This window comes from Bos mutus, chromosome 6 (genome assembly GCF_027580195.1).
Source record: "Bos mutus isolate GX-2022 chromosome 6, NWIPB_WYAK_1.1, whole genome shotgun sequence".
NCBI classification, from domain to species: Eukaryota; Metazoa; Chordata; class Mammalia; order Artiodactyla; family Bovidae; genus Bos; species Bos mutus.
Window position 1 is genome coordinate 58,150,859 of NC_091622.1, and position 70,387 is coordinate 58,221,245.

Here is a 70,387-nt window from a genome sequence, read left to right on the forward strand (position 1 = left end):
TGGAGTTTCAGCTTTAGCATCAGTCCTTCCAAAGAAGACCCAGGACTGATCTCTTTTAGAATAGACTGGTTGGATCTCCTTGCAGTCCAAGGGACTCTCAAGAGTCTTCTCCAACACCACAGTTCAAAAGCATCAATTCTTTGACGCTCAGCTTTCTTCACAGTCCAACTTTCACATCCATACATGACTACTGGAAAAACAATAGCTTTGACTAGACGGACCTTTGTTGGCAAAGTAATGCCTCTGCTTTTCAATATGCTATCTAGGTTGGTCATAACTTTCCTTCCAAGGAGTAAGTGTCTTTTAATTTCACAGCTGCAATCACCATCTGCAGTGATTTTGGAGCCCAAAAATATAAAGTCTGACACTGTTTCCACTGTTTCCCCATCTATTTCCCATGAAGTGATGGGACTGGATGCCATGATCTTCGTTTTCTGAATGTTGAGCTTTAAGCCCACTTTTTCACTCTCCGCTTTCACTTTCATCAAGAGGCTTTTTAGTTCCTCTTCACTTTCTGCCATAAGGGTGGTGTCATCTGCATATCTGAGGTTATTGATATTTTTCTGAGCAATCTTGATTCCAGCTTGTGCTTCTTCCAGTCCAGCGTTTCTCATGATGTACTCTGCATATAAGTTAAATAAGCAGGGTGACAATATACAGCCTCGACGTACTCCTTTTCCTATTTGGAACCAGTCTGTTGTTCCATGTCCAGTTGCTTCCTGACCTGCATATAGGTTTCTCAAGAGGACTCAGAATGGTAGGGGGTAATTATTTTTCCTCCCCTATGATACCAACCTGGTGTCAGTGCAGGTATTAGTTCCCCTCTAATCACTCATTGTGCTAGTATCAGCGTAGATTCCCTAAGAGTGCAAATCTGGTTATTCCTTTAATTGAAACCTTCATTGGCTGGACCCCAGCATCTAGGAGAATACCCAAACAAAGTCCTTTATTGTCTGGTCCCGCTTACCTTTTAGGGCACCTTCATCAATTCCTCATCGACTCAAGGGCAAATCCCACAGAGATCCTTGTATATGGACCCTTGCACCATGCTCCCTCTCAGCTCTGTGTAGTGGCAGTTTAACTTATGCAGGTGCTACCGTGCACTGATTGGAGCCCATCAGCGGCCCGTATGAAATGAGAAATTCGACGTTATTGATAATGTCAGAACAGTGCATTCCTAAAATCAGCATAGCATCATTAGCACAAATTGTGCTTTAATGAAATTTATCTTAGACTGGATTTTTTAAAATCTGGCTATAATATAACCCCCAAAGAGGGATGAGATTTCCTCCGGTGTATCAATCTTTTCTCACTGCAGTGATTCAAAAATGTACTCAGTGATAATCGGGAAGGAAAAAAAAAGAACTTTCCTGAGAAGTGGGTTAACCATTAATAAACCTTTTTTTTTTTTAACCCTAAGGACTTCCTAAACGTTTTAATGTACTATTGTGCATTGGAACTCTCCAAAAGGGGGCTTGAAGGTGCAGCTTCTCTCTAAGTTAAACAGGGAAGCCTATATCTGGAGCAAAAATTAACAGCCGCCTTCAGTGGTGTTCCTCTGAATACAGTCTGGCTTCCCTCTCTTCCAGTAACTCTGTGTGTAGTAAATTATTCTTTCAGTTGTGCAGTAGTATTTAAGGGCTGTCTGCTTAAACTTTAATTGGTTAAGCAGTTACAAGCTCAAATTATAGAGTATGAAAAATATCACAATGGATCACAGTATTGTCAACTTTCCCCTGCAGAACCCTGACATTCTCAAGTTTAACAAAGCCCGTCCCTCTCCCACGTTAATTACCACAGTGTCCTTGAAACAGAATAGCATGGTTATTACTATGTCAAAGAGAGCATGCTTCCATCTCCTGCATGTCAGGAGCCCATGCGTGTGTGTGTGTGTGTGTGTGTGTGTGTGTGTGTGTTGTTGGAGGACACATAGATCTTAAAGTAAACCCCTCTTTTCTGTACACAACTGCCCAAGTGCCTTCATATATGTTCTTTCCACTCTGTCCAACTTCTCCTTTAAGTCTCGGATTGTGTCCCTTCCTCCAGAAAGTCTTCTCTCATTTCTTCCTCCTTGATTTCAGTGCCCTTGTCTGGGCTCCAATAACATTCCATTTATTAAGTCCACAAACACTTACTGGATAATTTCTACATCAGATACCAGTACTTGTTAATGGTGCTCAGATACTAGCTTGTTTGGGGCACAGGTAAGCCAACCTGGTCCTCAGGGAGGGGGCGCTATACACCCAGGGCTCTTAGCACCAGTTCCCAGGAGAGGCAAGAAGCCTCCTCCCACCTCATTCTCCCTACTGCTCCTCCAGCACCGCCCATCCATGCAAACCAGCAAATTCTCAGGAATACAGCCTGTGTGAATTCTGCCACTAAAACACGCCTTTTTTGCTCACACTGATTGAATTATTCTATTAAAAAAGCAACAACTACTACTGAATAATGAACTTTTATTCTAGCGTTAGTCTGTAATTAAAAGAGCTTGAATAAAATAGACAATTTTTAAACACCCTTTTTTTTCTACTGAATTTTTCACTCTGAATAAAGAATAATGTCCAAAAAAATCTTACTGTGATGTAAGCATTAAGCACTGTCAATTTGTTTTGACATAGTGGAACTTTGTTTTGATAAATTGCTTAAAATAAAACTTAACTTTGTTTGCCAAAATAGGGTGGGGAATGGAGATGATTTCCTGTTTCTCTGTAACAAACTTCAAGCAGAAAAATGTGTTTTAAATCCAGTAAGCAGAAAAGGACTTTCTGGGCACTTAGTTCCTAGCATTTTCTAATCAATATTTGGCTGTTTTTGCATTGTAATTAGTACCTTTCACCACAGGGGATCTTGAGATGAGTTCAAAGAATTGAACTCTTAAATAATCTATTAAATGATTCACTTTTGATCCTATTTGATGAGCATCCAGAGCATCCTCTGTGCAATTCATCTCACAACCACCAACTAATCAAGTTCTTTAGATGTATTTGGTTGCATGGGTAGAGACAAGAGAAACATTTGTTGTGTAGGAGTACTTGCAGTTTGATGGTGTTCATAAGTGTATGCTCCAAGCATCACTGGGGCACGAGAGAGTCATGCTACAGAACCTCCCCCACCTTGCTAGAAGTGTGTACAAAAAGATATTGGACAATCTTCTTTTCCTAAGAAAATGAATCTACTTTTATCTCCATAGCGAGAGTTAATAATTAAGATATAACAGAGTGTTAAGGGCATGGACTTTGAACTGAGACCACGTGGTTCAAATCTCAGCTCTGCCACTTAAATCTGTGTATCCTTAAGCAAGTTACTTAACCTCTCTGTGCCTTACTTTCTTCATCTGTAAATTGGGATCCTGATAAGAGTACTTACTTTCAGATATTGTGAGATAAACGAATTAACCAGTACATTTTTAGTGCCTAAAGTGGTGGTGGTGATAGTTTAGTTGCTAAGGTCGTGTCCGACTCTTTGCAACCCCATGGACTGTATAGCCCACCAGGCTCCTCTGTCCATGGGATTTCCCAGGCAAGAATACTGGAGTGGGTTGCCATTTCCTTTTCCAGGAGACCTTCCCCTCCCAAGGATTGAACCTGGGTCTCCTGCATTACAGATGGATTCTTTATCAACTGAGCCACCAGGGAAAACCTCTTCCCAATTCCTACCCTAACATTGGGCTGTTTTGGCAGCAGTTGTCTAAGCTATGATTCCCCTAAGGTGACTGAAAAAATAGAGCAGATATATATCTTTTAGTGGGAATCGAGGAAGACTTTCTCCAAATGCACACAGCTAGAAGCTAAAGTCAAAAATGGGAGATGATCACTTTAACCCATAAGTTGCCCTAGAGCAAACCACTTCCTTTCCAAACATGAATTTCTTTATAGATTGTTGAAAATAGTTAAGGCTCCATATAAGGATATAAACTGATGCCTGTCTTTACCAGATGCCAAATCTCTGAAAGGACTATCTCCGAAACAAAGTTTTTAACTCCTCAAAGCAAATTATGAATTTAGGGGAGAAATGAAAATTTTAAGGTCACCATTCTGTATTAAGTATGAGAGAAAGAGGAGTAAGGCAGGCTGTGGTTTATAATAAAAAGGAATGAAAATAAAAAGCAGGCTGCACTACCCTGGACAAAGGAGACCCTGTCTATTTCCAGTTCTGTCACTGACAAGCTCTGTGATGTGACCTTGAGAGAAACCCTCAACCTCTGGGAGATTCAATTTCGTCAGCTGTAAAATGAGGGCACTGACCAGATGATTTCTAAGATTTCTTACAGCTCAAACATCCTATGATTTTATGAAATAAAATAGATGTTAGAGGTTGTATATAGCAGGCTACTGAAGCAGGAAATGATCTTTTTGCAAGGATGTTACTGGTAGCTCGTGGAATCGAAGGGAAGGCTGGAGAACCAAACTCAGGATCAAGGCAGTTTGGAGGGGGTGGGTGGATCCTAGGGGCTCTAAAAGCAGGAATGATGCAATTTAACTGCCAGAATGAAGAACTCAAACAATATTTTCCATTCTCATGTCACTATAAATTCAAAGTCCTGAGAAAGTGGGTCAGATTCATCTAGTTCAGGTCACATGTCACCCCTTGGCTGATGGGCAAGAAACCTCGATTTACATACAGCCTTGCCAAGACATCGTTCAATGGACAAGACATAATTCCTAAGAGGAAAGTGGCTTAAGATCACAAAAGAAAGATAATGACAACCATTCAGCTCTTCACTACAAACACTGTGCCTATCTTTGTACTATCACACACTGATAATCACCTTTCTATGTAGAAATAGTTGGGCTATTTTCACAGTCCATCTGAAAATAGACATATCTTTAGAGGAAATGATGGCCCTATGACAACCCTGTGGACACCCATCATGAAATGCTGGACGAGGACACACGCTGATGAAGAGCCTTGCTGCTGCTAAGTCACTTCAGTCGTGTCCAACTCTGTGCGACCCCATAGACGGCAGCCCATCAGGCTCCCTCGTCCCTGGGATTCTCCAGGCAAGAACACTGGAGTGGGTTGCCATTTCCTTCTCCAATGCATGAGCTTTAGTGTGCCTCAAAAGGCTGTCCCGAGGGGGAAGCCTGTGTTTTGTTTTCAATCAGTTTCTCTCTGCACATCTCCTTAGGATGAGGAGCATTCTAGGAGGCACTCATCAGTTGTTTCCTCTTCTTCCATGTTTACAGAGACCTGTTTTCATTCTGACAGTCAATTTCTCTCCCTGCTTAAGGAACCAGGCCAATCTGAGTCCTTCTAACCCTGGTACTCAGCTGGTAAAGAATCTGCCTGCAATGCAGGTGACCCTGGTTCGATTCCTGGGTCAGGAAGATGCTCTGGAGAAAGGAACAGCTACTCACTCCAGTATTTTTGGGCTTCCCCGGTGGCTCAGCAGTAAAGAATCTGCCTGCAATGCAGGAGACCTGGGTTCGATCCCTGGGTTGGGAAGATCCCCTGGAGAAGGGAACGGCTACCCACTCCAGTATTCTGGCCTGGAGAATTCCATGGACTGTATAGCCCATGGGGTCACAGAGAGTCAAGACACGACTGAGCGACTTTCACTTTCACTTTCAAACCAGTCATAATGGTCTCAATCCCCCTGTGCTGTCATCGTTGGGTTTAAGGGTAGGTCTGTGACCCAATTGCCACCTGGCCTGGAAAAACTATGACTTAGCACGCACACTTGTGACCCAACTCTAGATGCTCTGACATGAGGAGAAGTCTTTCCAGAAGGGGGCTTCCTATAACAGCTTTTCACTTTTAAAAAGAACAGAGTGGTGGAAGAATGTGCTGTGGGGCCACCATTTAGTACAAACTGTCCTTGAAACCATGAGAGGGGAAGCCTGAAGACAATGCCAACAAGTAGAAGGCAGCAGAGAGGAAAAGGAGGAAAGGACCAGGTGCTCAGTGAGGGGAGTTCTTGAGTTCACCAGCTTGGGAAACACCCTACTCAGAATTCTGTAGGGTAAGATAATGCGTCTTCTTATAATTTATGTCACTTCAACTTGGGCCTGCTATTATCTGCAGATGAAAGTATCTCAAATGATAACCTAAATATTATATTCTTTCAATAAGCAATAAATTTATCTCCATATTTCCCTCTGGTAACAGCCTTAACTCTCGGGGTTGGGGAGGGAATAACTCATCCAGAAGACTTTGTGAAGTATTATTTTTGCCAAAATGGACTGTTTTTGCCCCACGCCCTTTCATGAACACTTCATCTTGTCCTTCAAATTAAAGAAGCTTCTAGTCCACTCTATCTTTACTAAGGTAATGATTCCTAGTTCATAGAGGATTTTAAAATGCATCCATTTGTTGTCATGCCTCTCCATTAATCAATAACATACCTATTTAGATTTTTCAAATGTAAGAACTTCCTTTCACCCATTATCCTAAGATTGCCACCCATCAGAATAGCACCAATAGTTGGAAATGGTTAAGAAAGATGTAGGGACTTCCTGGCGGTCCAGTGGCTAAGACTCTGCACTCCCAGTGCAGGGGGCCCTGGTTTGATCCTTGGTTAGGGAACTAGATCCCACATGCTTCGACTAAGAGTTTGTGTGCCACAATTGAGAGTCCACACACTGCAACTAAAGATCCCGCAAGTTGCAATTAAGACCCAGTACAGCAGTGTCCACAGGACTGGAAAAGATCAGTTTTCATTCCAATCCCAATGAAAGGCAGTGCCAAAGAATGTTCAAACTACTGCACAATTGCACTCATCTCACACACTAGCGGGAGAAGGCAATGGCAACCCACTCCAGTACTCTTGCCTGGAAAATCCCATAGATGGAGGAGCCTGGTAGGCTGCAGTCCATGGGGTCGCTAAGAGTCGGACGTGACTGAGCGACTTCACTTTCACTTTTCACTTTCATGCATTGGAGAAGGAAATGGCAGCCCACTCCAGTGATCTTGCCTGGAGAATCCCAGGATGGTGGGCTGCCGTCCATGGGGTCGCACAGAGTCGGACGTGACTAAAGTGACTTAGCAGCAGCAGCAGCAGCACACATTAGCAAAGTAGTGCTCAAAATTCTCCAAGCTGGATTTAGAAAAGGCAGAGGAACCAGAGATCAAATTGCCAACATCCATTGGATCGTAGAAAAAGCAAGAAAGTTTCAGAAAAACATCTACTTCTGCTTTATTGACTATGCCAAAGCCTTTAACTATGTGGATCACAACAAACTGTGGAAAATTCTTTAAGAAATGGGAATACCAGACCACCATACCTGCCTCCTGAGAAATGTGTATGCAGGCCAAGAAGCAACAGTTAGAACTGGACATGGAACAATACACTGGTTCCAAACCGGGAAAGGATTATGTCAAGGCTGTATATTGTCACCCTGCTTATTTAACTTATGTGCAGAGTACATCATGAGAAACGCTGGGCTTGATGAAACACAAGCTAGAATCAAGAGTGCCGGGAGAAATATCAATAACCTCAGATATGCAGATGACACCACCGTTATGGCAGAAAGTGAAGAGGAACTAAAGTGCCTCTTGATGAAACTGAAAGAGGAGAGTGAAAAAGTTGGCTTAAAGCTCAACATTCAGAAAACGAAGATCATGGCATCTGGTCCCTCACTTCATGGCAAATAAATGGGGAAACAATAGAAACAGTGACAGGCTTTATTTTTTGGGGCTCCAAGATCACTGCAGATGGTGACTGCAGCCATGAAATTAAAAGACGCTTGCTCCTTGGAAGAAAAGTTATGACCAACCTAGACAGCATATTAAAAAGCAGAGACATTACTTTGCCACAAAGGTCCTTCCAGTCAAAGGTATGGTTTTTCCAGTGGTCATGTATGGATGTGAGAGTTGGACTAGAAAGAAAGCTGAGCACCAAAGAACTGATGATTTTGAACTGTGGTGTTGGAGAAGACTCTTGAGAGTCCTTTGAACTGCAAGGAGATCCAATCAGTCCATTCTAAAGGAGATCAGTCCTGAATATTCATTGGAAGGACTGATGCCGAAGCTGAAACTCCCAATACTTTGGCCACCCTTTTGCGAAGAACTGACTCACTGGTAAAGACCCTGATGCTGGGAAAGATTGAAGGCAGGAGAAGAAGGTGAGGACAGAGGATGAGATGGTGGGATGGCATCACCAACTCGATGGACACGAGTTTGTGTAGACTCTGGGAGTTGGTGATGGACAGGGAGACCTGGTGTGCTGCAGTCCATGGGGTCACAAAGAGTTGGACATGACTGAGTGACTGAACTGAACAGCCAAATAATTAATTTTTTTTTTTTACAAAAAGAAAGAAATAGAAAAGAGAAGTGAAATAAAAATAGAGAAGGAAGTAAACAAAATCAAATCACAAGAATCAACTGTCAGAAAAATGAGTCTGAGTCTTTATTCTAGCATGTTTTATATGAAAGAAAAGAAATATAATTGGGAGAAAGAGCTATCTTCTGACAGAAGGAGAAAGGATGATGCAATTTATACAATATTTATCTCTTTTAAAATTTGATTTTATTAAATTTCAAGTAGGAACAAAAGTGTATTTTAAAATATGTGTAAGTTACATAGAATCACAACACAATGACTCCCATATATCCACTACCAAGTATACAAGAGAACACGGCAATGTGTTAGATGTCCCTGGCATGTAGATCCCCAGCCCCACTCCCTTCCACATGCCTTCGAGGTTAACATTGTGCCAAATTTACAACCAATATCTGTCAAACTCCATTGATGAGTATTGCAAAGGAGGAGCAGGTAGGGAGAAGTGAGTACCTGTCACTGGGGACTCGGAAGCTGGAAAAGATGTAATTCCTGGTCTCCTCCCAGTCTGGTGGAGAAACAGACATGAGTACAATGGTTGTGGTGTGAGGCAGGATGTGAGAAGGACTTTGATAAGAGGACTAAGCCCTAGGGAAGCACAGAAAAGAGACGTTATTCCAACTGGCATCAGCAGGGGCTGCTCCATGGACATGGTAGCCCATCTGCGTTTGAGGGGTGGAGAGGATTTCTGCAGATGGAAGGAAAGGGAACAGTCAGAAAGGAAGCTGGAGGAACAAGGTGGTCTGAAGAATGACTGCTCCATCCAGGATGACTAAGTATGCAGGGTGTGTGGAGAAGCAGAACTTGAAACTAGGATTGAAGTAAAGCTTGAAGGGAATCTTATGGAAAATGAAAATTCTGGAAATCAAAGGCGGCAGCTGTAAGTTTGGGCAATACTGTTTTCCACACAGAGATCCGGAGGGGTGCCCTCTACCTCTCTTCTCTCCCCGCTTCCCCTGCCGCACCCTCAGGCCACACCTGCATCAAATCATTGCCAAGTGCCACCAATTCTCCCCTGACACCCTCTCCTCTGGCCATCCCTCTTCCTTCCATGCTAATCCCACCATGTCTGCTCAGTATCTCAGCAATGTAGTCAGCCTTCCCTCTGGTGCCATTGTTCCCTGCCCGCTCCAGTTGACACCTGAATTCCTCTGGATGGAGAGCTGGGGTCCCCGCTACTCAGCAGGACACAGAGATCAAGGAGATAAGTGTGGGGCACAGCTGGCAAGGGTCGCCTGCTGTGAGAACCACAGACACACAGAGGATGAAGCTATAAGTCATACGGAGGGGGTATGAGATGGGTCAAGGTCAGAAGTGGAACCAGTGGAAAAGTGGGGTGTGCTAAAAGTCAGGCTCAGTGGTGTAGATTGGAAGCCTGGAGTCACACCAGACACCCAGGAACACGGGTTCATTTTTTTTGGAGCCAAGTGCGCAGGGAGCGGAGCAGAACTGGCTGGCTGAAGGAGAGACAGGCAGGACCAACAAGCCCAGGGACATTCCATCAGAAGACTCCTTCAAGGTCAGGTTTACCCAGGCTCCTCTTACTCCCAGGAGAGAGGACACTGGAGCTCTGGGCGGGAGCCGTTTTCTCAGGCACCCCCAAGTGTCTTGCGCCCTTCATCCCATCTTCACCCTGCAGTGTGAGTCCTGGGGGCAGCCCCAGCTTTGCAGCCCACCAGACCTCAACTGGAGCTAGATATTAGTCCAGAGATGACACGCTAACTGGTTAGCTTCCTGGAGGTAATGACACCTTGAGAGCTATTGTGAGGAGGAAATGAGTATACATAGCATGTGCCTGGTGTATAAGAAAGCTCAAGAAATAGTTCTTCATCCAACAAATATTTATTAAGCACCTACTTGTGAGCCGAGCGTTCTATCAGCTGCCAGGGATAGTATGATGAACAGAACCAGTCTAGGCAGGGAGACAGACCTTTGTTAATAATCATGAAAATAATTGTAAATGACAGATATGAAAAGGGCATGAGGGCTGAGCAAGCATAGATTTACTGAGGGATTAGGAAAACTCATCTTTCAGACCCTGCTCAGAAGTGGGCTTCCGGAGAAGCCTACCAGATCACCCTCAACTGGCAATGATTCTATCAGCCTGTGAATTCTCAGCAGGAAGCATGCAGCCTATTAATGACACATCTGACCATGGCACCTAGTATTATAATTAGTGACATGCATCTCCTGTCTCCTTCACATCATAGCCTGTGGGCAGACAGCAGGCCATCTACATCTTTCAGTGCTTCACAGTTTCAGTTAAAGTCTATTATTTTAATAAATAAGTGAAATCAGCTTTTAAAAGCTGCCACAATGTAACACAATTCGAAGCTTGATTTATGCTTTTTGTATGCCAAGTTCCCATTGATTTCCAAGTCATTTGTCAGAATATAGTAGGTGATATGCAAGGAAACAATAATTTGGCTTCTCAGAAATCATATAATGTCCATACCTCAGAGAGTGTGACACCCCTAAATTCCTGCTGAAGTATTCCAGATCTGAGCCTGACTCACCTATTAATCAGGGAAATACAAGCAAGAAAAAGTATGATTAGTAGAATTCCATTTGCCAAATCCTCAATCTCTAAATTTTTCAATTAGAACCTCAGTTTGTGAGCTAACAACAACAACAAAATATAGAGTACAAAAAAAAAAAACACCTTTATGTGCTGAAACATTCATTCCTGTTAGATTGCTTAATCAGACTCTACAGTTAAACTCTGAAAATCTACTCAGATAAGCAATTTTAGCCACATATTGACATTAGGAGATTAAGTTCCACCTTAACTCTCTGAAGATATGTTTCTTTCCTACATTCTTTTTTATTTCCTTTCCATTATGGTTTATCTCACGATACTGAGTGTAGTCGACTGAACTACCCAGTAGGACCTTATTGCTTATCCATTCTATATGTAATAGTTTGCACCTACTAACTCCAACCAACCAGTCCATCCTAAAGGAGATCAGTCCTGAGTGTTCATTGGAAGGACTGATGCTGAAGCTGAAACTCCAATACTTTGGCCACCTCATGCGAAGAGTTGACTCATTGGAAAAGACTGATGCAGGGAGAGATTGGGGGCAGGAGGAGAAGGGGATGACAGACAATGAGATGGCTGGATGGCATCACTGACTCGATGGACATGAGTTTGGGTAAACTCCAGGAGTTGGTGATGGACAGGGAGGCCTGGCATGCTGCGATTCATGGGGTCACAAAGAGTTGGACACGACTGAGCGACTGAACTGAACTAACTCCAAACTCCCAGCCCATCCCTCCCTACTCCCTCCCCTTTGTCACAAGACTTGTCACAAGTCTGTTCTCTCTGTCTCTTTTTGTTTTGCAGATAAATTCACTTGTGTCATATTTTAGATTCCACATATTATTGCTATTATTCAGTTGCTAAGTTGTTTCCAACTCATGGACAGCAGCATGTCAGGCTTCCCTGTCGTTCACCATCTCCTGGAGTTTGCTCAAACTCGTGTACATTGAGTTGATGGTGCCATCCAACCTTCTCATCCTCTGTTGTCCCCTTTTCCTCTTGCTTTCAATCTTTCCCAGCATCAGGGTCTTTCCCAATGAGTCGGCTCTTTGCATCAAATGGCCAAAATTTTGGAGCTTCAGCTTCAGTATCAGTCCTTCCAAGGAATATTCAGAGTTGATTTCCTTTAGGATTGACTGGCTTGATTTCCTTGCTAACCAAGGGACTCTCAAGAGTCTTCAGCACCACGGTTCCAAAGTAAGGATGATATATGGTATTTGTCTTTCTCTGACTTCACTTAGTATGATAATCTCCAGGCCCATCCATGTTGCTGCAAATGGCAATATTTCATTCTTTCTTATGGCTGAGTAGAATTCTATTGTATATATACAGCACATCTTCTTTATCCATTTGTCTGTTGATGGACATTTTGATTGTTTCCATGTCTTGGCAATTGTGAGTAGAGCTGCTATGAACATTGGGGGTGCATGTATCATTTTGAATTGTAGTTTTGTCTGGGTATATGCCCAGGAGTGGGATTTCTGGATCATATGGGTGGTTCTATTTTTAGTTATTTGAGGACTCTCCATATTGTTTTCCACAATGGCTGCACCAATTTACATTCTTACCAACACTGTAGGAGGATTCCTTTTTCTCTACACCCTCTCCAGCCTTTATGGTTTGTAGACTTTTTAATTATGGCCATTCTGACTAGTGTGGGGAGATACCTCATTGTAGTTTTGATTTACATTTCTCTAATAATTAGAAATGTTGAGCATCTTTTCGTGTGCCGCCGAAGAATTGACGCTTTTGAAGTGTGGTGTTGGAGAAGACTCTTGAGAGTCCCTTGAACTGCAAGGGGATCCAACCAGTCCATTCTAAAGGAGATCAGCCCTGGGATTTCTTTGGAAGGAATGATGCTAAAGCTGAAACTCCAGTACTTTGGCCACCTCATGTGAAGAGTTGACTCATTGGAAAAGACTGATGCTGGGAGGAATTGGGGGCAGGAGGAGAAGGGGACGACAGAGGATGAGATGGCTGGATAGTATCACTGACTTGATGGACGTGAGTCTGAGTGAACTCCGGGAGTTGGTGATGGACAGGGAGGCTTGGCATGCTGCGATTCATGGGGTTGCAAAGAGTTGGACATGACTGAGCAACTGAACTGAACTGAATGCCTTCTTTGGAGAAAGTCTACCTTCTGCTCATTTTTCGATTGGGTTGTTTGTTTTTTTATTGTTGAGTTGTATGAGCTGTTGTATATTTTGGAAATTAAGCCCTTGTTGGTCACATAATTTTCAAAAATTAATATTTTCTCCTATTCCATTGGTTGTCTTTTCATTTTGTTTATGGCTTCCTTTGCCGTGCAAAAGCTTGTAAGTTTGATTAGGTCCCATTTATTTATTTTTGCTTTTATTTCTATTGCTTTAGAAGATCAACCTAAGAAAACATTGGTACAATTTATGTCAGAGAATGTTTTGCCCATGTTCTCCTCTAGGAACTTTATGGTGTCATATATTATGTTTAAGTCTTTAAGCCATTTTGAGGTTATTTTTGTGTATGGTGTGAGGGTGTGTTCTAACTTCATTGATTTTCATGCAGCTGTCCAATTTTCCCAGCATCACTTGCTGAAGAGACTGTCTTTTTCCCATTGTGTATTCTTGCTTCCTTCATTGAAGATTAATTGACCGTAGCTGCGTGAGTTTACTTCCGGGCTCTCTATTCTGCTCCATTGATCCATATGTCTGCTTTGGTGCCAGTACTGGTACCACACTGTTTTGATCACAGTTCCTTTATAGTGTTGTCTGAAGTCTGGGAGGGTTATGCCTCCTGCTTTTTTTCTGGTTTTGCTTTGTTTTTCCCCCTGAGGGTTGCTTTGGCAATTCTGGGTCTTTTATGGTTCCATGTAAATTTAAGGATTATTTGTTCTAGTTCTGTGAAAAATGTCATGAGAAATTTGATAGGGATCACATTAAATCTGTAGATTGCTCTAAGTAGTAAGGCCATTTTAATCCTTTGGAAGATATTTTCCTATTTTTCAAAGTTAAGAACTGTCCTTTTGTTTATATCTAATTTTAGTGTAATTAATATTTATAATAACTCTTGACATCAGTGACAGCTATAAAAAGATGACTACCAAAAGAAACAAAGGAAACATGTTGTTATTAGATTTAAATATTCATATATTTCACTTAAATTCATTTTATTTTGGTATCTTTGAACTTTTTAAACATCTCAGTGCTGAAAAGAGGCAAGATTTACAGATGCAAGCAAATGTATAAACAACCAACCCAGATCCTCTTAAGCAATTTGTAAAATAGGAAAAATCCATCTGTTTAAGAAAACACATTAAATCAGGATCTGCAATGTGGGATGATGAGAGAAAGCATTTTCATCCTCAACCTTGTTTTTGGTATCTCAAAATCAAATTTGGGGGCTACTGTAAGCTGTATAATGGTAGATAAACAAAGGAAGTAAGTGTTCTCTTTCCATGGGTTTCATCAGCTTGTTTCTCATGACTCATAGTTCCTTTCTGAAAAAACTCTCTTTCCTTTGATCTCCTGGGTAAAATGAGTGCTGTTGAGTTAGTTCCCATCAACCAGTCAGCATTTCTACTGGTTCCTATAGTGCAGCCTCAGCTGTACCAAATATTTACCAGTTAACTCATTCCCAGAATAGAGTTATGAGTACTCTTCAGAAGGCTTCAGTCCAAATTGCCCAGAGGAGTTCATAAGGATAGTCTGAAGATTTAAGAAACAAAGGCAAATATTATTCACACAAAAATACTGTTGACCTGAAAATAATTAATGGAAAAAAATTTAAAACCATTTATTAAAACTATGTCTTATAAGAACACAAGAAAACTTCCTAAAGTCACTGATTAAAGGCTCTTTCCAATCCTTTGTTATACCACGGAGCCTCCTTTATGGCCCCAAGAAGACAGTGTGGTTAGTGGTAATAAACTTCTCAGCCTAGGAGCCAGGAAACCTAGGGTCTCTTCCAGCCTCTGCCACTATATTTTTGGGGCTTATTTTCCACTTCTATAAAATAAAAATGCAAGTGTTTATGCACTACTAGAGAAACACAGAAGTTGGAATTTATCAATTCACTTGACAAATACTCAATGGACATCAGTTAAATACTAGGCAACATGTGAAAGGGTCTCCCCATTGTGCTCCCCAAGTTCCTATGAGGGCCTCTATCATGTTACTTGACACTCTATTGGAATTAGGGATTCCCTCATCTAATTCTTCCACTGACTGCTGTTATTTTGCCAATGAGTAGCAGAATTTTGGAGAAGGAAATGGCAACCCACTCCAGTGTTCTTGCCTGGAGAATCCCAGGGATGGAGGAGCCTTGTGGGCTGCCGTCTTTGGGGTCACAGAGTTGGACATGACTGAAGTGACTTAGCAGCAGCAGCAGAATTTTTGGCACACAGTAGGTACTCTAAAAGTATTTGGTGAGTGAACAAAGGAGAGTCTTCCTTCATATGCAAGGCTGAATATCCCAGAATGAGGACCTCAATGAGAAATATCAAGCATAACAGCCAGTAACATTTCATTAAAACATTATGACACTATCGTCTCCCTAGGAATTTTGCCCTAAGACCCAAGCAGGCAGACCTGACTCTCTCTAGTCCTGAAGACAGAGGGATCCTTGGCACTTAGTTTCCAGTTTGGTGCACTGAGCCACCTATGCAGGATCCCCTTGGTTGACTCTCCCGATCTGCTCTCCCCTTCTGTCCACCTTGCTTGGTGCTTGGGAGACCAGCCCATATGAACTGTCTCAATCTAGCTCCAGAGTCCCCCGGCTCTGGTTGGGTTTGGCCAGTGGAGAGTACTCGACATTGAGAAGAAAGAACAGTCAAATCGGGCTATTAATTCTCTCTCCTCAGGGCAACCACAGGCTGTCGTGTCCATGACCAAAAGCCACCGCTCCTATCAGGCAGTCCTGCGCACGTATTCTTTCTGCGTGTGTACGTGTGTCCCTCTCTCCCTGTCCCTCTGAGTTCTTTGTCTCTTTGGTCTTAGGGACAGTAGCAGTGCCCCACTGTCACGAGTCCTAGGCTGCCACACTGTCCTGTTCTGGTTTTCCCACATGCTGACTTAAAAGGCCCTTTATGAAACTCTCCCCAAATTATTCAATATGAGTATATCATCCATTTCCTGCCAGGACCCAGGTATTATAAACACTAAGCACCATAAAAGAATACTAAGAAATGCTAGTTTCCCATTTTGTCCCAATTTTTATACCTCTTACAATGGTTATCAATAGTGCCTTTCACAAAATAGCTACTTAATAAATATTTGTTGAATGAAAGAAAAAGATTTCTAGGACACTTCTGATCACAGTTTTGTATTCAAATGCATGGAAATCAATGTGCATTCATCCAGGTTAATAAAATACAAACTTTAGGGAAATTTTTATTTCAGTAGTTGAGGGTCAATGAGTAGTTCTACTTTACAAATTTACATTCTCTCTTTTCTCATGTTCTGAGTGAAACAGTGAAGCCTGCTGGACTTCTGACTCAGTCCCAGGGAACAGTGCCAAGAGATGAGCTGACATCTCAGGGCACATGTTGTTCAACAGACTAAGAGATTAGTTTACTGGTCCTTACTAGACCTTGGAGGAAATAGTGATTTTATTTCATGCTATCTAATTCATATGAACCAATTTTGAAAGTTCATCACATTCTATCTCCTATGTGCTACATGCATGGTAAGTCACTTCAGTCATGTCAGACTCAGTGACCCTACGGACTGTAGCCTGCCAGACTCCTCTGTCCATGGGATTCTTCAGGTGAAAATACTGGAGTGGGTTGCCATTTCCTCCTCCAGGGGATCTTCCCAGCAATTGAACCCGTGTCTCTTATGTCTCCTGCATTGGCAGGAGGCTTCTTTACCACTGGCGCCACCTGGGAAGCCCTCTATCTGCTACATCCAGACAGGAATGCAATTTGAAGTTAACTATACCTCCTTGGATCTATTCGAGTTTATTATAAATAGCCAAATCATGGATAAAACTGAAGCATCACTCACCGTGTATGTTGATCTTGCTGAGGCACCGCAGAAGTAACTTCTAGTTCTGGTATTGGAGGAAGCACGTCCTTGACTGGAGTCATCGGCAGCCTCTTTGTGGTCTCTGCTATTTAATAAAGAGAGCTGTTCTAGTCTTTATTTAGTCAACAGCAATGCAAAAGCAGACACAGTATATTCTACTGTAGTAAGAGAACTATGCCCTGGGTCTAAATAGGATTTTGGCAGTTTCTACCACTCACTCAATTTCCTGTCTGCAGCTCTGACACTTTTCACCCATTTCTCTCAACTTTGTATCTTCCCTTTCATTCCTCCTCTCCCACCGCCTTCTGGGCACAAGATCTGAAGTATAGTGAAGGAGGAGCAAAGTAAAGAAAAAAACTTAAAGTACAACATCAAGTAGCAAGAAAAAATTTTGGTTTAGAAAGTACAAACATTTCCCTCTATCGTATATTGTTTAAATATGTCCCTAAGAAGAATATTAATGACATCCTTGATTTCAGGGACAATTTTACCAAAAAGCAAACTTACAGATAATGATAAAGTCTAGCCTGCTCTGCTATGACTCTGTGACTTTATAAAATTCTTCTGATATTATCTTCAACTGACTTCAAGTAGGAGACAAAATTTTCTGTTCATGGTTCGGTGGTGTTGCTCTCATTCCACTGGGGTCCTGAGTCTTGCTTTTCTAGTTTTTATATTGAAACTTGAGTTCTACATAATACATGTGATTTTTTTGCTTCACAGATGTCTCTGCTTTTTATACAAAGCCCTGAACATGGATGGAAATGAGGTGACCTATAATTTAAAGAGAAATTTGGGTAGTTGTTTCTTAAGATGAGAAATCAAATAGGAAGATAAGGGTAATCAGGAATATGATACTTTTTGTCCAAGAGGGCGATTAAACACTGATGTGATTGACTGGAAGATACTGTCAAATTTTCTCTCAAAATGTAATTCCTTTAATTAGAAAAAAAAAATTTGATAACAGAAACTTATTTGGGGGATTTAATTTTCTAAATAAGGAACACATTTACATGATTTAAAGATTTTAAGCTATAAACGGATACTGAGTGAATATTGCCTATTAACCCATCTCTCAGACAATCACTTCGCACGATATCACATATTTCCTTCCCTTCTGGATAGATAGGTAGATAGATGATACATTTGTACATTTATGTTACTAAAATGTTTTTGTCCTTCCCACAACTGGCGAAATACTGTATATATCTATATCATGAATGATACATCTTGTGGATCTTTGCACATAAGTATTTCCTTATTCTTTTTTACAACTTCCTGATATTCCACAGTATGGATGTATCACCATGTCTTTAAATAGCCTCTTGTTTAGATGGTGTCTAATCTTTTGATCTTGCAAATGCACTAGCAGTAAACATTGTATATAAGCCATTTCTCTGCTATATGAGTACATCTATACGATAAATTCCTAGAAATGGAGTTACTGGCTCAAAGTGTTTGTACATTCATAATTTTGATCGTTATTACATAGTTATTGCCAAATTACCTATCATAGAAGTTGTACCAATTTCACCTCTCAGTTTACCTTAGTGAAATATGAGTACCTCTTGCCCTTTGCCATAGAGTATGATGTCTACTTCCGGATTTTTGTCAATCTGATAGATGAAAGTGAAGTGGTATCTCAGGGTAACTTTAATTAGCTTTTCCACCTGAATGTAAGCTCCAGGAGAGTAGAAATATTTATTTCATTTGGTTCACTGCTATGTCTCCTATACCCAAATAGCCATAGTAAACATCAAACAAAAAAATTTTTGACAGAATTTGGTCTGAGTGAGACCAAACAATTTTTCATATGTTTAAGAACTATTTGTATTTCATTTTCTACAAACAGTCCATTCTTATCCTTTACCCATTTGCCTACTGGGTTATGGTCTTTTCTTCATGAATTATTTGAAGCTCCTTATACACTAGGAAATGTTGCTCATCTCTGATGAGCTGCAAAAATCTTTTCCCAGTTGTTTTTGCTGTGTGCATTCTTTTGCTGCTGCTGCCGCTGCTAAGTCACTTCAGTTGTGTCCGACTCTGTGCGACTCCATAGACGGCAGCCTACCAGGCTCCTCCGTCCCTGGGATTCTCCAGGCCAAAACACTGGAGTGGGTTGCCATTTCCTTCTCCAATGCATGAAAGTGAAAAGTGAAAGTGAAGTCACTCAGTCGTGTCCGACTCTTAGCGATCCCATGGACTGCAGCCTACCAGGCTCCTCTGTCCATGGGAGTTTTCAGGCAAGAGTACTGAAATGGGTTGCTATTGCCTTCTCTGTACATTCTTTTACACATGGTCAAATTTATTAGTGATTTCGCTGAGTTTTGTGTCATGATTAGTTTTGCAGTTCATTATAAATGAATTCTACCATTGTTTCTTCTATTTTGTGGTTTCATGTTACCATTAAAATCATTAACCTGTTTGAAATTTACTGAAGTGTTAATGTGAGCTCTGGATTAAGTAAATTTTTTTTTCCTAAGTGATTATTCAGTTGTCCCAGCATCATTCATTCAGTAATTTTTTGTTTTCCTACTAATATGGTAAGCCATTTTCATCATCCACTAAAGTCCTGAATTTTCTTATGTTTCATTGGCTCTTTTGTTGGTAAGGGCCAACTGCACTCAGGGGACTAGATGTATCAGCCTTACTTCTCTCACACTGAAAATCCCCAGGGGTCTGTGGTTTTTGTCTTTTTAAACCTGTACTCTCAAGGGTGGTTGTGGTAGGAAGAATTCTACAACAGCCCCCAAGATTCCCACTCCTGGTGTACATGCCCCCCTTTAATTCTCCTCCCTTGAGCATGGGCAGGACTGTAATAGGATCTCATTCCTGTGACTAGGTTACACAAAGATGAAGAGCTTTGCAGGTTAATTAACATCGCAAATCAGTTGATTTTGAGAGAATCTATCCTGGGTGGGTCTGATTTAACGATTTGAAAGCCTTTAAAAGAGAGACATGGCCTTCCCTGCCATCAGGGAGGATCCCTCACTGGGCTCAAAGAAGCAAGCTGCCATGTTGCGAACTGTGTATGAAAAGGGTCCTATAGCAGGGCTCTGCAGGTGGCCTCCAGGACCTAGGGGTGGTGTCTGGTGGTGAGAACCAGTTAAGAAGCCAGGGCCTTCAGTTTACATCCTCAAAGAAATGAATTCTGCCAACAACATGAACCAACTTGGAAGGAAACCCTTCAGATGACAACACAGGCCAGCTCGCATCTTGACTTCAAGCTTATGAGTTCCTGGAATGCAGCAGAACAGTACCCAAATTTCTGACCCACGGAAACTGTGAGATAATGAAGGTATGTGGTCTTAAGCCACTAAGTTTGTGATAATCTGTTACACAGCAATAGAAAACAAATAAAGTGATCAACAGAGCCTTGGCCTGAAAATCCCCAGCGGTGGTAATTTAAAGTGCAGGCTCGAGAACCCTGCCCCAGACCTACTGAATTGCCATCTCCCTTCTTAATGGCCCAGGGGGCCTTTGATGGTTGATTCTGATGCACATTAAAGCTTCAGAATGAACTTCCATGTGAATAATTGTTTGACATCTTTGACAAAGCATCTTTTTTTAATTTTTATTTTATATTGGAGTATAATTGATTAACAATGTTAAAGTATATGGCAAAATGATTCTGTTATACATATAGCTGTTTCTACTCTTTTTTTCAAACTCTTTTGCCATTTAGGTTATTGCAGACTATTAAGCAGAGTTCCCTGTGCTATACAGTAGGTCCTTGTTGGTTGTCTATTTTAAATATAGCAGTGATGTTGAAGCTGAAACTCCAATACTTTGGCCACCTGATGCGAAGAGCTGACCCATTGGAAAAGACCCTGATGCTGGGAAAGATTGAGGGCAGGAGGAGAAGGGGTCGACAGAGGATGAGATGGCTGGATGGCATCACCGACTCGATGGACATGGGTTTGGGTGGACTCCGGGAGTTGGTGATGGACAGGGGAGGCCTGGCGTGCTGCAGTTCATGGGGTCACAAAGAGTCGGACACGACTGAGCAACTGAGCGTGTATATGTTAATCCCAAATGCCTAATCTATTCCTCCGCACTCCTTCCCCACTGGTAAAATATCTTATAACCTTCCAAAATTTGAGATTTAGAGAGAATAATTTTTAAAGGTTAAAATCTCAAAAGAGCCAATTCATGGAACCAAATAATTATCGAAGAAAATTATCAGAGTCCTTTTGGTTTGAAAGTCAAACTGCTCATCATTTGCTTATTTATTCGGTTTCCTGATGTTTTATAGTGTGGTATAACCATAATTCAGAAAGTCATTATTTGTCAAAATGACAGCTAGTTCAAAGTAACTCTCTAGTGGTACATTATCTTCTTTTTCTCCTAGTATCCAAAGTCATGTAACTTTTATGCTAATAGGAAAACTTCAGAAAAATTGATTAAAAGGTAAAAAGGTAGGATATCTGTCATTCTAATACCTTCTTCAGAATAGCTAAAACAGGTGATATTTTTTCTAGTTTTACACTGAGAAATAGCTTCTTTCAAATCGTATTCACTCAGCAACACTACTTAATGCAGCAGAAGCAGTCTGAAATATTTTAAAACTTCATAAAGGTCTTTTCATGAATTTGTCAAATCTCTGAACCAAACATTTCTTTGACTTTTTACAAGAGCCTCAGCGGAGCCTAAAAATTTAGAAAGAACCCTGGTCTGAGTTTTGACCTGACTGAATCTAGTGAACAAAATGGATTTCCAACAGTAGAAATTTTGATTAAAAATAAAACCACATGCTTTATGTTCTCAAATAAAGCCCCTATCACTCCACCCATGACAATGGCCAGGGTGATCTCTAATGATGTTTCTTCTTCTTTTTAAAAATTTTTATCACTTTTCAAAATGCTTCATTTCTGTGATATTTAGTCTCTAACCTCAGCTTGTCCTTCCAAAGTAATTCTTGATTCCCACTGAGTAACAGAAATTTATGAGGTGTTTCCTTCACTTTGTTCCTGGTGATCTTCATGTGAAAGACAGGGTACATCTCCACACTGAAGAAACATCTAAAACGTCCCCATCCTAGTCAGGCTCTCTTGGCTACTAAGGGAATCCGCCACATCAAATTTTTTATCTTCTCTTCTGTAAAAGCACTTGTTCAGCTAAATTTTACTGAATTGGAAAGCCAAAAGAAAAAACAAGAACAAAACAAATTTAGGTGTCCTATGACCCTCTATGACCTCTACTTCCCCAAAGGAGAATGTATCCAGTTTTGTTGTAATTCCTTATCTGTCTGCCTCCAGGGTACAAAGTTTGTATTTTTTGCTCAGTTTACTCCCCAGAACTCCATCTTGGAGCACGACACATAACAGGTACTCAATAAATACGTGTTGAATGACTGAAAGAATGTTATTTAACTTATCTGTGCGTGTGTTTCTTTAAAAAAAAAAAAAGGCTGTGGGTTTAAGCTGAACAAAACCTCTGAGGTGCCACCCAGGAATTTGGAGATAAGGAAAACAAGAGCGCCCTGTGAGAGTTAATCTATAAAATCAACCCATAATCAGAGCACAAACATGCAAAGGTATCTTCAGAAATTCAGTCAGTTCAGTTCAGTTGCTCAGTTGTGTCCGACTCTTTGCGACTCCATGAATCCCAGCACGTCAGGCCTCCCTGTCCAGCACCATCTCCCGGAGTTCACTCAAACTCACATCTATCGAGTCAGTGATGCCATCCAGCCATCTCATCCTCTGTCATCCCCTTTTCCTCCTGCCTCCAATCCCTCCCAGCATCAGAGTCTTTTCCAATGAGTCAACTCTTCATGCCCAAAGTACTGGAGTTTCAGCTTCAGCATCATTCCTTCCAAAGAACACCCAGGGCTGATCTCCTTTAGAATGGACTGGTTGGATCTCCTTGCAGTCCAAAGGACTCTCAAGAGTCTTCTCCAACACCACAGTTCAAAAGCATCAATTCTTCAGCGCTCAGCTTTCTTCACAGTCCAACTCTCACATCCATACATGACCACAGGAAAAACCATAGCCTTGACTAGACAGACCTTTGTTGGCAAAGTAATGTCTCTGCTTTTCAATATGCTATCTAGGTTGGTCATAACTTTTCTTCCAAGGAGTAAGCGTCTTTTAATTTCATGGCTGCAATCACCATCTGCAGTGATTTTGGACTCCCAAAAAATAAAGTTTGACACTGTTTCCACTATTTCCCCATCTATTTCCCATGAAGTGATGGGACCAGATGCCATGATCTTCGTTTTCTGAATGTTGAGCTTTAAGCCAGCTTTTTCACTCTCCACTTTCACTTTCATCAAGAGGCTTTTTAGTTCCTCTTCACTTTCTGCCATAAGGGTGGTGTCATCTGCATATCTGAGGTTATTAATATTTCTCCCAGCAATCTTGATTCCAGCTTGTGCTTCATCCAGCCCAGAGTTTCTCATGATGTACTTTGCATATAAGTTAAATAAGCAGGGTGACAATATACAGCCTTGACATACTCCTTTTCCTATTTGGAACCAGTCTGTTGTTCCATGTCCAGTTCTAACTGTTGCTTCCTGACCTGCATATAGGTTTCTCAAAAGGCAGGTCAGGTGGTCTCGTATTCCCAATCTCCTTCAGAATTCTCCACAGTTTATTGTGATCCACACAATCAAAGGCTTTGGCATAGTCAAAAAAGCAGAAATAGATGTTTTTCTGGAACTCTCTTGCTTTTTCCATGATCCAGCGGATGTTGGCAATTTGATCTCTGGTTCCTCTGCCTTTTCTAAAACCAGCTTGAACATCTGAAATTCACGGTTCACGTATTGCTGAAGCCTGGCTTGGAGAATTTTGAGCATTACTTTCCTAGTGTATGAGATGAGCGCAATTGTGCAGTAGTTTGAGCATTCTTTGGCATTGCCCTCTTTGGGATTGGAATGAAAACCGACCTTTTCCAGTCCTGTGGCCCCACTGCTGAGTTTTCCAAATTTGCTGGCATATTGAGTGCAGCACTTCCACAGCATCATCTTTCAGGATTTGAAATAGCTCATCTGGAATTCCATCACCTCCACTAGCTTTGTTCGTAGTGATGCTTTCTAAGGCCCACTTGACTTCACATTCCAGGATGTCTGGCTCTAGGTGAGTGATCATACCATCGTGATTATCTAGGTCGTGAAGATCTTCAGAAATTACCTCTAGGCTAAAACCTGTTAAATGTTAAAAGTGCTGTGTGAAATGAGCCAATTAGGCTTCCTCTAAAACAGGGAATAAGGCCTCTTAAACTATGTTGGCAAAAGAATCCACTTGAAGACCTGGCAAACAAGCCTTGGCTGGGATTTGACTTCCCACGTGGTTCCAAGAAGAGAGGACACAGGTGTGTGCCATCAGAAGCGTTTTGGTCCATATTTCTCTCAGCTGAGTTTTCTCTTTGGGAATTAATAGTCTGGTCTTCTGGTTTTATCAACTGTTGGTGTGAGCTGGGTTACACAATCATAGATCCTGCTGCCATTGCAGGAGGCTGAGCCAAGAGGCCTGAAAGAAGGCACTAGACCAGGTAAGTTACCTCTGTGAACCTGTGTGGCCTTGTGGGCAGCGGCCCAACTGGGCTTGGGCCTCGCCTGCCATGTTCCTTCAAAGCGGACCAGGTACTGAAACGGAACTATCGAGATCATTTCCTTGTGACTTTGGCAAAGCTAGTGTAGCTGCCTTAAGGAAAATAAAGGTAAAATGAGGCAATAAAGGTACACTTTGATGTACTCTGAAAAAATAGAAAGGACTGCTAAGTGCAACACAAAGTATTTTTACCAGCGTCTTTTAAAGCTCACCGGAGGACACTGCTCAAAATTTAGTGGGACCTGTGTATGCGCTCAGCAGGCACAGGCTGTGGTTAGCTAACCTCCAAAATGACGACCTCTGTGCTTCCTTCTCTCCTCAACACTTTGAGAGATTCAGCCACAACTTTGTGGAGATAATGGCAATAAATGTCTAACCTGTTACCCACAGAGTACTCAGTTTCCTCATAAGAGCCTCTCTAAAAATGGATGAATTCAAGTTAATCCTCACAGATTACTTTGGGCAAGACAGATGTGGACATTCTCAGATGGTTCAGTGATTCTTATTCAGTTCTCTAAGCTGGCTTCAAAAAAACCTTTCAGTCTTAATTATTTTTTCTAATTGCTATCAGTTCAGTTCAGTTGCTCAGTCATGTCAAACTCTTTGTGACCCCACAGACTGCAGCATGCCAGACTTCCCTGTCCGCCACCAACTCCCAGAACTTATTCAAACTCATGTCCCTCGTGTTGGTGATGCCATCCAACCATTCATCCTCTATTATCCCCTTCTCCTCCTGCCCTCAATCTTTCCCAGCATCAGGGTCTTTTAGTTCTTCGCATCAGGTGGCCAAAGTACTAGAGTTTCAGCTTCAGCTTCAGTCCTTCCAATGAATATTTAGGACTGATTTCCTTTAGGATGAACTGGTTGGATCTCCTTGCAGTCCAAGGGACTCTCAAGAGTCTTCTCCAACACCACAGTTCAAAAGTATCAATTCTTCGGCACTCAGCTTTCTTTATAGTCTTACTCTCACATCTATACATGACTACTGGAACAACCATAGCTTTGACTAGATGGACCTTTGTTGTCAAAGTAACATCTCTGCTTTTTAATATGCTGTCTAGGTTGGTCATAGCTTTTCTTCCAAGGAGCAACCATCTTTTAATTTCATGGGTGCAGTCACCATCTACAGTGATTTTGGAGCCCCCCAAAAGATAAAGTCTCTCACTGTTTTCATTGTTTCCCTATCTGTTTTCTATGAAGTGATGGGATGAGATGCCATGATGTTAGTTTTCTGAATGTTTAGTTTTAAGCCAGCCTTTTCACTCTCCTCTTTCACTTTCATCAAGAGGCTTTTTAGTTCTTCATTGCTTTCTGCCATAAAGATGGTATCATCTGCATATCTGAGGTTATTGATATTTCTCCCAGCAATCCTGATTCCAGCTTGTACTTCATCCAACCCAGCATTTTGCATTATGTACTCTGCATGTAAGTTAAATAAGCAGGGTGTCAATATACAGCCTTAACTTACTCCTTTCCTGATTTGGAACCAGTCTGTTGTTCCATGTCCAGTTCTAACTGTTGCTTCTTGGTCTGCACACAGATTTCTCAGGAGGCAGGTCAGGTGGTCTGGTATTCCCAGCTCTTGAAGAATTTTCCACAGTTTGTTGTGATCCACACAGGCAAAGGCTTTGGCATAGTCAATAAAGCAGAAGTAACATGTTTGTCTGGCACTCTCTTGCTTTTTCGATGATCCAACAGATGTTGGCAATTTGATCTCTGGTTCCTCTGCCTTTCCTAAATCCAGCTTGAACATCTGGAAGTTCATGGTTTGCATACTGTTGAAGCCTGGCTTGGAGAATTTTGAGCATTACTTTACTAGCATGTGAGATGAGTGCAATTGTGTGGTAGTTTGAACATTCTTTGGCATTGCCTTTCTTTGGGATTGGAATGAAAACTGAGCTTTTCCAGTCTTGTGGCCACTGTTGAGTTTTCCAAATTTGCTGGCATATTGAGTGCCTCACTTTCACAGCATCATCTTTTAGGATTTGAAATAGCTCAACTAGAATTCCATCACCTCCACTAGCTTTGCTCATAGTGATGCTTCCTAAGGCCCACTTAACTTCGCATTCCAGGATGTCTGGCTCTAGGTGAGTGATCATACCATCATGGTTATCTGGGTCATGAAGATCTAATTGTCGTAGGAATATAGAATTTCAATATTGCTATGCATCATTCTGACCTTTCCATCACATGAAAACATGGGCACTTTTGTGCAAGCCCAAGATAGCTAGTAGCCTTTTAGTGCTAATAGAACCAATTATGGTGCCTTAAAATACATTTCCATTATTCAAGGTGCCAACTCCCTACTATGTTCAAAGCTCCATCTGTTTTTATTAACAGTGATCCTAAAACTACTCAGCTGTTCCAAATCTGGCTGGTGAGAGAATCAAATGTGGATGGGGGGGGTGGGAAATGACTGCAGAATTATCTAGAATTAGCAATTAAAGAGGGGGAAAAGCTTCTTGAACAGATAGGTGCTAATATTCCAAGCCATTGACTCAGTGTCTAATTCATTGACACTGCAGGTATCCTTAGTACTCCAAGGAATGAAACTGATGAAGTGTTTAACCATTCTCCTTTTGTTATTTAGGGTAAGCATTATCAAAAGTTATAGTTTGGGAGGAAAAGGTCTTTGTAAGATGACAGCAGCCATTCTTTCAACATAGACAACACAGGGTTGTATTTATTTCACAAATATTTATTGGGTACCCATTATGAACTCTTCTATACACTGTACTATGAGCTGGGGATGCAGCAATGAGTATTATCAGATAGTGTCCTGATCACAAGGTGCTAACTGGCTCACAGGAGAGACAGTAAGTAATAATGGAAACATAAAAGAACAACAGTGATAATTGCCACAAATTTATGCCACAATGTTATGAGGGTGTAGTTTACTTTGTCCACCAAATCTGAGACACTTTCCTGAGAAAGGGTTAGTTAAGCCAAGATTAACAAGATTAATGAAAGGCAGGGTTGGAGTTAATCAGACAAAGGCAGGGTGGGAAAGGGGAAGGTTTGCAAGGGAGGTGGCGACTGGGGGTAGGATGGGTCAGGCAGGGGAAGTTTTTGCACAGATGAAGATGTTTATCTGCAAAATGTTTTACCCTGTTTTTTCAGACCTGGCACAAATGGCTGTCACATAGAGTCACTCAGTGAATGAATAAATTATCTTATTTAGCCTATGGATTCTTCACTCTTACGAATTTCCTTCTACATGTAGAGTCACCCTCTGCTTCTTGATCTGTTCTGTAACCAAGCAGATGGCTATAACCTTTACTGTTTTATGAACCTAAATCTGTATTTTAAGAGTCATAAATATTATAGTTAAGCAAGTAAAAATTAAATTTTCATGTTATCTTGCTTGGTTGCTGGACATCTGGTACCAGTAATTTATCTTCTGCATAAAATTGAAACCTGCTTAATCTTTATACTGGCCTTAAACATGTTGCAAATTATAATTTTACACTGCCATCAGTTTTATTGGGGAGTAATATATATTACAAGGTCATCCGCCTCCTTTTGGCATTTAGCAATTCTCATTCGTGATGAAATTCCATTTTCTTTGCTTTGTGGTTCTTCAGAACCCACCCACATTAACTGTCAGTGCTGAAATGTTACTTTTAGGATGACTCACACTGTCTCACACACACTCCTGCTAAATTATAGAGAAAATGTTTCATCTCGGTTTCCAGCTCTTTTACATCTAAAGAGTAAGAAGAGTTTTGATCTGAACCAGCAGTAAACTTCCCCGTTCATCATTGTCATTAAGTGATGTGCTGAAAAGTGCAACCACTGGTTAGAACCAAGTTTGAACCCTGACCCTGCTAGGATCTGGCAGTGGGTCAGTTACTTTAAACTCTTTTAGCTTCCATTTTTCTCATCAGGAAAGAAAAAGTGAGGTTCTTATGAAATGATATAAAATGATGTGTGTGAAAGTACTGTGCACATCAAGGGGGTTACTGAGTTTGTATAGTTTAATTAGCTTCCCTTCTCCTAAGGAACCAGGGGTTGAATCTCCTGAATGGTGGCCTCAGCTCTGTGAAGGCAGAGACTGCACTGTGGTACGACCACTGTGTCGGCAATGCTTAGCACTGTTTCTGGCTCAAAGTGTTCAATATATTTTGGTTGAATATTTGAAAGTGAAGAATTTCAAGTTTTAAAGATCTCACCATTTTTGATAGACATAGTCTGGAAAGAGATGACAGAACTCCCCTGGCTGACCCACACAGTGGAGGAGGCTCAACTCCTAGGAACCTGCTGTCGTGCACGTAGATATTTATTTGTTGGCTGTCCAGTATATGGCCATCTCAGGGGCACTCTCAAGTATGCAGGAAATTAGAGGGGCAGACATCCCCCCGCCCTGCTTCCTGGTACCCAGAGTACCAATCTGTGCCTTCATTCAGTCAACCAGATACCCCTCTGTGGAGCTTGTAATCCTGGACAGTGATGCAAAGTGGCTGAGTGGTCAAAGGGGAGCTCTGGCAACCCAGAGGGAGCATCTGGTGTGGACATCAGCAGAGGCATTCTCAACAGACCATTCCTATGGGGTAACAACAGTCGTGTTTTGGCTGCCTGTCCCCTCAACTCCTGCACAAGCTTAGATTACCTAACGTTCTTGTTGCTTCCATGGGTTCTCTACTGCTCTTCCCATAAATTTGCTTTCTGCCAAATCAGCCAAGTTGGTTTCTATTGTCTGCACCCAATGATTCAAATACACTACCCTGGCCTTCATCTCCCAAGGGAGTCAACTCATTAAGCACTATTTTTATGGATGAATCTCCAAGTTACTTTTGCATGGTTCTCAAAATTTCTTCAAAATGTTTTTTATCCTTTGATATCCTTAGCAGTTCTACAAAGTGCATTTTACGTTCTTTAATGAAATGAAATTATGTTCCCTTGATCATTCCGTCTCTCCATTTGTTTTCACCTTTCCCCACCCCCAAGGTTCATTTCTCATTCAACTGCTCCTTTTACTCTACACTCATTTCCCCTTAGGGTTTGTGCAATTTAATAAGCTTTTATTGTGCATGAACTACATGCCAGATACTATGCTAGGGACAAGAATCCAAAGATGAATAAGACAGAGTCATCACCTGTGTGAAAAGAATATAGTCAAGTGAATAAAATGTAAAATAGATGAATGCCAAGGCAGACAACAGAAGGCATCACACTTCCCCCAAGCAAGAGAGAAAATATTAGAGACACACAGAAGCTTGAGAATTGATTCTGTGCGACTTCTCTTTCTGTAGCGATGAGGCTTATTTATTTCACCTGTGTTCACTCTGCCCCCGGCACATGCCAGGCCCTGTGCAGTGCAAGGGTGCTATTTCTCTCTTCTTGAGGGTGTGAGCTATCTATATCTCTGTGTGTATGTGTGTCATAATACTTACTTTGTAATACATGAGCAACTGAAGAGACCTTCTGGAACGTACAGGCAGGGCTGACAGCAAGCTGCTCTGCTGAATGTGACTATAGTCACTGCTCTCTTTGAACTACATTTTTTTTTTCTTTTTCACTCATGTTACTGCTTCTCCAGAGGATCATGCTGGCACATTTTTTCCCCTAGATTCTCACTGTTGCTGATCATCCATCATTACAAAGAGAGGCCTTAGAAACAGCACTCGGGGGAGACATTATTTCCTTCCCATTTCTCTCTCAGAAAGAGCAACTTATCATGGAAGGGGGGAAACTGCATTTAAGGTTAAAGGAATATTTATAACAAGAAAGCATCTGCTTCTTCCTCCCTTTAAGATGCTAAGCTTCCAAAGACCTCTTGGTTTTAAAAAAAAGGCCATCACCCCTTGGCCCACTCTAAACATTAATATTATATGCCTGGTAATAAAGTCAGAGGATTTTTAATGAGAACCATTAAAGGGAAAGGATGGCTGAGGCAGAGTTCTCTGGTGCATGAAAATCACAGGCTCATAAATAGAACCTGTGAGGTGAGTCTTGTGGTTAGCTAGTACTTTAAATTTGTGCTTCCCCTGATTATACAGGTTGACAGGGGAACTACTGACTTTTTCTCAGACAAGGCTACAGGGTTCAGAATTATGACTTAAAATGAGAAAGTACCAGAATTCCTAAGTCAACCCAAAGCCCAGGAGCACTGGGTTAGAACATGCCTGGCCCATGAATGGCAGGCACAGGCACCGGGTAAGAAGGGCGAGCAGAGGCTATGCCACAAATAAACATTACTTTCGCCATTTGAAACCACCCTGTGTTGTCTGTTTCATTCATCAAACAAAATTGGCACTGACCACATGCAGTTTTCATCAACCTTCCCCTCGTTTTTGTTGTTGCTGTCCAAGTCACCCCGTGTGTCTGACTCTGCGACCCCACGGACTGCCGCATGCCAGGCCTCCCTGTCCCTCACCATCACCCAGAGTTTGCCCAAGCTCCTGTACGTTGCTGATGTCAAATGATGACTTAGCTAATGCTTCTTATTTGCCATAGGTTAACCATTTTACTGCTAATGATGAGCATAGAAAGTCTAAGTTTCTTTTTAATTGAGCTCTTTAGGGGCACCCAACCCAATTTTTTTTCTCAAATTAGGGCTCTGAGAACCTCCCAGTTTAAAAAGCTAAGAAAGTTCCCAGAGCATATTTTCCAGTGAAATGCTGTGCAAATCTCCATGTGGTTACAAATGTAGCTGTGGTGAGGGCTCAGGGTTTGGTTTCCTTTTGTTTTTGAAAATTGTTTACACAGCTGACATGAAGCTTCCTTATCGAACTTCTCACAAAATGTGAAGGCACCTGCTCCCTGGCTGTGCACCAGGAGCCGTGGTAACACCAGTCATAATTCTCTGGTTTTCTGAGTCGAGGACATTATTTCTCCTTGATGAAGAAGTTTTGCCCATGTTGTATTTTCTCTCTCTCTCTTAAATATGGTTTGACAATTTGAATTCAGAAAGAGACTTCACAATTAGAAGAATGAGATCGAACCACAGCATCTGTGCTCACAGCCCCCTCAGCTGCTCTAATTAGGATTCCCTTATTCTGTTTCTAGCTCTCAGGAGAGGACAGGGGACTTTTTAATTGGGGCTATTAGACGTTCTCTTTGTACAATGACACCCTCTGCTAAGTGAAGACTCCAGCAAAACTATGCCCACTCTGCAATTACTTCTTGCAATTCCAAGGAATAATGGTATCTTGTCTCATTTAAAAATAAACCTGAGGCTTATTCCTTATTGCTTTCTTGCCTCTGCCTACTCACATGAATTTCTTCTTGCCAATTAAGCCAACTTTCCATTATTTAAGGAGGTAGTTTTTATCATAACTGTCCCCTGATAATAAGACACATTAAACTGGATTTCATTTGCTCATGGCTCCTTTCTTCCAGCTACAAGACTAATTTAAATGAGCTCAGATCACTCGATCTTGTGTCTATAGTGAAATGGTGATGCATTGGAATTTCATAGGCAGTGCTCTGTTTGGATATCACAGAACTCACCTGAAATAACCCGCACGTTCAATGTTCGTAGTTTCTCAGAATCACTTCCTCGTAAGAGGGTAGATGTAGGTTCATATTTATGACCTATTCCAAGAAAAGATATTAAATATTTAGATGATAAGCAAGCATATTCTTAATATATATTCCCCATGTTGGTCCCAAGGATTACCAAGGAAAATAGGCCATTCATAGCAGAGCCCAGAGTAATAAGACATTGAACTTTTTCTTATTGTTATTTTCCATTTAACAAGTAGATACTTTCTAAAACCAATGGCTTCTCCACTGCCATAAATGCAATTGTGCATCTATTCTTATATGCAGAATATTATTTTGTTATGTATAATAGATATGATATACAGAATATTTGACATATATTTAATATTTAATGTCCTAAATGGCATGATAATTTTCACTACTTCATATGTTGGATTTGCAAGGCAAGTTTTTGAAAGCCAGTGATCCTGTCATTTAGGTAGATATTCCTAAAAACATAATGTCACTCCCCACTATTGATCTCTTTCTAGACATTTTCTCTATCTGGCTTATATCTCTCTCTTTTCTAATATGTAAGTTGGCTTAAAGCTCAACACTCAGAAAACTAAGATCATGGCATCCAGTCCCGTCACTTTATGGCAAATAGATGGTAAAACAGTGAAAACAGTGGCTGACTTTATTTTTCTGGGCTCCAAAAATCACTGCAGATGGTGACTGCACCCATGAAATTAAAAGATGCTTACTCCTTGAAAGGAAAGTTATGACCAACCTAGACAGCATATTCAAAAGCAGAGACATTGCTTTGTCACCAAAGGTCCATCTAGTCAACGCTATGGTTTTGCCAATGGTCATGTATGGATGTGAGAGTTGGACTATAAAGAAAGCCGAGCGCTGAAGAATTGATGGTTTTGAACTGTGGTGTTAGAGAAGACTCTTGAGAGTCCCTTGGACTGCAAGGAGATCCAACCAGTCCATTCTGAAGGAGATCAGTCCTGGGTGTTCATTGGTAGGACTGATGTTGAAGCTGCAACTCCAATACTTTGGCCACCTGATGCGAAGAGCTGACTCATTGGAAAAGACCCTGATGCTGGGAAAGATTGAGGGCAGGAAGAGAAGGGGACGACAGAGGATGAGATAGTTGGATGGCATCACCGACTCAATGGACATGGGTTTGAGTAAACTCTGGGAATTGGTGATGGACAGGGAGGCCTGGCGTGCTGTGGTTCATGGGGTTGCAAAGAGTCAGACATGACTGAGTGACTGAACTGAACTGAACCATTCATAGACAAATAGATCAAGAAACTCAAAACTATGTACTATTGCAAATGACACACATTTATTTAAAATAAGAAAAACTAGAAAGACCCTGGGTCTTAATTCTAATTCTGTCATTTTATTACTGTATTACTTAACCTCTCTGAGCCTCAGAGGTTTTTTTAATCTATAAAATAAAAGAAATAGAACATGTCCTATCTATATACTTTGAGAATCTAGTTAAAAAAAAAAAAAAAACAACTCATGGGAATGCTCTGCAAATGTTTATCCTACAAATGAAGAATATTGATGATATTACTGACCAATGTGTTTAGGACCTCATATACTAATGTACCAATGACAAGATGATATGAAACTGTCTTCAGAAATATCTCCAACAAACACTTAGCCAAAATAATTAATGACACTTTCCCTCAAACCTAGAGGGAACCGTTTGCTCTGCCTACTAACATGGCCTTGCCTGGTAAAGAACACAAGAGTCTTGGGAAATACTACACCCAGCACAATACTACTATCCTTTATTGAGAACTACTTCTTATGTAATCTCTTTATTTCAATCCTTACCTCAACCCTGTGTAAGAATGGTGATTAATTTCATTTTACAGAGGCGGAAAAGAACACTCAATCATGGTAAGTAATTTTCACAAAGTTACATAAATAGTAAGTAGAAGCACTAGGATTCTAAACTAAGAAAAAAAAAAAAAAAACTAAGTACCCATCTCCAAAGCCTAATCTTGTAATGATACACTTTATACTATCGTTAAGAGACCAACTACTCATCAGGTTTAATATTCAGCCAGTATGTTCACGGGCACACACCAGAAGGGTAGGGCCAGTATATACATGGGAACACACCATAGGACTGCAACAGTAATTGACAGTCGATATCTGTTCTGATAGGTAGATGCCCTTGTCATACTTAATCAGTTGTTAATTCTTTTTAAATATGATTCCTACTATCCTTATTTCCAACTACACATCTTAGTGCTTCACAGTCAAAAATCTATTTTCTCCCCCACACTTATTATAGATTGACTCTTGCTCATACTCATCACCTAGAGCCTAGAGCTTAAGACCTCCAATTCTGAAATCCTTTATCACCATTCCCTATTCTTCTACCCCTCTTCTGCCTCACTTCCACCAAGCTCTGCTCAATCTCCAGTCCACAAACTCCTTCCAATTAACCCAGCCTTTCCTCCCCCTCCTAGTCACCTGTCTGGGCTGGAGAAAGACACAGGAAACTCCGTGAGTGCTGGCACTGTCTGACCTATGCTTATGTCCCTTGAGTTACCTAGAATCACCACTTAAATACACAGATGCCCAGTAAGTGGTAAATTGAACCAAAAAAAGAAATGGAATCTACAGATAAGATTAGGAACTTCTGGACACTAAATAAATTATCCCAAATAGTGAATTTTTCAGTACTTACTCTGCCACTTCTGCACTCTTCTGTGGCCTTCAAGTATTTTGTTGACAATGAAGATGAGCAAAACTATAAAAACTAATAGAACTAGAACATACCAAGTGATCTTCATGGAACAGATAGAATCTACAAAGAAAAATGTAGCAAAAATACAGTAAAATGGGATGCAGCAGATAAGAGGCACCATGGTGATACAGCTGGATTCTACTGTGTATCCTGTCCATAACTGAGAAGTTGAATATATAACCCATCACTGTCACAGGGTCACTTGCTTTCCTGAGTTCTTTCCTAACATGACCAAGTGGTTTCCAGGGATCCGCTTATTGATAGTTTCAAAATTCTAGAATTAATTTCACTTCCAGGTTATGTCGATGCTAGTTTTGCCGTCACTAGGTTGGAATCACAACAAGCAGAATACCAGCATCAGAGCCACTTGTGATTAACAATTTGACCCTGGGCCAAGCAACAAAAAAATGTGCCCTCAAATCAAATATGCAATGAGTAAGATGAGGATGGGGAAGAAAGGGAAAGACAAAGAAAGAGGCTGGATTGAGGCATGTAAGAGGCCTGAGTAGATGATTAATCAGACCTCTTTTCCTACAGGGGCTCACTTGGTAATGATCAGATCAAATGCAACATTAGTTACAAACGTAGTTACCCTTGCCCAGATTGAATAAGGATACAGGTAAAAAAAAAAAAAAAATTGTTCATTCAAATGACAGTGAGGCAACAAGGAAGGAAAATCATCATCAGTGATAGCTTAGCAAGATCTCCTTTCGTCCCATAAACACACACTGGCCAGTAGCCCCAGATATCAGTAACTTAAAGGAGTCTGACTTTCTTATGTCCAAAACACCATTGTCTACTGACATTCTAAACCAACCTATGTACCCTCTTCCTTGCATGTAAATCACAGGTAGTACTTATTCACCTTAGCAGGATATATAACTTGTTTTTACCCTTGGGTGACTGTCCTTCTGGGGCTCACGATCTGGGTATCCCTTTCACAGGCCCCTCCACTCCATGTGCATTTGTCTGTTAAATCGTCAGTCAACATTTATTTAAATAAGAGGCTGAACGGAGAAGGTAGTGGTTGACTTGGGATGGCAGCACTCAGCCTCCCCAGCATCATTCCATGCTGTTTAGTGGCCAGACTTCCACACCTCACTCAGCAAAATAAAAGCATGCAGTTAACTGGCACAGAAGATGTACGGTACCAGCAGGCCAAGGTGGGCCCAGTACCAAGGTAGCATGGGCAATGATCAGCTATGAAAAAAGAACTGTGCATTCACCAACATCAAACTGCAATAGCAAAGTGTACACCGTTGGGACCAAGCTAGCCAGTGTACCCGCCAAAGCACCAGTAAGAACGGACCAGGGTGTCTCCCTACACTCCCTGTGGCCCCCTGCCCCCATCCCTGGAACCATCTTGGAGAGGACCAAGGGGAAATGGATAGAAATCTGAAAAAAATCTAGAGACAGGTTAAATTATTGTTTCAGAGTAAATTTACCAGACTAAACTGAACTTAGCTTCCCCTGCCCACTGGCACATAGGACTTTGAAAGGAGATCAAGTTAGTCTTTGTACAGCAGAATAAAATATAAATAAAATTTCTCTCTTCTACACATGGCGAGATAGGTATACTTTTTCCCAAATATGACACTACATAGTTGTATACCACTGATAACTTCCTGATTTATGTACCCAAAAAAGCTGTCAATTACTACTTCATTTTGGAATTTATGAATTTTCCCATTAACACAAAAATTCTCAATATGGCAATGCTTATTTCTTCTTAATGTTTTAGAAAATGTAAAAAGCAACTAGATAGATACATAAATGGACATTGAAATAAACATAAGTTTTAAGTATCTGTCATCCAAACCTCTCTATATTTCAGATTTCATCATAGTCACCTTCTCTATATGGCTTTTTCAGAACCTCCACCCTGATTCTCCCACCATCTGTTCAGATTTTCTCAGATTGTCTCCCACCCTCCCTACACATAGCCACACCTCGAAATACCCTCTAAATGTAGAGGCTGTAGGGCCTCAGGCAAACTAACTCACAGGAGAAATTTATTTGAAGTCTTATATTTCACTTTAAAAATGCATATATATCATATGTTTGTGTTTGCTTTAAGATAAATATAATAGTTTAAATGGCCTCTAAAATGATTAAAGCTTTATAAAAGCATTCTAAGGCAATCTGAAACCCTTCATATATTTGGAAGATCAGAAAACAGAGTAAATTATTCTAACATAGCACCTGTTACACTGACGACACTTGACCATTTATACTTCTCTGTATCCTCAGTGCCTGGCACCCTGCTTGGCATACAGCAAGCACTCACTAAATGGTTATATCATGAAATGCTCTTCAAGAGTAGAGTTTATGGATCAAGTGAGGGCACCTTGCTTAGTAGTAAGGATCAATTGTAATACTATATATCTGATCTGATATAACAGTATATACTATAGAAAATATATATAAAATTATATAAATACTATATAAAATCACTAATAAGAACATACTGTATAGCGCAGGGAACTTAATGAACTGTGGTGTCCTGAATGAAAAGGAAGTCCAAATGCATATAATATATGCATATGTATGGCTGATTCATTTTGCTGTATAGTAGATACACAACATTGTAAAGCAACTATACCCCAATAAAAATTAATTTAAAAAAGAATCAATTGTGTTAATTCAGAATAGGGTGACTAGGAAGGTAATCAACCTTAAATAGAATTAATATATATGTGAGTTTTATCTTCCAGACTCCTACTTTTCCCTCGGAGTCCTCCAGTGACTCAAAATGCTTAATCTATACCCCACCTATCTTCACAGGAGTACATCAAAAATCCCTTTTTCTCAGGTCTGTTTCTCAGCTCTAAGCAAGGACATGTTAAATCAATTCAGACTTTAATAGCATATCACAATGTACATGTATATTTACATTTAAAAAGAAATCTCACCCTTTAATACACAAGTGTGATAGTATTACTTCAAACACAGATAATAGGCACTCCCAGAGTTATCCTAGGGCGGAGGGTCTTTGTAATGTTTCTCAAATAACATAGATGCCTCCTTTGCCTCTGAGTACAGCTGTGCTCCACAAAAACACATTTTTGTGTGTGTTTTTGAAAAATAAACAGGTAAAATAAACAGGTAAAAGGGCTAACATTCTTTCTAGCCTTGTTATTTCATCAATAAAATTCTTCAACTATTCAACTTAAAGTGAAGCTTACATGGTAGCCCTTACTTAATTTTGTGTCTGTATTCTACTCTCCTTTTCCCTCTAATTTCCTTTAAAACTTACTTTTTGCATCCATTTCTAAATGGAAAGAAATGTTTATACAATTATGTGGGTGTTCCATAATTCTACAAGTACGGTTTATAGATGTTGCCTCAGTTGGATCTTCCTCCTTGATTGCTGACCTTCCAGTGTGGGTTTTTAGATTACAGGTAAGATTATATTCCTCCAGGTGGTCAACCGTAGGAGTTACAGTGAAGTTAAAATGTTGACAAGGTGAGTGAAAATTATTTGACTTCACTTCCATTGATCCTCTCATGATAAGAACTAGAAAGAGATTAAGAAAATGTTATTCACACGCAAAAAAACAATAGTACATAGTAAGAAAACACACACAACTCAAAGCTAAATCTCTTCCTTCCTATACAATAAGAAAAGAGTAGAAACAAGAAGTTATCAGCCTAAAAGTAACAATTAAAGTGCTTACATTTTTTTAAGAGTTTGAAAACTAGGTGAGATTGAAATACACTTGGAGCCTCTCAAAGGAAAAAAAAAACATTTCCCTGATGACTTGTGGGACAGATTATATTTACCAAAATGGTCACAGCATTATTTCCCATCCCACATTATACTAGTTTGCTAGGGTTGTCATAAAGTAGCATAAACTAGGTGACTTACACAACAGAAATGTATTGTCTCACGGTTCGGGAAGCTACACTTTCAAGATTAAAGTGTTGACAAGGTTGCTTCCTTCTGAAGGCTGCGAGGAAAAATCTGTCTATGCTTCCCTTCTAGCTTCTGGTGGTTTGGTGGCAGTCTTCAGTGTTCCTTGTCTTGTAGAACATCACCCTGATCTCTCTCAAATTTCCTGCCCCCGCCCCCACTTTTTTTTTTTTCAATCAGGATGCTGGTCATATTGAATTAGGGCCCACCCTAATGACTTTATCCATGGGTTTCCCTGGTGGCTCAGATGGTAAAGAATCTGCCTGCAATGCAGGAGACCCAGGTTCAATCCTTGGATTGAGAAGATCCCTTAGAGAAGGGAATGGGTACCCACTCGAGTATTCTTGCCTGGAGAGTTCCATGGACAGAGGAGCCTGGCAGGCTGCAGACCATAGGGTGGTAAAGAGTCAGACACGACTGAGCGAGTAGCACTATAACACATTAAACTGAACTACTTACATCTGCAACAGCCCTATTTCCAAATAACGGCATATTCTGAGATACTGAGGTTAGAACTCCAATATAATTCAACCCATAACACACACGTTAACCTAAAACTTTGCCACTCCACCATAAATAAATGGAGTCTAATACTTTTCCCTTTGAATCTCTGTGGAAGGATTTACCTGCTTGTAACCAATCAAATGCAGAGAAAATTACATTGTATGATAAGGCCAGAAAATACGAAGCAATTTCTACCTTGTTTTTTGGATCCCTAATGGTGGAGCCTTGGGCCACTAAGTAACAACGACTTAAAGCCATCATTCTGTGAGGAAGCCCAAGCTAGCCCGAATAGAAAGACCACATAGAAAAACTCTGAGACTACAAGAAGAGAGAGAAATGCCCAGCTTGCCTGTAGCTGCTCTAGCCCACCCCTGTGTTAGCTCCAGTCACTGTCTAACTCCAGCAGTATGAAATGCTGCAAGCCAGAAATGCCCAGTTATGCCCATTCTGAATTCTTGACCCTCTCCCCAAAAAAGAGAGAGAGAGAGAGAAAGAAAGGAAGGAAAGAAGAAAGAAAAAAGTTAAATGATTGCTGTTGTTAGAGCCGCTCAGTTTGGGGGTGATTGCTACACAGCCATAGCAACTAGAATAACTTATCAATGCTTTACTTTTCAAGGAGGCAGAGAAGTAGAATCTGTGAGCTTCCAATTCTTAAAACACTTCATTGTTCTCTATCATGATGAAGGTATTTCCCCAAATTGCTTTCTGGTGAATTTGACCCAGAAGCCTGCAATAGTTACAGTATTACTTGAATGTGTGTGTATGTGCTTAGTCGCTCAGTCATATCTGATTCTTTGGGACCCCATGGACTGTAGCCCACCAGGCTCCTCTGTCCATGGCATTTCCCAGGCAAGAATACTGGAGTGGATTGCCATTTTCTTCTCCAGGGGATCTTCCCAACCCAAGGATCAAGTCACTGTCTCCTGTGTCTCCTGCATTGCTGGCAGATTCTTAGAAAAAAGACTTGCCTATTGTACTTTATCTGAAGTCAGTGCCAAGAAATTTTGTTTCCATTTTGAAAGAATGGGAAAAATGCCAGTATGGGGGTGCCCAGCAAACAATCTCACTGAATAGGTATAAGCACTAAATTTGATGCTTGGGCTTGGGGCCACCAGTATATTTTATAGCTGTAAATTAATTATTTAATTTCTCAGTGATAATAAATGAAAGGTTTGGTTAGATATTATGGATAATACATAATTATTCTTTTATTTGTTTATTCATTCATTAAACAAGTATCTTTTAAGTGCCTCAGTTCAGACATTATACTAAGATGTAGAAATATCATAGTGAACAAAGACAGGATTCCTGCTCTTGAAGGCTCACTGGATAGTTAAACAAGTAAAAAGACAATTCATGTACAGTGGATGAATATTACACAGAAGTAGGTACAAATGCATTGAGGATTCAGTGACTCCTTGGGGAATCCAAATATGATTTTATATGAGAACCTACAAGTTTACTTAGAAGTTTTTCATTACTTTTGAAGAGAGCATGCTAAATAACCCTTTAGCTATCACATGTACATGGATTATAGCTGCATTTTGATGTATTTTAAGAATGGATATTTTGTTTTTGATAAATCAAAGTAAACCAAGAACAAGTTACTGTCCCAAGCCTGTAAGTCATTCATCAAGCACAACACAGCTGAGTGTTTCAGGGCCACTGGACTTAAAATTGGAATATATTATTAATACTTTTTTTTCACAGAATAAGGTTATTTATCCTTGATAGATTTTGTTCTCACTTTTCTTTCGCATTTACCTTTTGATGTTTGTTTCTGAAAAATAAAATCAGTGTTTCCTTTGGACTCACAAGCCAAACATGAGAAGCATGTCTTGAGTTCACTTGTGATATCTTGGCAAATCCTGGTGAAGTTTTGAAAGTTGGAGTGATTTAGAAAGATTCCCGTAATAGTCTGAGTTTCTTTTATTGGTTGCAGAAAAGTCACAAAAGAAGCATTTATAGAGAAGAATGAATAGCTGAAATTCTGTTGTAAATATACTTCCAGACATGATAGTTCCAACATGTTTCCTACAAAGAAAAACAAATTTTTGACTATGAAATTTTGAGGTTTTGGCATTCAGATAAATACCCAATATACTGCTCAGTTATCTTAGGCAGATCAGTACATTTGAGTTTATCAGCAGCAGGACTTGGTTTTCACATGAAACAATAATATCTACTGTGTTTAAATATTTCTTATTAAAAATCTGTCAATACTCCCTATTAATTTTCAGAGAAGAGAAATCTTTGCTGAGAAGTTCTTGGAAATCCTAACATTTTAACCATTTTCTCTTCTAGGAAAGTTTTAATGGACAAACCTTATTTTCCTCTGAATCCATCTGTTTCAAAATAGAGTCTCACATGAATTGCATGGAGTTGAACAGGGAATGGAAAACCTGAACAGAATCTCTATACTCGTTTCTGAAGGCTGCTGTAACAAATTAGTACAATCTTGCTGGCTTAAAACAAGAGAAATTTATTCTTTTACAGTTCTGAAGGTGAAAAGTTCAATGACAGTTATACTGGTCTAAAATTCAGATGTCCCCAGGACCACACTCCCTCTGAAGACCCTAAGAAAGAATCTGTTCCTTGCACCTCTTCCAATTTGGGGAGACTGCTGGCATTCCTTTGCTTGTGGCCACAACACTCATCTCTGCTTTCATGGTCACAGAGCCTTCTTCTCTATACCTTCATCTTCTGCCCCTCTATCTATATCAAATCTCCCTCTGCCTCTCTCTCATACAGAAACGTGTGGTTGGATTTAGATCCCACCTGGGTATGGCAGGATAATCTCCCATCTCAAGATCCTAAAATTAACCACATCTACAGAGACCCTTTTTATTTATAAGGCAACTTTTACAGGTTCCCAGGAATTGACACCTGATATCTTTGGGCAACCATTATTCAACCTACTTGAATCTCCAAAGATGAAATTTAATAGATGATATCATAATTTTTATATTTTGTCTGCAGACAAGTGTCAGATATAGAATTAATGGCCTAATAGAAAGAAGACTGATTTTAAAGCAAACAACTAATCTCAAAAATATACAAGCAACTCCTGCAGCTCAATTCCAGAAAAATAAATGACCCAATCAAAAAATGGGCCAAAGAACTAAATAGACATTTCTCCAAAGAAGACATACAGATGGCTAACAAACACATGAAAAGATGCTCAACATCACTCATTATCAGAGAAATGCAAATCAAAACCACAATGAGGTACCATTTCACGCCAGTCAGAATGGCTGCGATCCAAAAGTCTACAAGCAATAAATGCTGGAGAGGGTGTGAAGAAAAGGGAACCAACCCTCTTACACTGTTGGTGGGAATGCAAACTAGTACAGCCACTATGGAGGACAGTGTGGAGATTCCTTAAAATACTGGAAATAGAACTGCCTTATGATCCAGCAATCCCACTGCTGGGCATACACACCGAGGAAACCAGAATTGAAAGAGACACATGTACCCCAATGTTCATCGCAGCACTGTTTATAATAGCCAGGACATGGAAGCAACCTAGATGTCCATCAGCAGATGAATGGATAAGAAAGCTGTGGTACATATACACAATGGAGTATTACTCAGCCATTAAAAAGAATACATTTGAATCAGTTCTAATGAGGTGGATGAAACTGGAGCCTATTATACAGAGTGAAGTAAGCCAGAAAGAAAAACACCAATACAGTATACTAACGCATATATATGGAATTTAGAAAGATGGTAATGATAACCCTATATGTGAGACAGCAAAAGAGACACAGATGTATAAAACTGTCTTTTGGACTCTGTGGGAGAGGGCGAGGGTGGGATGATTTGGGAGAATGGCACTGAAACATGTATAATATCATATAGGAAACGAAGCACCAGTCTAGGTTCGATGCAGGATACAGGATGCTTGGGGCTGGTGCACTGGGATGACCCAGAGGGATGGTACAGGGAGGGAAGTGGGAGGGGGGTTCAGGATGGGGAACACGTGTACACCCGTGGTGGATTCATGTTGATGTATGGCAAAAACAATACAGTATTGTAAAGTAATTAGCCTCCAATTAAAATAAATAAATTTAAATTTAAAAAATAATGCAAAAGCAAAAGACTCTAGTGCTATATCTGTTATTAACTGAGATGCTTGAACAATTCACTTCATCTCCACAAGTCTTATTTTCTTATTAGCAAAATAGAGATAATAACCAGATCCTGCTAATCTTGTGGGGTTATAATAGCATCAAATGATGCAGTATATATGAAAACAAGTGTGTATTATTAAAATACAAGCCCATATCCCAAAGTAAAAATTAAAAATTCATCCTTTATTTATGATGGATTAAGATTTAATCCACACAAGTAATTGAAGCTCACCATGTAAAAACTGGGAATCCCTACGTAGCAGTAATGGTGAACCAAGGAATAGGTAACCTCTCTTTCAGATATTCTCAGTTTGACAGCTATTTACTAGGATGAGAAAATATTAATAACTGACATGCTCAATTCCATCTTTATGTGTCTTTCTTTACCATTTTTCACAATCATTTGGGGCAAAATACATTTAAAAAATTTTCTAAATAATATGGAGCACAATGAAAGACTTGCTTCATTTTTAAGAGTGATTACTCCTAGTCATACATCCTGATTCAAACTTAAAAGAAAATGAAACTATTGATTGATATTAAGGCACATTTTCTTACTCGTGGAATTTGTACTTTGATCGTAATTTCATAATTGTTTCATTACTGATGATTATATTTTGATGATTTAATAAATTAAAGGTTCATTTACCAGCCCTCTGTGTTTGAAATTGTTTCTGTAATATTTCACAGGTAATTTACAGCTATAAACACATTTCATACTTGAGTTGCTATAAAAGTTTTGGGAGGCATAGATTGTATTTTACTCAAATATGCAGTTTTGTTATGTTTCAATATATTTCTAAACAAAGCTGTAATCAAATTAATAACTAATTTTTAAAAAACTGTCTTCAATAACTGTTTCAGTAACATGATAGGAATTCACTATCTGATGCAAATCTGTAGTTTATGGCTTTTCTGTATTACTAAAACACATGAAAAACATATTTCTTGCCCTCTTTCCATTTTCCTCACTGATATTTTTCATCTTATGAAATTTTCAACTTCTTGAACTTGATATTCTTATATTATAACCTAGAAGGGAGATAGAGAAATTTTTACTGTCAATATTGCAGTCTTCTTATCCAATAAATGACAAAATGGGCTTTCTAGAATTGATGGTATACCCTTTATATTTGGCTATGAGGTCATTTTATGATGGGTTCCTAATCTTAGTTTTAAATAATTCAATTAGGAAAGAAGTAAATATAGGACATATCCTTCCCTAGTATAATTTTAAGAAATAAATGAATTCTACTCAGTCATATTTTGTTATTGTGGGTCATAATCTCATCTTCATAAACAAGGATTTATGAATTTAACTACTGCTATTAATATTGCTGAGAGTCAGACATCTAAATTCTCACTTCCAGAGATAGAAAAATGCATACCAGAATTACTCTAGTACTAAGACTGCAATCCCTCAAGGTAACGATATAGAATACTAAGTAGAATTAGGAAAATAAGTTACAGTATAAGACAAAGGCCAAGTCAATTATTTTTTCTTTTTAAAGAAAAGCAATGAAAACATGAACTATCTTTATTTTCTTTTTGAACTTTTATTATAAATATTTATCATATATAAGTATATATTAATATAAAATATATTACTCCAGTTAAAGAATAATAAAAATAAATGAACACCCATGTATCTATTACACAGATTAAGAAGCAAAATATTAGCAACATCTCTGAAGTACCCTATCCCACCCCTACACACTCCTTGTTTTCCAAAGTTTAAAGACCATGATTAAAATGTGTTTATCACTCCTTTGCTTCATCTTAGAGTCTTCCCAAAATGTATATATTCCTAAATAACATTGTTTCATTGGCAAATTATATACATATATAGGGATTGCTGCTGCTGCTAAGTCGATTCAGTCATGTCCGACTCTGTGCGACCCCATAGACGGCAGCCCACCAGGCTCCCCCGTCCCTGGGATTCTCCAGGCAAGAACACTGGAGTGGGTTGCCATTTCCTTCTCCAATGCATGAAAGTGAAAAGTGAAAGGGAAGTCGCTCAGTCATGTCCGACTCTTAGTGACCCCATGGACTGCAGCCCACCAGGCTCCTCCATTCATGGGATTTTCCAGGCAAGAGTACTGGATTGGGGTGCCATTGCCTTCTCCATATATAGTGACTATACTGTAGGTATTCATCTATGACTCGCTTGTTTTGCTTAATGTGTTCTAGTAGTGTTGCTGCATATTGCTGTACTAATTATTTGTGGTATCTTTGAAAGAATATACTACAATTTATGTATATATTCTTCTGACTGAGCATTTGAGGTGTTTCTATTTTTGCTGTTCTGGATAATACTGCTTTGAACCATAACTCTCATGTGTTATTGGTAGGAATGTAAAATAGTACAATCACTTTGGAAGATATTTTTATGTTCTTTAAGTTAACCATACACTTAGCATGTGACCCAATAATTCTACTCCTAGGAATCTACAAGAGAGAAATAAAAACATATGTCCACACAAACACCTGTATACGAAGCTTCATGGCACTTGTAAAATTTATAATGGCCAAGGACTGAAAACAATGCAAACAACCAACAACTAGTGAATATATAAATAATTCCTGACATATCCACATAATGAAATACTACACAGCAACAAAAAGGAAGAATGTGCTGATACAAACAACAACATGGAAGAATGTGCTGATACAAACAACAACATGGAAGAATCTCAAATGCTTTATGCCAAGGGAAAGCAGCCAGACTCAATTCACTACATACTAATATGATTCCATTTTATGTGAAATTCTAGAAAATGGAAAACAGTATTGATGGTGGGAGAAGGGTTCTCTTACAAAGGAGAATGAGGGACATCTTGGAGATGCTGGTAAGGTTTATATCTTGATTGTGGTGGTGGTTACACTGCTGTAAAAATTTGTCAAACCTCAACTTTACACTTAAGAGTGGCACATTTTATCATATGTAAATTATATCTCAATTAAGTTTATTTTTAACTAACACTACTATGAATATTCATGAACATATCTCCTAGTACGCAGTTACAGAAGTTTCTCTAGCATACACACTGAATGAATTGCCAGGTATTCAGTGTGCTCATCTTGGATTTCACTAGAAAATGCCAAATCATTATACCAAGAAGTTGTACCAATTTGTCTTCCCACATGCAGTGTAGAAAGGTTCTCATTGACACGTATCTTGGCCAAAGCTTTTCAAGTTTTGACAATTTGGTGAATGTTAAATGGAATCTTATCATGGTTTAAAAGTTCCTATTTTTTCTATTTTTCTAGTAGATTATCATTTTCTTATTAATGTTTAGGGGTTTTTAAACTTTCCTCTTTGCAATTTTAAGAAGTTATTTGCATTTTTATCAAGATATCTTCTCATCATTTGTACCTTGTTTATTCGTTTTCTTTATGGTCTTTTAGTTAAAGGAAGCTCTTAATTTGAGTATTTTAAAATGATCATTTTCTTTACAAATTGTGCTTTGCATCTTGTTTAAGAAATCTTTCTCTTTTAAAAAGATTTTCATCCACATTTTCATCTAAAAGTTTTGAAGTTCTGCCTTTTATGTGTAAGTTCTTAATCTATCTGGAATTAAGACAGTATGGAGTAAGAAACCAAGTTAATTTTTTCCACATGTGATAATCGATTGTACTAGCAATTATTAAATAGTCTATCTTTTCCCCACTATCTGTAATGACATCTCTGCTGCTGCTAAGTCACTTCAGTCCTGTCCGACTCTGTGTGACCCCATAGACGGCAGCCCACCAGGCTTCCCCGTCCCTGGGATTCTCCAGGCAAGAACACTGGAGTGGGTTGCCATTTCCTTCTCCAACTCATGAAAGTGAAAAGTGAAAGTGAAGTCTGCACAGTCATGTCCGACTCTTTGCGACCCCATGGAATGCAGCCCACCAGGCTCCTCCATCCATGGGATTTTCCAGGCAAGAGTACTGGAGTGGGGTGCCATTGCCTTCTCTGAATGACATCTCTATAATCCATCAAATATCCACGTATGTATGTATGACTGTATTTCCGGGTTCCAAATTTTGTTCTTTTCTTGGCAAAGACATCTGACAGACTTAATTACTTTTGCTTTATAAAGCTTTTATGTGTGCTTAGTCCCTTCAGTTGTGTCCAACTGTTTGCGACCCCATGGACCCACCAGGCTCCTCTGTCCACGGGGATTCTCCAGGCAAGAATACTGGGAGTGGGTTGCCATTCCCTTCTCCAGGGGATCTTCCTGACCCAGGGATGGAATCCAGGTCTCCCACATTGCAGGTGGATTCTTTACCATCTGAGCCCCCAGGGAAATCTTTATTTCTCATAGGAAAAATCCCCTAACCTTGTTCATTTTCTTTGGGAATGTCTTAGTGATTCTTGATCCTTTGTTCTTTCCAATAAATTTTTAGAATCAGCTTATTAAGTTTGGTGAAAAACCCAGTTGTGATTCTGACTTGAATCTCAAAATCAATTGGAGAAGAAAGATATGATACTGAGTTACTCCTATCACTCTTTTCTTCCTTTCTTACTCTCTACTTTTATAGGTCTTCTTTGATATCTTCTAATAAAGTTTCCAAATTTTCACCATCAAGGTCCCATATGTCTTTTGCTAGATTTCCCCCAGGTACCTTAATTTTTGTTGCTATTGCCAACAGTATTTTTTAAGAAATATGTTTTCTGTTTCTTAGTGGTAGATGGATATACAATTGACTCTTGAATATAAATTTTATTTCTTATCACTTTGTAAACTTCCTTATTAATTTTAATTTTTCCTAGAAATCTTTTGAGTTTTCTATATAGATACGCTTTGTGCTTGCGCTCAGTTGCTAAGTCGTGTCTGTCTCTTTGTGACCCCATTGACTAGCCCCCCAGGCTTCTCTGTCCATGGGATTCTCCAGGCAAGAATACTGGAGTGGGTTGCCATTTCCTTCTCCAGGGGATCTTCCTGACTCAGGGATTGAACCTTGTCTCCTGCATTGGTAGGTGGATTCTTTACCACTGAGCCACTAGTGAAGACCATAAATATGTTAATTTACTGCAAATAATTACAACTTTATTCCTTGCTTTTCACTCCTTACACATTTTATTTCTTTTGCTTGTCTTACTGCACTGACTAGGACCTCCAGTACCATAATGAATAGAAGTGTTGAGAGTGGACATCCTTGTTTGCTCCTGATCTTAAGAAGAATACTTATGATGTTCATTACCGAGACTGATATATAATCATTTTTAGATATCCCATTTCACTTTAAGGAGGTTCTTTTCTATTCCTAGTTTGCTGAGTTTTTAATTATAAAGACTGATGAATATATTGAGTGCTCTTTCAACAAGTATTGAGATGATTATATAGGCTTTCTTCTTTAATCAGTTAATATAGTGCATTACATTATTAGATTTTCTAATGCTAACTCAATCTTGCATTCCAGGAATAAATCTAATTTGATCATTTTTATACATTGCTGCAATCAGATTCTTAATGTTTTGTTTAAAGGTTTTTAATCTATATTTAAAAATGGGATTGGCTGTAAAGTTTCCTTTTTTGTACTGTCTTTGTTAGGTTTGCATACTAAGATACACTAGCCTTAAAAAATAAATTGGAGGGGCTTCCCTGGTGGCTCAGTGGTAAAGAATCCATCTACCAATGCAGAAGACACAGGTTTAATCCCTGATTCAGGATGATCCCACATGCCTTGGAGCAACTAAGTCAGTGCACCACGCTATTAAGCCTGTGCTCTGGAGCCAGGGAGCCGCAACTACCAAACCCACATGCTGCAACCAGAGAAGCCTGAGTGCCCTAGAGTCCATGCTCCACAATGAGAAAGCAGCCTCAGTGAGAAGCCTGCGCACCACAAATAGAGAGTAGCCCCTGCTCGCCACAACTAGAAAGTCCAAGCAACAAAAGACCCAGCCCAGACAATAAATAAATAAATGTATAAAAAAAAAATAAACTGGAGAGCTTCCCTGGTGGCTCAGGGGCAAAGAATCCACCTACCAATGCAGGAGACATGGGTTCCATCCCTTGTCCAGGAGGATCCCACATGCCACGGAACAACTAAGCCCATGTGCCACAACTATTGAGCCTGTGCTCTAGAGCCTGGGAATGCCAACTACTGAAGCCCACCTGCGCTAGAGACTGTGCTCCACGACAAGAGACGCCACCACAATGATCAGCCCACACACTGCAACCGGAGAGTAGCCCCCACTTGCTGCAACTAGAGAAAGCCTGCAGGCAGCAACAATGTCCCAGCACAGTCATAAATAAATAAATTTTTTTTAATTTTTAATAAATTGGAAAATGTTTCCCTTTTTGTATTTTTTCAAATGGTTTATAACAAATTATATTTATCTATTCAATTCATTTCTTGAAAGTTTGGCAGAACTTACGTATAAAAACATCTGAACCAAGTGATTTTTCAGGGAAAATTAAACCATTGGTCAATTTTCTTAATTATTCTACAATTCTTGGATTTTCCATTTCTTCCCAAGTGAGTTCTGATAAGTTATATTTTTCTAGAAATGTGTCTTTATGTTTTAAATTTATTGACTTACAGCTATTCTTAATAATCTCATTATAGTTTTAATTTCTATGTTTCTTTTTCATTACTAAGTTAGTTATTGTTCCTTCTCTTTTTTGATTATTCAGTTTTAGCAGGCAGAATAATGGCCTCCCTAAGATATCCACATCCTTATTCCCAGAACCTGTGAATATGTTACATGACATGGCAAAGAAGAATTGAGTCGAAAGATGGAATTCAAGTTGCTAATGAACTGTTCTTAAAATAGAGAAATTATCCTGGATTATCTGGGTAGGCATAATGTAATCATACATGTGATTCAGATGTGAGAAAAACTCAACAGGCCATCACTGGCTTTGAAGGTGGGAAGAAGCCACAAGCCAAGGAAAGCCGGCAGCTTTTAGGAGGTGGAAAAGACAAGAAAACAAAGGTATTCTTTCCTAGAGCCTCTGAGAAGAATGTAGCCCTACTAACACTTTTATTTTAGCCCAGTGAGACCTCTGCTGGATTTCTACTTACAGAACTCTAGATAATATATTTGTGCTGTTTGATGCTACTGTTTGTGGTCATTTGTACAGCAGCCATAAGAAACTGAAACATCAATCATTCCAGAAGTGTTTCCATTTAATTAGAATTTCTAAAGAACCAACTTTTGACTTTATTGATCCTTTCTTTCATATCGTTTAATTTCATTGACTTTTGCTCTTGTCTTAATTATTTCCTGCCTTCTACTTACCTTGGGTTTATCTCACTTTTCTTATATCAAAGAATTTAAAACTATAAACTTTCTTCTAAATACCTGCCATTTTTATCATATCCCGCACTACGGAATTTTCCACTGGGGGGAAAATAGCAGAAAAATGATTCAAGGTAAAGAGATGGATATCTTTTAAGTAAAAGATTCTGTGAAATAAATTTCAGAGGCTGTGCAGCCCTGAAGTTCAAGGTTTGTGGTGAAATTTTATGTTTCAAAAATGTAAGATGAAGGGGTCCCCTGATGGTGGTTAGGACTCTGCTTCCACTGCAGGTGGTTCAGCTTTTATCCCTGGTCAGGGAGCTAAGATCCCGTAAGCTGTGTGAAAGTGAAAGTGAAAGTCGCTCAGTCATGTCCGACTCTTTGCAACCCCATGGACTATACAGTCCCTGGAATTCTCCAGGCCAAAATACTGGAGTGGGTAGCCTTTCCCTTCTCCAGGGGATCTTCTCAACCCAAGGATCGAACCCAGGTCTCCTGCATTGCAGGCAGATTCTTTACTGCTGTGTAGTGTGGCCCCCCAAAAAGTAAGATGAGGGTAATCATGCCTGGCCTACCTAAATCAAGAGATGGTTGTGAGGGCCTGATGAGAAATGCTTCCTTTCAGAAAGCATTTTATTTGTATTTTCTTTATAATATTTTTTATTTACTTTATAATATGACTCAGAAATTTCACTTAGTCACAAATACTCATTGAATGCCTTCTAATGTGGCAGATATAAGATATTCAGAGAGAACATTTATCTACAAAGGCAAATGAATGAGACAAGTAGTTAGAAAGCTTCCCAAGCAAGGGTTGTTGGTATTGTAACCTAGCCTATGAGAGAATAAAGCCAGTTCTGCCCAAGCAGTGAAAAGCATTATTTTTTTTTGCCATTATATACGTCTAAGATACATATATATATGAATCCGTGTTCATTAGTAGCTATTTAAAAACTATAATGATTCAGAAAATTCAGCAAGAAATAAAATCTTACAACAAAGTAAATTTATCCATCTAGATTTATTCTTTCTTCCCAAAGATTTTCAAAATAGTCTCTCTTGAGAACAATACTTCACCATTAATGAGTTGAAGTATTTAATAAGCTAAAATAATTTATTATATGTAAAAAGTATTTGGTATATAATACCTGTATGCTGTGCTGTGCTAAGTCGCTTCAGTAGTGTCTGACTCTTTGTGATGCCATGGACTGTAGCCTGCCAGGCTCCTCTGTCCATGGGATTCTCCTGGCAAGAACACTGGAGTGGATTGCGATTCCCTCCTCCAGGGATAGTACCTGTTTAAAAACTAAGATCATGGCATCTGGTCCCATCACTTCATGGGAAGTAGATGGGGAAACAGTGGAAGCAGTATCAGACTTTATTTTGGGGGGATCCAAAATCACTGCAGATGGTGATTGCGGTCATGAAATTAAAAGACGCTTACTCCTTGGAAGAAAAGTTATGACCAACCTAGACAGCATATTAAAAAGCAGAAACATTACTTTGCCAACAAAGGACCGTCTAGTCAAGGCTATGGTTTTTCCAGTGGTCATGTATGGATATGAGAGTTGGACTGTGAAGAAAGCTGAGCACTGAAGAATTGATGCTTTTGAACTGTGGTGTTGGAGAAGACTCTTGAGAGTCCCTTGGACTGCAAGGAGATCCAACCAGTCCATCCTAAAGGAGATGAGTCCTGGGTGTTCATTTGAAGGACTGATGCTGAAGCTGAAACTCCAATACTTTGGCCACCTCATGTGAAGAGTTGACTCATTGGAAAAGACTCTGATGCTGGGAGGGATTGAAGGCAGGAGGAAAAGGGGATGACAGAGGATGAGATGACTGGATGGCATCACTGACTCTATGGACATGGGTTTGAGTGGACTCCGGGAGTTGGTGGTGGACAGGGAGGTCTGGCATGATGCGATTCATGGGGTCACAAAGAGTCGGACACGACTGAGCGACTGAACTGAACTGAACTGATGTATGCATAAATATGTATTTTTTATCCTTTTTTTTAATGGTCATGATTATATTCCAAACCTGATTGGGTATTGCTGATTGAATGAGCAAACCGATAAAAAAATAAGGATATATTTTTTAAGGACTAGGATAACAATTTTTCAAAATAATTGCAGTTATCCTTGATTACACTGGTCTTTATAATAAAGACATAAAATATGAAAATATGCTCATATACTTCAGGGTTTATCCTGTCCTTTATAGGTATTTAAGTTTCTTTTATCCTTTGTTTTCTTCAATTCACTGCTCACTATACTGCCATTTCCATCAGGAAGTGTGAAATGGAAGGGAAGTGAAAGCTGATAAACATAGTATATGCGAGTTTGACTCCTAAAAGTAAGAGAAGAAGTCAAAACAACAAATAAAATTAGGTCTGTGGTGTTTTCATCTGTACTATTCCTGGTCCTCTTCACCACAATCTGGAATATACTCACATAACTCTATAATTTCTGGCTTCAAGAGTTTCTTTTTTTTTGTTGTTTGTTTCTTTCTTTTTTTTTTTTTTTTAATTTTTTTTATTTTTAAACTTTACATAATTGTATTAGTTTTGCCAAATATCAAAATGAATCCGCCACAGGTATACATGTGTTCCCCATCCTGAACCTTCCTCCCTCCTCCCTCCCCATACCATCCCTCTGGGTCATCCCAGTGCACTAGCCCCAAGCATCCAGTATCGTGCATCGAACCTGGACTGGCAACTCGTTTCTTACATGATATTTTACATGTTTCAATGCCATTCTCCCAAATCTTCCCACCCTCTCCCTCTCCCACAGAGTCCATAAGACTGTTCTATACATCAGTGTCTCTTTTGCTGTCTCGTACACCAGGTTATTGTTACCATCTTTCTAAATTTCATATATATGTGTTAGTATACTGTATTTATGTTTTTCCTTCTGGCTTACTTCACTCTGTATAATAGGCTCCAGTTTCATCCACCTCATTAGAACTGATTCAAATGTATTCTTTTTAATGGCTGAGTAATACTCCATTGTGTATATGTACCATAGCTTTCTTATCCATTCATCTGCTGATGGACATCTAGGTTGCTTCCATGTCCTGGCTATTATAAACAGTGCTGCAATGAACATTGGGGTACACGTGTCTCTTTCCCTTCTGGTTTCCTCAGTGTGTATGCCTAGCAGTGGGATTGCTGGGTCATAAGGCAGTTTCTGAGATGTCAGTATGAATACATTTTATTTGAAAATCAGTAACAATTCCTTCTTTTAGAAAGTGCTTTTAATGTAGCTAAGGAGAAATATTAATTGATCATTAGAACTCTGACAGTTGTTTTGTTTTGTGAATAAAAATGAAGAAACGCCCTCCCCCCGAGAGGACTGGAAGCAACTTTTACGTTCCCATTGTGTCTTTTATATTGCTATTTCCATTATTACAGTATTGTATTTAATTATTTATCAGTCAGTCCTTCCCCTGACTGAAAACTTTTTGAAGGAAGAATTGCCTTTCGTTTTTATAGCCTTGGGTTCCTAGTACTGTTAGACACTACTTGTAAGTGAAAGAACAAATAAATAAAAGATCACTGAGATTTATATGAGTTAACCAGAGCTCTGTTTCTCTTAAAGACTGTAAATCCACCCAAAGTGGGTTTATAAAATGTCTCTTGTTTGGAACAACCCAGTTTTCTTAATTTCAAGAAGCTCTGAATAAAAATATATCCACTCCCTTTTGTATCTCTGTTATCTAATGCAATATAAGAGTATGAACCCATTATATTAACTACTATGTCTTAGTGTAAGATGTCTTTCCAATAAACTGAAAGCTAGAATATGCTCTCTTGCCAGTGAATACCAATGCAGAGTTATTACAAGTCCCAAATATCATTAAAGAAGTTCCCCTTCCAAAGAAGTTAGACTAAATAGCTTACACTATGTAATTATAATAATTGAATATTCTGAGTAATGATTATTCAGAGACTCAGATACATTCTTGATGAAAAATGATCAAACAGAGTGCTCTATTTTTAACTTAGGTCTTCAGAGGGCTTATTATTTCGAAATCAAATCTATTAAACCTTGTGAATACATTATTCCTCATTAAGATTCCTTTTGAATTCATTTGACATGCTAAAGACAGTGTATCAGTACATAATTTATAAGTAAAAATCATTTTATAATATTTATCTTAGATATTAAAGTGAATAGAACATAAGAATGAAAAAGAGACACAAGTAACTGATAGGGAGAATAAGACTACAGGAGAACTCTCAAGGTAATTTTAGTACTTCTAGAGGCACCCCACTCCAGTACTCTAGTCTGGAAAATCCCACGGACGGAGGAGCCTGGTAGGCTGCAGTCCATGGGGTTGCAAAGAGTCGGACACGACTGAGCGACTTCCTTTCACTTTCGCTTTCATGCATTGGAGAAGGAAATGGCAACCCACTCCAGTGTTCTTACCTGGAGAATCCCAGGGACGGGGGAGCCTGGTGGGCTGCCGTCTATGGGGTCACACAGAGTCGGGCACGACTGAAGCGACTTAGCAGCAGCAGCAGAACATTCTTATCTTACCATCTAAATAATCTTACTAAATAGCTTATTTTGCAAAATACTTTGGTTAACAAGTCAACTCATTTCATAAGGAGCTATTGTTGTGGTTAAAAATTGCCACCAAATAAAAAAGACAAAACAATTGTGCATCTTTAGTTTAATCAATATAGAACTGTATAAAATGAGTCTATATAAATTTGCTCCTGGTGATCCATAAGCCATTATAAGATATAAAGCATTATTATTGTACTATCATATGTGTAAAACATTTTGCCTAATCAACTTTTCACTTATGTGCAAAATTCCTGCTACCACAAAACGGTATCAGGACAAAATGGTGGTTTTCAAATAGTTTTGTTTTTTGGCCCCAAGGAGAGTTCCTTCAAAACAAAATTCTCAAAAAAATCCATCACTCCAAAAAGAGTTGGAGAAAAGTTCGACATTGCTTTTGGACCAGGGAAAGAGACATGGCTATTTTAAGTTTTAGGAAGCAGTAAATGTAGTATTGAAAAGCTACTGTAAACAATTAGGAAACTGAGAGTACAAAGTTGTTATCAATGATGGTAGATTATTTGTCAATACATCTGCCCCCAAAAGAATAATTTTTAACATGCTTTTTTAACATGCTACTTGTCACAAAACACTAACCAGTCATTAACAGATCAATTAAAATATATGCTATGATTGCTTAATCTAAGCAACATAATGCCAGAAAACCAAGAGAAATTTCAAATTTTTAATTATTCACAAAATGTACATTCACAGTGTTTATTAAGCAAAGAAATTATCTGCTACTTCACATCATGTATATGCAATATTAAATAACCCTTGCAATATGACATTAAATGTAATTAACAACAGCATATTCATCAAGTCACTTAGTATATGTATATACAACAATAAATAATCATTGTAAAAAGTCATCAAATACAAGGTTTTCTCTGATTTTAATCAGTTCATATGATAACTTTTTAATGACCGAATACAGCATTTTCTTTTTAATTTTTCTTCTTATAAAATGCTAGGAAGCACAATTACCATTCAAACAATCATGATAATATATTTTCAAATCTTACTGACATATAAAAGTAGTTTAAATTTACATCTATTTCTTTTCCTACTCTAGGTCTCAGCAATATCACAATTTTCTGAAATATAAACAGAGATAATTTTACCCCATTATTCTCTAGTTACAAATATATACAGGTATATAGCCACTTAAATTTTTACCCATCTTATTTTAGCTGTATTTTGAAAAAACGTCTTTATACTTTTTTTTCAAAAAGTAACAGTGAGCAATTTGTGTGAAATAGTTGTAATGGAAAGGAATGCAAGCATTTTTAACATAGTAAATGTTACTTTATTTATAAAGTAATTCCAGGATGTGAAGGCATATTTAAAGCTGTTTTGAAGGAAACTTTCAAAGAGCAAAATCATATGGTGAAATTATTGTAAATTCAATGTTTGAAAGTGAGACTACAGATTTTAAGTATTTCTTTTCATTTTTTTCATTTCATTATTGCATGCTACAATACCTAAGTACTGTAAGTAAGATTACTGTACCAGGTAACAGTCAACTAAAATTACAATCTCATTTTATTAGCTTTCCAGACATAGAACTTCAGCACTCACAGCACGTAGCCAAAAATAAGGCCTTTCCTGTAACCATTAACCAATATAATTTTAGAAAATTAAAAAAGGAAAAGTAAATTGTAATTACTCACCTTTTGGTGCCTGGAAATATTCTGGCAAAATTAAAATGAACATGATCATTATGGCCAAAAGTAATTTAAGGAGGGCTGTTTTTGTCATGTCTCTTCACATGGTACATGTGTTCCCATCAAGTATACCGATGGCATCATTCTTCCTGGTTTATGTTTCATCTCTGCAGCACTTGAAGTTTACGCAGTTTACCTCGTGCTCACTTCCTGTTGGGTAAGACTTTGTAAAAAGGAGACCTAGAACTGAGACTTCTTCATTTTGAGTCACTTTCCACTAAGAAGACTGTTTTGTAACAAGCACTTTCAAACTGTCTTCCAAATAAGAAAGAGTGAAGAAACAATGTAAGGAAGTAAAGGGGTTTGTCCTCATCTAAATCTGAAGCTATTTTCCTATGCTTACCCATCTGTGTGAGTAAATATAAACCCAAAATATACTCATCAAAAGTGAAATGATGAATGTCTATTATGTCCAGTTGTAAAAACATCATTCATTCATTTACTTATTGATTATTGAATCCCTTATTTATTTATTTGCCAGGCCACAAGCTTGCATGTTCTTAGTTCCCTGACCCTTGGCAGTAAAAGTATGGAGTTCTAATCACTGGATTGCCATGGAATTCCCTGCTGCTGCTACTGCTGCTGCCAAGTCGCTTCAGTTGTGTCCAACTCTGTGCGACCCCATAGACGGCAGCCCACCAGGCTTCCCCGTCCCTGGGATTCTCCAGGGAAGAACACTGGAGTGGGCTGCGATTTCCTCCTCCAATGCATGAAAGTGAAAAGTGAAAGTGAAATCACTTAGTCGTGTCTGACTCTTAGCGACCCCATGGACTGCAGCCCACCAGGCTCCTCCGTCCATGGGATTTTCCAGGCAAGAGTACTTTTGTTTTGTTTTTGTTTTGGAGTGGGTTGCCATTGCCTTCTCCAATTCCCTATTAACCCCCTTTTAAGTGCTAGCCACTGTCCTGTGTTCTGGTGTTCAAAAAAAAATATGTCTAGAAAATAGTAAATAGCACAAAATATAAGGATAAACTAAAGACTTTTACTTTTCTACACTGTATGTGTGTGCGTGCTCAGCCATGTCCAACTCTTTGAGATTCCATGGACTGTAGCCTGCCAGGCTCCTCTGTCCATGGAATTTTCCAGACGAGAATACTGGAATGGGTTGCCATTTCCTTCACCAGGTAATCTTCCCAACCCAGATATCAAACCCGCATCTCTTGCAGCTCCTGCATTGGAAGGTGGAGTCTTTGCCACTGTACCACCAAAAGCAGTAAAATGGGACTCATTAAACCTAAAGCAATGTGATTACTGTTACAGAACCCACATGTTCAGTTCCCATTTAAAAAAAAAAAAAGATCTTTCATTATGACAATCCAAGTGAAACAAAATGCATTGTCTTAGAATATTAATAAAGAGTAGGCAAAAATCATGGTGAATAAAGAATAGGTACAAACAAGTACTTTTTTCCCCATGTTCTTGTTTTCTGACTTTAAAAAAGAAAAGTGTACCAGGTATCGCCAATCTTTCCTCCCGCTCACTTCATCTTGTACTCTCACCACCCATCCATTTCCATTTATCCTATTTCTTATTCTTACCCAACCCAGCCCTAGACTTTATGGAATAGCAGCTGAGCTGGGGATAGGAGTCAGGAAGCAAAGGTTGTCCTATGAATATATATTGTGAATATGAATTAACTGTTTTTCTTCTGATTGGGTGCAACAAGTTGATGGGCAAATTGGAATCATGGATTAAGGGACTTTAGGACTTGAGTCTAAGAACAGTCAAAACTGGAGTATGACTTCAAATATAAGACTTATCTTTGAACAGTAGTAAGGACCATTCAAAAGAAGAGAGGAATTGATGAGAGTTATGGCCTGCACCAATTAATGGACTGAGACATACCAGATTACAGGTCAGGCAGTGTCTCCAGCAGAGATGCTGGTAGGGATGGGTGGGAAACACCGTTCATTAGTTCTCACAGGTGTCACCAAGTGCTCAGTGGAGCCTCTACTTCCCATTTTCACCCTGTTTTGATTCCCTCAGACACTCTAAGTCTCACTTACGAATACAAACATTCCAATCATAACTTTACCAATGAAGATGAAATTGATCAATAAAGTATTTAATTGACATAAAACCATTGTCAGTTTAATTCCTGGATGAATTTCCTTATAAGAGCAGTTAAACCACTTCTATGTTTTTCCTCTATAATGTTGATTTTATTGAAACTACTTTTTGTTAGTATCTGTCCTTTTCTATGAACAACACTGCTTTAGTTAGTTTACTAATTCTTTCGTCCTTACTAAATTCTATGGATTTGTGAGTTTTGTGCATGTGTGGTAGTATTTCTTCTAGATCTACTTCTTTCCTCCCTACCCTCTTCTACCCAATATGAACATAGGCTGGTAATCCTATCCTAGAACACCTGGAAAACAGACTTCCCTGGCAGCTCCATGGGTGCTTTGTCAATGATGGGCTGTTTCATGTTCTCTGCAGCTGGCTTTCTCTGGTGCTGTACAGATGGTGGATGCCAGGAGACCAGTCCAGGGTCCCTTAACCCCAGGTCATACCTGGCTGCTCTGAGGATGTAGGGGATCAGGGTCTCATGTGCATCCGTGCATGCTGCATGCTCAGTCGTGTCCAACTCTTTGCAACTCCATGAACTGTAGACTGTCAGGCTCCTCTGTCCATGGTATTTTCCAGCAAGACTACTGGAGTAGATTGTCATTTCATACTCCAAGGGATCTTCCCGATCCAGAGATTGAACCTGGATCACTTGCGTCTTCTGCCTTGGCAGGCAGATTCTTTACCACTGCGCCACCTGGGAGTGTCTCATAACTGGCCTACAATCTATCTGCTGGATACCAGTGTGTCATCTCCGATTCAGAAAATCATGAGAAAATTATTATATGCCCACAGATATTTCAGGAATCTTTTATTGTCCTCAATTGTTCTCTTATATTTTCATCTAATTTTTATAAATACTTTTGATCATTTTGCCTTCAGTTACTAACTGCTCAAAGGGTTAGCAGAACAATAATCAACAAGTTCCAAGTATCCCCTGGGTCAAATACTCCAAGATTCAATAGCAAGGGTGAAAGGGTTGAAATATCTTTCTTTTTTCTGACTGACATAATTTGTCCATTGAAATGTTTTATTACAGAAACTTGCCAGATAAAATGCATCACTAAATACTGGCATTTTAAACACCACCAATCACTAAAATTTAAGAATTAGGCTGCAGTTTCTTGAAGGTAATCCAATTTAAAATGATAGTGCCTTGATTGGTTGGTTGGTTTAGTCACTAAGTTGTGTCCAACTCTTGTGACCTCATGGACTGTAGCCCACCAGGCTCCTCTGTCCATGGGATTTCCCAGGCAAGAATACTGGTGTGGGTTCCCATTACCTTATCTGATATTGCCTTAGAAATAAATAAATATGAATTGTGCTCACTTTGGATTTTCAGTTCAGTTCAGTTCAGTCACTCAGTCATGTCCGACTCTTTGCGACCCCCATGAATCGAAGCACGCCAGGCCTCCCTGTCCATCACCAACTCCAGAGTCCACCGAAACCCATGTCCATTGAGTCGGTGATGCCATCCAACCATCTCATCCTCTGTCGTCCCCTTCTCTTCCTGCCCTCAATCTTTCCCAGCATCAGGGTCTTTTCCAATGAGTCAGCTCTTCGCATGAGGTAGCCAAAGTATTAGTTTCAGCTTCAACATCAGTCCTTCCAATGAACACCCAGGACTGATCTCCTTTAGGATGGACTGATTGGATTTTCTTGCAGTCCAAGGGACTCTCAAGAGTCTTCTCCAACACCACAGTTCAAAAGTATCAATTCTTTGGCACTCAGCTTTCTTTCTAGTCCAACTCTCACATCCATACATGACTACTGGAAAAACCATAGCCTTGATTAGACGGACCTTTGTTGACAAAGTAATGTTTCTGCTTTTCAATATGCTTTCTAGGTTGGTCATAACTTTCCTTCCAAGGAGTAAGCATCTTTTCATTTCATGACTGCAATCACCATCTGCAGTGATTTTGGAGCCCAGAAAAATAAAGTCAGCCACTGTTTCCACTGTTTCCCCATCTATTTGCCATGAAATGATGGGACTGGATGCCATGATCTTAGTTTTCTGAATGTTGAGCTTTAAGCCAACTTTTTCACTCTCCTCTTTCACTTTCATCAAAGGCTCTTTAGTTATTCTTGATTTTTTCTGCCATAAGAGTGGTGTCATCTACATATCTGAGGTTATTGATATTGGGATTTTTCCTCCCCCATTTTGTGACAATTTCCAAAGCACCTTCACAAATATTAGATTATAAAACGAGAATGACTACAAATCTGCAGTTACTCACCCACTGTGGACTCTACCCTCCTACTTCAGTGAAGGAATAAAACATTAATAAACCTAAAACCCAAGATATTGTTGATTCTGCTCTAGTATTAAACTTCCGTAAGTTTATATTTCATATCTGAGACTCGGGTTCTGGAATTACTTTAGTACGTCTATAACTCTAATGGAAATAAGTCTTAATAATTTTATGTTGTGTGCTAGATGCAATTTTATTTTTTTAATGAGAGAATCTTTTATCTCAAGGAGCTGCTCTTACCAGAAAGAGCAACATAGATTTTAAAAATATATAACCACGACCCTGGTGGTCCAGTGGTTGAGAATCTACCTGCCAATGCAGGGGACATGGGTTCAATTTCTGGTGTGGGAGGATTCCACCTGCTGAGAGGCAGCTAGGCCCATGCACCACAACTAAAGAAGGCCAAGCGCCTAGAACCCGTGCTCCCCAACAAGAGAAGCCACCACAGTGAGAAGCCTGAACACAGCTAGAGAGAAGCCCCTTTCGCCGCAGCTAAAGTAAGCCCTCATGCAACAAAGAAGACCCAGCACAGCCAAAAAGTAAATAAATCAAAAAATAATAAGAAACAGTCTTAAAAACTATGGTTTGGATTTAAAGTCTGTGTAGTTATCTCCTATCATATGAAATACACACTTGTAATACTTTACATGAACAATATTTTTTCTATTTTTCTTTGTCAAAATTACCCCCAATTCCTTTACTGTATTCTGTGGAAAGATCTTTTTGAGGTCAATAAAAACAATGTGCTCATGTGTTCAGCTGTGTCCAACTCTTTGCGACCCTTTGGATAGTAGCCCTCTGTCCATGGGATATTTCAGGCAAGAATACTGTAGTGGGTTTCCTCCTCCAGCAGATCTTCCAGACCCAGGGACTGAACCCACATCTCCTGTGTTGCAGGCTGACTCTTTACTGCCGAGCCATCAGGGAAGCCTACTCTCAGTCTCTTCACTATATTCTGTGGAAAGATCTTTTTAGGTTAAAAAAAAAATTATCAATGACATTTATTGAATATTTACTATGTGCAACTACACATTCTTGACCAAAAACAATTAGAGTATCAATTATTTCTCCAGGAAAAAAAAAAAAAAAAAGGCACGGTTTATTTAGGATCAGCGAAGAATTGCAATCCAGGCTCTGCAATCATGGCAAGCCACAAGCAAGTCCCCAGCAAAAATGAAGAGGAGAACTCTTTTTATAGAGTGGGGAAGGAAGCTGGGAGGCTACAGTAAACAAAGAGTGTGTAACTTTTCATTGGCTGAGTTGGGACAGTCTCTCATTGGCTGATCGATTGTCAGGTAAGAAGAGGGGTCATTCTTCTTCCTGTTGGGCTCTGTTTTCATTGTAGGATATGAGAGTTCCCCTCTCTGATCTCCTCACTCTATTTAATTGAGGTTTCTGTTGATTAATGTTGTGATTTTCACAACATTATTGAGTATTTTATATGGATTATTTTATTCAATTCCCAGCAACTTTCTAAGTGAGTTTCTACTGTTACTCCAATTTTATAGGCAAAGAATATGAGGTATAGAAAAGTCAAATAATATACTTAAAATCACATTGTTAATAAACAGTCAAGCTAAGCTTCAAACCCATCGAGTCTGACAGTAGACTGTGCTCTCAACCACTGTGCTATATACCCAGTTTCAGACTGTGTGAGAACATTTGTCTGTCAGAAAAGGGTCATTTATGAAATAATAATAACAGCAAACACAAATATAGCCCTTTCTGTGTGCCAGACACGGCTCTAGTTTGGGGTTTCTCAGGAATGGCACTACCAACATTTAGGGCTGGATAATTCCTTGCAGGGAGCTGTCCTGTGCATCGTAGAATGTTGAGCAGCAGATGCCATTAGCAACTCTCCCCACCCCAGTTTTGACAACAAAAAACTCTCTCCAGACAATTCAAGAAGTCTCTGGGGTGGGCAAAGATAGTTCCCAGTTGAGAGCTACTCTGGTAAACTCTTCACTTACTTTAAGTCATTTAATCCTCATAACCCCAGTATAAAATAGTTACTAACATTACTTCCATTTTACTCACTTCAGACCAGTTCTATACACAGCAATCTAATCATCCAGAAAGCAAATGACTCATAATTTGGATCAGTCTAATTACTTCTCAATGTATTACTTGCAGATAAGCCATCTACTGTGGCAACACAGCCATGCTTGGATTAACACATTTTGTGGGAGGAAATAATTTTTATTAACGAGATCTGCCTAAGCATAAAGAAGTTTGGGAGAAGCTCCAATGTCCTCATTCAGTTTGCAGTTCATTCAACAAATATTTACTGAACAGTTCCATGGCGTCAGGCAGTGTTCTGAACCCTAGAGATGAAGTGGTAGATGAAGCAAAGTCCTGGCACTTCCATTCTAGTGGGTGTGTACATTCCAGGGACAGACGACAGACAAGAAAATCACAGCAATAGTTTATTTTCAAATAATGTTGTGTTCTGGGGGAAAAAAATAAGAGTGATGTGCTAACAGAGAGTTGGGCAAGGTACATGTTGGTTTGAATAAGGATGTTAAAGAAGGCTTTCTATCATTTCTTTTATATGGCACTAAGGAAAAGCCCATGGACTGAGGAGCCTGGTGGGCTGCAGTCCATGGGGTTGCTAACAGTCAGACACGACTGAGCGACTTCACTTTCACTTTTCACTTTCATGCACTGGAGAAGGCAATGGCAACCCACTCCAGTGTTCTTGCCTGGAGAATCCCAGGGATGGGGGAGCCTGGTGGGCTGCCGTCTGTGGGGTCACACAGGGTTGGACACGACTGAAGCGACTTAGCAGCAGCAGCAAGGAAAAGCAAAAGTGCAGGAACAGAAAACAGGCCAGTGGTTGCCAGAGGCTGGAGGCAGAGGAGGGGTTGACTACAAAGGCACAAGATGGAGTTTTTAGGGTGATGGAAATATTATCTTGATGACGGTGGCACTTATATAACCGTATGCAAAAACTCTAGAACTGTACACTGAAAAGGGTAGATTTTACTTTATGTAAATTGTAACTCAGTAAACATAATTCTCTCTCTCTCTCCCTCTCTCCACATAGCCTTTTCACTGCTTTAGAAACAAAGATTATTGAGAAACATGCTGGGATATTCCTGGGGCTGGGAGTATGGGTCAGAACCTGAACTTAGAGAATGAGAGCAAGCCTCAGATCAGGCTGACGGGAGACCACAGCACTGCCCTTTCTTGCCTTGTTAACCTTCAGTGGCTGTGGCAAGGTTGTTGCAAAGAAACTCAAGGCCACGTGGACACACAGGAGTCGCCCGTTAGCAGCCAGCACAGCCCGGCCAACCTGGGACATACATCCGCCCCCTCAGAGAACCAGAGAAGATGCTCAGCATTGCTCAGACCACAGGCTGCGGTTCACTGAGCTGCCTTTTCTTTGTTCACCTCCCCTCTGGGGGACATCTGGTTTGATCTGCCACCATTGTGTTTAGAATGCTGGAGACTGGGCAGAGTGCACCTGAGGTCTTCACCCACGGGCCTCCGTAGAGGTGTCAGGCTTCACGTGCCCAGTCTGCACATGGCTACTTTCCCTACACTGGCCCCACTCCATTACCTGTGTCAGGAAAAGTTTTGTCTGTTTTCACTAACAAAACCCACTGCAGTGAGATAGCAGCCTGTGTGGGAAGGAACCTGTTGGGGCCACTTTCCTTGAAAGGAATAGGAGGCAGGCTTGTCTGCCCAGATGGTACAGTGAGAGAGGGAGGCCAGAGGGAAAGCCACCCTGGAATGGATTCCTGGGAACACTGTAGTGTCTCAGCCTCTGGGAACAGCTTCTGGCACCTAATCTGACCTTGAAATGTATTATCATGTTAATGACATGCATCAAGAGATAGAAATCACAACTGAAACATTTTTCACCATTCTAGCATAGAACAAGCTTTGACTCTTCAGGTAACAGAGAAAAATCAATTGCTGAGAGTCTGAAAGTTTTAGATCCAATGGGTCCAGACTCTGATAATAAAGAAGAAAGAAAAAAACTGGCTGTGATTGGAGAGCTCTTCTAAATCTAATTAACACTAGTTCTTGATTTTCTTGGAAATGGAGGGGAGAAGAACGAAATGCATTCATAATTTGAAATTGAAACGCCCTCTCGTTGCAGCCTATTCTTTTTTTTCTGAGACTGTACCTACTGCACCTAATACTTTCAGATGCTGAGCGATTGATTTTACTCTATTTCCTAAAGAGTCAAAGGTTTTTCTATTCTAACATCACGAAGAATGTTTCCATTGTGCTTTTCTGTCTCTTGATACATGTAATCTGTAAGTAACACTATGTCTTGATTTTCTTGGGGACAGGGCGAAGGAGAATGAGATGTTTGTTTTCTTCCCTCTTTGTCTTGCTGAGACCAGTAAATCTGAGACTGTCTTCGAATGTGTACCATGTGTGCCACCGTCTAGTCACTCACTGTTTTTGTATCTCAGGTCAGCTGCTTGTTAGCCAGAACCTTTCCTCAAGTATTCTGTGCTAAGTATAGTCACTGAATTTAGAATGCAAGTGTGAACAAAGGGATGTGTGGTATAGAAAAGATGAAATGGAGGAGGAAGTAGAAGCACAATGATTGATAAGGACTTTTCAGTTTACATATCTGTCTGAATCATCTTTCTGTAAAACTCTCTCCCATAACAAGTAGCAAGCACAGTGTCTTCTATGCTGTAGGCCTTTTCGTCACATCTGGTGAGTGCTACTGCATGAATATTCTATAAGCAAACCATCAGCACCGTGCCAAACCTAAATGCTTAACCCTGCATAGTGGTTGTAAACTTGTTCTCTGAGACCATTAAGATGGAAGCCAAATGAGTGCTTCCCGTCTGTTAGGTGGTGAACCCAGAAATAATATTTCAAATATGAAGATCCCAGAATATTTTTTAACTCACAAGAAATCAACATCAGTTAGTAGTATTGCAACTTTCATTTTTAAAATGCAAAACAAGTATATTGAGATGCTGGAAGAATTTTTTTTTCCTTGCATGAAAATACATACCAGTACTTTGTGTTTACTCCCTTTCCTTATAAGTTTATAGACTCCTAAATTAAGAATCTTCTAAAGTTTTATGAAACTGGTAGTGTAACACTATAAATTAGAGGAAAGTTTCCATCCATATATATTATAATGCTAATAGGTAGAAATGGCCTTGCTCTAATAAGTTGCTGTTTCTCAAGGCTTCATAGGGAAGGGGTGCTTTTTTTAATCCCTCCATTCATTCATTCAACAAACATTTATAAGTGCCTGTCATCACAGATGTGGGTTTAGAGCCTTGGGTTCTTGGAATTAATAACAGTAATAATAATAGTGAACATTTATATAGTAGTGAGTGAAAGTGTTAGTCACTCAGTCATGTCTGACTCTTGCAACCCTATGGTGCCTCTGTCCATGCAATTCTCCAGGTAAGAATGCCGGAATAGGTTGCCATTCCCTTCTCCAGGGGATCTTCCCGACCCAGGGATTGAACCCGAGTCTCCTGCATTGCAAGCAGACCCTTTACCATCTGAGCTACAAGGGAAGCCTATCCATATACGTTGTAATGCTAATAGGTAGAAATGGTCTTGCTCTACTAAGTTGCTATTTCTCAAGGCTTCATAGGCAAGGGGTGTTTTTAAAACTATTCATTCATTCAACAAATATTTATAAGTGCCTGTCATCATAGACCTCTCAGCTAGTCAGGGAGGCAGATGAGTAAACCAATGTTCATAGCCCATTAAGTACCAGTGGTGATGGAGGAGCGTACAGGATATTATGGGAACACAAAGAAGGAACAGGCTCAGTCTGGAAGATTAGGATAGTGATTGCCAGAGCAGGTCCCCTTGAGTTGAGTCTTGAAGGACTCAGGCAAGCAGAGATTGGAAAGGCTGGACTTGCCAGAGGGAGGAAAGCTATTTGAAAGTACAGTTACAGAAGAAATGATACATTCTGGACACTGCAAATCATTTGGAATGGACACAGGCCTGGAGAGGGGTTAGATTACAAAGGCTCTTACTACCACTCTAAAATGTTTGAACTCTACCTTGAAGGCAATGGAATCACTGAAGCTTATTAAGCAGGGTCCTGGGGGATGAACAGAATGAGGTTTGTGTTTAGGAGATGGGAAGGAAGTGTTTAAATTGTTTTACAAAAACCTTTTTTTTTTTTTCCCAGTCAGAGCATAGCCTGATTATCGGAGGCCTACTTATGAATGAAGGAATGGAAATACGTGCATGAGGGAATGCACACTCTTTCCCCGGGCCTCAGCAGCTTTGCTGGGGTGGAGGCTGGGAGAGGGGGACAGACAGGCTTGCTTATTTTTTGTTTTTAATTTTTGGTGAAAAGTTGGCTTTACTCATCACTTATTTACCTTTTCTCAATTATGGCATTTCGGCATCCCCAGCGACAGTACCCTGGAAGGTGGGGCTGGCCCCGCCCCTCCATGATCATTAACCTCCCTGAATGGTTACAAGCCGCAGGCAGGGTTGCAGGGCTCACCTCACAAGGCTCAGTGCCCTCTGACTCACGGGCTCTGAGCCTAGGGACTGCTGCCTGCCTGGCAAGGGCCACAGTGTTCCCATGGGTGGGACTGAGCAGACCGTGTGTTGGGGGTGATGCCAGGTCTCTGCTCAGGACAGGATCTGACAGGGCCATCTGTGACAGTAATATGTCCTAGACTGCGGGTGGACAGACCTGTTGGGCCCTCTGGGTCCTGCCACTGACTTGCTGGGTAGCTTTAGACAAGGCCCTTCTTGTCTCTCTGTCAGTCTGTTTCCTGGTAGGCACTGCCAGAGAGGTCTCCTGGAAGCCCCTCCTGACTCAGAAGGGAGTCAATACCAACTTTGCACTTCTACTGAATTGTGACCATGGCTTTGTGCTTTGAAGGTCCCTGTGTGTCTGCGGCTGGTGGGGGGCATCTCTCCCCATAGGGCCGCCCTTGCCATTGCTTTTCCCACCTTCGAACAGGGCTGCCCTCCAGTGAGAAACCCTCAGACTGTCAGCACCTGACTCTATTGTCTCTGCTGCCCAGCACTGCCAGACCCCTGTCCCAAGAGGGGTGTGCTTGAAGGACAGTTCTTACGTGAATACTCTGAAGACGAAAAGAAGTGACCTGACAGTGGGCTTAGAATGACCTTTCCTCCATTAAGAGAGTTCCACCTAAAGAAGGAGCTCTCACACTATGTCAGTCCTCAGAGTCCTGGGATTGGATTGGGACTATGCCAGCACCCTCTGACCAGAAGTAAGAACTGAACAGGTGTACAAGTCCAGCGGTTGTGCCTGGGACAAGCCTGATGCCTCTCATGTAAAAGACCCAAAATGACTCTACAATGTGGAGAAAGAAAAAGAGCCAGGAGAGAAGGAAACTAGGCAAATTGCCTTTAAATTTATACCTGCCCTTAGGCGATGAAAGTTTGTTCCTGGAAGAATGGAAACCATAGGAGAGCAGTTGAACAAACAGCACCTGGAGCTACAGGTGCTGTTTATATTTTCCATAATAATTTCATATTTACTTTCCTCTAGAATTTGGTCTTTAAAAGTTCATTTTGAAAATTCTAGATTGGCTTGGCTGTGGTAAAGAAAGCTAAGGGAACTTTTTCTTTATTTTGGTGTTTGCATCACGCTCAGTTGGTAAAGAATCTGCCTGCAATGCAGGAGACCCCGGTTTGATTTCTGGGTTGGGAAGATCCGCTGAAAAAGGGATAAGCTACCCACTCCAATATTCTTGGGCTTCCCTCATGGCTCAGCTGGCAAAGAATCCACCCACAATGCAAGAGACCTGGGCTTGATCCCTGGGTTGGGAAGATCCCCTGGAGAAGGGAAAGGCTACCCACTCCAGTCTTCTAGCCTGGAGAATTCCATGGACTATATAGTCCATGGGGTCACAAAGAGTCAGACAAGACTGAGCGACTTTCATTGTTTTTGCATCAAGTTAAAAGGGGGAGTGAATTGCCCTGGGGAACCAAGAGAAATCAGAATGAGAATCTGAGGTAAAATTCAAGGGGACATACTTTGGGTTGGATTTACTTGGCCACATGTTCCTCCCACCCTGGAAAGGCTCCTTCCAGGAGTATGATCTAATCAGACCTCTTAAAGCTGTGTATTTTCATAGGAGGAAATGTCTCCTGCATTGGCGGACAGATTCTTTACCACTAGCACCACCTGGGCAGAGAAGGCAATGGCACCCCACTCCAGTACTCTTGCCTGGAAAATCCCATGGATGGAGGAGCCTGGTAGGCTGCAGTCCATGGGGTCACTAAGAGTCGGACACGACTGAGTGACTTCACTTTCACTTTTCACTTTCATGCATTGGAGAAGGAAATGGCAACCCACTCCAGTGTTCTTGCCTGGAGGATCCCAGGGACAGGGGAGCCTGGTGGGCTGCCGTCTATGGGGTCGCACAGAGTCGGACACAACTGAAGTGACTTAGCAGCAGCAGCAGCACCACCTGGGAAGCCCCGCATAGTAGATACTCAGCAACTATTCTTTGAAGGAATGAATAACTTCAGATAGGAAAGATAGGTTGTATTCCTTTTCATAATGGCCAAAGGGCTTTTATGAAATTTATCTTATAACTGGAAAGATCCCCTGGAGGAGGGTATGGCAACCCACCCCAATATTCTTGCCTGGAAAATACACATGGACAGAGGAGCCTGGCTGGCTACAGTCCATAGGGTTGCATAGAGTTGGACATAACTATGTATTTTCGTGAAACAGGAGGCTGTTTCATGTCAAAACAAGGAGAACAACAATACTGTTAAAAGTAATCCTAAAGCCTCTAAAAGCAATCCCATTTGTGAGATCCAGATTTTGAACATAGATACTACATAAAATGACATTTAAGCTTTTAATCCTCCCCACCCACACAACTGATAATCAGAGCAGAAAATGAAAAGTAAAACCATTTCTTTACTAAGTGCATCCATACACTAGGATTAAGTTGTTTGCTATCAGTACTACACCTTAACTAAATTCAAACATTAATTGTCACCTTCCCTCTCATGATTAGTTCAGTTCAGTTCAGTTGCTCAGTCGTGTTTGACTCTTCACGACTCCATGAATTGCAGCATGCCAGGCCTCCCTGTCCATCACCAACTCCCAGAGTTCACTCAGACTCACGTCCATCGAGTCAGTGATGCCATCCAGCCATCTCATCCTCTGTTGTCCCCTTCTCCTCCTGCCCCCAATCCCTCCCAGCATCAGAGTCTTTTCCAATGAGTCAACTCTTCGCATGAAGTGGCCAAAGTACTGGAGTTTCAGCTTTAGCATCATTCCCTCCAAAGAAATCCCAAGGCTGATTATTATTATTATTATCATGATTATTCTCAACTAAAATCATTTGAGCATTCAAAGGACATTGTATTGGCACCATTTATCAAGTTATCAGTAGAGTAATCACATTTTAGGTTCAATTATTCCACTTCTGATTGCTGCTATATCATCT

At 40.0% G+C, this 70,387-nt stretch overlaps 1 protein-coding gene across 2 annotated transcripts; it reads right to left on the reverse strand.

Annotated features, from left to right (window-relative positions):
* Positions 1–14,174: 14,174 nt before the first annotated feature.
* Positions 14,175–56,776, reverse strand: TMEM156 (transmembrane protein 156). Of its 2 annotated transcripts, none has more exons than XM_005897342.3 (7): positions 56,605–56,776; positions 40,758–41,027; positions 37,833–38,093; positions 34,517–34,636; positions 31,819–31,902; positions 16,796–16,898; positions 14,175–14,497 (listed from the first exon to the last, which is right to left on the reverse strand). In XM_005897342.3, exons 1-7 carry the CDS (start codon positions 56,690–56,692, stop codon positions 14,485–14,487), a joined length of 939 nt encoding a protein of 312 aa, XP_005897404.1. In that variant the 5' UTR covers positions 56,693–56,776; the 3' UTR covers positions 14,175–14,484. The 2 variants fall into 2 exon arrangements, with proteins under 2 accessions (XP_005897404.1, XP_014334188.1); XM_014478702.2 differs by having other exon boundaries at positions 16,796–16,901; positions 56,605–56,775.
* Between the last annotated feature and the right edge of the window lie 13,611 nt (positions 56,777–70,387).

Excerpts from the sequence above, each read along its gene's own strand:
- TMEM156 (XM_014478702.2), bottom strand. The coding sequence starts at position 56,692 with ATGACAAAAACAGCCCTCCTTAAATTACTTTTGGCCATAATGATCATG. Across the intron at positions 38,094-40,757 it reads TCAGAAACAAACATCAAAAG|TTCTTATCATGAGAGGATCA; the intron begins GTAAATGCGAAA and ends ATCTCTTTCTAG. Across the intron at positions 34,637-37,832 it reads TTTAGAAATGGATGCAAAAA|ATTCTATCTGTTCCATGAAG; the intron begins GTAAGTTTTAAA and ends TTTTCTTTGTAG.